Source organism: Amblyraja radiata, chromosome 25, assembly GCF_010909765.2.
Source record: "Amblyraja radiata isolate CabotCenter1 chromosome 25, sAmbRad1.1.pri, whole genome shotgun sequence".
NCBI lineage: Eukaryota > Metazoa > Chordata > Chondrichthyes > Rajiformes > Rajidae > Amblyraja > Amblyraja radiata.
In genome coordinates this window covers 10,774,596-10,846,684 of record NC_045980.1, presented here as the reverse complement: position 1 = coordinate 10,846,684, position 72,089 = coordinate 10,774,596, and the positions used below count along the sequence as shown (strand labels likewise).

General features: G+C 41.7%; 1 protein-coding gene and 2 long non-coding RNA genes across 3 annotated transcripts; 1 reads left to right on the top strand and 2 right to left on the bottom strand.

The window, feature by feature from the left end:
• Positions 1-30,557: 30,557 nt before the first annotated feature.
• Positions 30,558-40,652, bottom strand: lhx5 (LIM homeobox 5). Its single transcript, XM_033043134.1, has 5 exons — positions 40,121-40,652; positions 38,144-38,367; positions 37,129-37,406; positions 36,159-36,324; positions 30,558-31,584 (listed from the first exon to the last, which is right to left on the bottom strand). The coding sequence occupies exons 1-5, from the start codon at positions 40,288-40,290 to the stop codon at positions 31,199-31,201; spliced, it is 1,224 nt and encodes a 407-aa protein (XP_032899025.1). The 5' UTR covers positions 40,291-40,652; the 3' UTR covers positions 30,558-31,198.
• Positions 40,653-44,459: 3,807 nt separating this feature from the next.
• LOC116987255 lies at positions 44,460-48,835 on the top strand. The gene is made up of 2 exons (XR_004415679.1): positions 44,460-44,831; positions 46,561-48,835. It is a non-coding gene; the product is annotated as an uncharacterized LOC116987255 (long non-coding RNA).
• A 5,232-nt stretch (positions 48,836-54,067) lies between these two features.
• On the bottom strand, positions 54,068-63,212 carry LOC116987197. The gene is made up of 3 exons (XR_004415661.1): positions 63,072-63,212; positions 58,376-58,380; positions 54,068-54,111 (listed from the first exon to the last, which is right to left on the bottom strand). It is a non-coding gene; the product is annotated as an uncharacterized LOC116987197 (long non-coding RNA).
• Positions 63,213-72,089: the final 8,877 nt, after the last annotated feature.

Below are 72,089 nucleotides of genomic sequence, written 5' to 3'. Positions count from 1 at the left end.
TGCCTGCCTGCCTGAAGGAAGGGGAACTACCAGCTGTTGGATGCTGCAGAACAATTGTGCTTTCATGTGCTAATGAAGTTAACCACTATTTTCAAGCCAGGAAGAATAAGCTCCATGCTCAATGCAAATCCCTGAGCATATTGGTGCCAGATTCCTCCGAGCTCCTTGACATTCACACAGGTTTTCTGGCTGGCCTTCCCAGGCAGTGCGCACTTCAACACAGAAATCCATTATAGGCCTGAGGATTGTCCCATCATGTCAACCAACATGTCCCATCTACACTAGTCCCACCTGCCTGCACGTGGCCACTAAGCCTATCCTATTCAGGTCCCTGTCCAAATGATTTTTTAATGTTGTGATAGTCCATGCTTCAACTACATCCTCTGGAAGCTCATTTCATATATGTACCACCCTTTGTATAAAAATATTGCCCCCTGGGTTCCTATTAAATCTGACCCCTCTTTCCTCCCCATCACCTATAAATTATGTCCTCTGGTTCTTCATTTCCCTACTCTGGGTACAAGGCTGGTCATTTACCCAGTCATTTATCTATTCCAGAGGTGGTGTGAATGAACACAGTTGTTTTTCCAGGGTTGTGGAAGCAAGAATTAGTAGGAATAAGTTTAAGGAGTGAGGGGAACATTTTAATACAAACCCGAGGGGAAGATGGACAGGTTCGTGTAGAAGAAAGGTTTAGAGAGAAGATATACACAAAGTGCTGGAGAAACTCAGCTGGTCAGGCAGCATCTCTGGAGAAAAATGATGGATGACATTTCGGGTCTGAAGAAGGGTCCCGACAGTGAAAAGCTTTTGTTGCGTGCTAACCAGTCAATGGAAAGACGATACATGATTACATTCGAGTCAACCATAGTACACAGATACACGATCAATGGAATAACGTTTACAAAGTCCAGTAAAGTTCGATTGAAGATAGTCCGAGGGTCTCTAATGAGGTAGGTATAGCTCAGGACTGCTCTTTAGTTGTTGATAGGATGGTTTAGTTGCCTGATAATGGCTGGGAATACATTCTCCCTGAATCTGGAGGTGTGCATCTTCACACCTTGCCTGATGGGAGAGGGGGGAAGATGGCGTGACCGGGGTGAGACTTGTCCGTGATTATGTTGGTGGTCTTAGATGGAATGGGTATGCTATCGAATGTAGCCTCCCCATGCCTGGCAGTATCAGCTGTCAACCTTGTCTTGGACCAGAGACGGATAGTGACTCCAGCTAGGCAGCTGTTGAAACACATAGAGAGTGGGGAGGCTTGTTTAATGCTCCACCAGAACCTGCTGTTTGCTTTGCTTTGCCTGACAATTACCTTATCCCAACACTGCAAAGATAAAAACTCTGCAAACCTCTCTGATCATGAATGGAAATAAGTCACGTGTACCCAACCAAGGTTAGTTTGGAGATAAAGCATGGGAACAGACTCTTTGGCCCACCAAGTCCATGCTGCCCATCAACCACCCATTCACAGGTCCACACAAAATGCTGGAGTAACTCAGCGGATGAGGCAGCATCATGGCGAGAAGGAATTGGCGATGTTTCGGAAGGGTCTCGACCCGAAACGTTGCCAATTCCTTCTCTCCATAGATGCTGCCTCACCCACTGAGTTACTACAGCATTTTGTGTCTACTGATTTTACCAGTATCAGCAGTTCTTTCTTAAACAAGGTGTTTCTATTATCTCACCTTCGTATCAGTGGGTCAGTGCTGGGACCCCAGCTATTTACAATATATATTAATGATCTGGATGAGGGAATTGAAGGCAATATCTCCAAGTTTGCGGATGACACGAAGCTGGGGGGCAGTGTTAGCTGTGAGGAGGATGCTAGGAGACTGCAAGGTGACTTGGATAGGCTGGGTGAGTGGGCAAATGTTTGGCAGATGCAGTATAATGTGGATAAATGTGAGGTTATCCATTTTGGTGGCAAAAACAGGAAAGCAGACTATTATCTAAATGGTGGCCGACTAGGAAAAGGGGAGATGCAGCGAGACCTGGGTGTCTTGGTACACCAGTCATTGAAAGTGGGCATGCAGGTGCAGCAGGCAGTAAAGAAAGCGAATGGTATGTTAGCTTTCATAGCAAAAGGATTTGAGTATAGGAGCAGGGAGGTTCTACTGCAGTTGTACAGGGTCTTGGTGAGACCACACCTGGAGTATTGCGTACAGTTTTGGTCTCCAAATCTGAGGAAGGACATTATTGCCATAGAGGGAGTGCAGAGAAGGTTCACCAGACTGATTCCTGGGATGTCAGGACTGTCTTATGAAGAAAGACTGGATAGACTTGGTTTATACTCTCTAGAATTTAGGAGATTGAGAGGGGATCTTATAGAAACTTACAAAATTCTTAAGGGGTTGGACAGGCTAGATGCAGGAAGATTGCTCCCGATGTTGGGGAAGTCCAGGACAAGGGGTCACAGCTTAAGGATAAGGGGGAAATCCTTTAAAACCGAGATGAGAAGAACTTTTTTCACACAGAGAGTGGTGAATCTCTGGAACTCCCTGCCACAGAGGGTAGTCGAGGCCAGTTCATTGGCTATATTTAAGAGGGAGTTAGATGTGGCCCTTGTGGCTAAGGGGATCAGAGGGTATGTAGAGAAGGCAGGTACGGGATACTGAGTTGGATGATCAGCCATGATCATATTGAATGGCGGTGCAGGCTCGAAGGGCCGAATGGCCTACTCCTGCACCTAATTTCTATGTTTCTATGTTTCTATGTATCCACTCTCTATGGAACTGATGCTGAGAATTATATTCTACACTCTGTATCTTCCCCTTTGCTCTATCTATTGTACTTGAGTTTGGCTTGGTTGTATTTATGTAAGGTATATCTGATGTATATCTGATCTGATTTAGCAGTATGGTGAACAATGTTTTTCACTGTACCTCGGTACCCCTGACAATAATAAAAATAAATTGAGTTTGACACCTACTCTTGCCATACCAAAATTAATAGGTATGTTTAATTGGGGAATGTGATATTATTTTCCCCGCTTTAAGTGAGGATAATTTGATGCTGAAAGAAATCTCCATTGGATAGATTCTGAAGGGAATTTCCTACTTAAGAAGCACATTGACTCTGACCCAGCCTATGTAGTTCTCATTGCCAATCAATGACAGAGAGATAGAGTGATCCAGCCCAACTTGCCCACACCGACCAACATGTCCCATCTACACTGGTCGCACCTGCCTGCGTTTGGCCCATATCCCTCCAAACCTGTCCTATTCAAATACTTGTCTAATTGTTTCTTGAACTTTGCAACACTCCCTGCCTCAACTACATCCTCTGGCAGCTCGTTCCATACACCCTTTGTGTGAAAAGGGTACCCGTCAGGTTCCTATTAAATCTTTCCTCCATCACAGTAAACCTATATCTCGGTGGTTCTCAATGCCCCTACTCTGGGCAAGAGACTCTGTGCATCTACCCGATCTATCCCTCTCATGATTTTACACCTCTATAAGATCATCACTCATCCACCTGTGCTCCAAGGAATAGAGTCCCAGCCTGCTCAACCTCTCCCGATAGCTCAGACCCTTGAATACTGGCAACATCCTCAAAATCTTCTCTATACCCTTTTCAACTTGACAACATGTTTCCTGTAACATGTTGCCTAGAATTGAACACAATATGCTAAATGAATCTCACGAACGTCTTATCTAACTGACACATGACCTCCCAACTTCTATACTCAATATGTAGGAAGGAACTGCAGATGATGGTTTACACCGAAGATAGACACAAAATGCTGGAGTAACTCAGCGGGACAGGCAACATCTCTGGAGAGCAGGAATGGGTGACGTTTCAGGCCGAGACCTTTCTTCAGAATTCTATACTTAATACTCTGACAATCGCAGTAATATCTTATACCTTTTTAGAATCCCAGTCGTGATATATGTTACATGAGGATCACGCTTGAAACGAATTATGTACAGTCACAGAGTCAGGTTCTGCGGAGCGGCCAGCTGCGACGTTTGAACTTTTTTGAACTTACATCTCGCCGAGATCACCAGTGTGCGGAGCTCCGTCTGGCGTGGTCTGGTGGCTTGGAAGCCGCAGGCTCCGGTGGGAAGGCGGTCGTTCCTGGCACCCCAAGCTGCTGGGGGTTCTTCCGACGCCGGAGTACCATCACCCGGCGAGAACATCGGGCGCCGTGGCGGCGACTGTGGAGGCCTCAATAGGCCCAACTATGGGTGGACAAGAGGATGGGGACTGGACTTTGTGCCTTCCCCCACAGTGGGAATCACTGTGGGGGGATGTTTTTGTGTTGAATTCCTTTATGAATACTGTGTTGTATTTTTATTAGTGTGCTGCATGGACATCAGAATTTCCCCTGAATAAGGGGATTAATAAAGTATTTATCTATCTATCTATCTATCTATCTATCTATAGTGTGATACAGTGTGGAATCAGGCCCAACTTGCCCACACAGGCCAACATGTCCCAGCTACACTAGTCCCACCTGCCTGTATTTGGCCCATATCCCTCCAAACCTGTCCTATCCATGTACCTGTCTAACTGTTTCTTAAATGATGGGATAGTTCCAGCCTCAACTTCCTCCTCCGGCAGCTTGTTCCATACACCAAACACCCTTTGTGTGAATCAATTCAATGATTCTCGACAGGGTTGATGGCTGCTATACGGCTCCTTGTTTTTTTTTTTACAGATTCCCGTCACTTGGCGGCAGCCCCGGAAAGACCAGTTTGATTTTCTTTGACTGCTCTCCGGGGCAACGCGCGGGGATGGCTTATTCGCACCCATTGTCCGCGGTGAGAAACGCCAGCTCTTTTTACAGGTGCTCACAAGCCGCAGCCGCTCCTGTGTATACATTAACATCCTTGTCAATACCTGCAAAGCAAGCACGTTCTCTCAATGACTGACCCCGGGCGCTGTGAGCGTGTGTGTTAATCATTAGATCCCGCCGGGGGGCAAATTAATGGTCGATATTAAAGGGAACGTCTGGGACAAAGATTTCAGTTTCAAGTAGAGATTTAAATTCCAATTCTTGATTGCTGCTCGCTGCCCTACAATCGCTGGACATATCTGCGTTCTTCCAATCCGAGCCAGTTGAAGATCGCCAATTTTACCTCCACAATCGTCGACAATCGTGCCCACAGCTGCCGACTGCGTTCAACTGCAAACCCTCTCTGGAGGGCCGCTCACCATAATCCACCTCCTTTCGCAAACCTTTGTAGTCATAGAGTCAATGTGGAAACAGGCCCTTCGGCCCAACTTGCCCACAGCGGCCAATGTGTTCCATCTAATAGTCTCACATGCCTGCATTTTTATTTGTTCTCTATCTCTTCACATCACCGTCGATATCTCTTGTTTCCCTTTCCCCTGACTCTCAGTCTGACCAAGGGCCTCGCCCGAAACCTCACCTATTCCTTTCCTCCACAGATGTTGTCTGACCCGCTGAGTTACTCCAGCTTTTTGTGTCAATCTTCCGCTTAAACCAGAATCTGCTGTTCCTTCCTACACACCCACTTGCCTGCGTTTGGCCCAGATCACTCTCAACCTGCCCTATCCTTGATTAGTACCAGTGTCAGGGGCTAGGCGGAGAAGGCATGAAAACGGGGTTGGGAAGGAGAGATAAATCAGCCAAGGTTAAATAGCGGAGCAGACTTGATGGGCTGAACGGCCTAATTCTTCTCCTATCACTATGAACTATCCATTAACCTGTCTAATTGCTTATTACATGTCGTAATAGTACCTGCCTCAACTACCTCCTCTGGCAGCTCGTTCCATACACTCACCACCCTTTGCGCGAAAAAGTTACTCCTCAGATTCTTATTAAATCTTTCCCCCCACACCTTAAACCCATGTCCTCTGGTTCTCGATTCCCCTTCCTCTGAGCAAGAGACTCTGTGCGTCTACCTCCCGTTATTCCCCTTATTCCCCTTACATCTCCTCGGACATCTCGCTATCAGATTTTTGATGAGGATCTTTTTTGCGACCTTCCAATTCTTCAAAGTGCTGGACAAACAGAAATGGTTGATTCCAGAACAGCCCAGTTCCCCTCAAAGTTGAAGATAAGAAGCATTATAGATGGCGTCCCGTTTGCAGTCCGCAGTGCCATTTAGCATACTTGCAGGTTCATAGAAACATAGAAACATAGAAAATAGGTGCAGGAGTAGGCCATTCGGCCCTTCGAGCCTGCACCGCCATTCGATATGATCATGGCTGATCATCCAACTCAGTATCCCATCCCTGCCTTCTCTCCATACCCCCTGATCCCTTTAGCCACAAGGGCCACATCTAACTCCCTCTTAAATATAGCCAATGAACTGGCCTCAACTACCTTCTGTGGCAGAGAATTCCACAGATTCACCACTCTCTGTGTAAAAAATGATTTTCTCATCTCGGTCCTTAAACTGCGACCCCTCTTCAATGTAGCAATGTTCAATGTAGCATTTTGTAAAACAAGTGATTTGCGACTTATTTGTTCCGCGCTGCTGCATACTACATATCATAATATCATACTACATATCATAAACACGACTATAACCTGAATCGAGATCGTGTCCAGAGAGTGTCTGGGATACAAAACAAGAACTATCCGGAAATAGACGCGAGATGATGAAGTAACTCAGCGGGGCAGGCAGCATCAAGGATCCGCTCTAGGATCTTTGGGCAGCATCTCTGGAGAGAAGGAACAGATGAGGTTTCGGGTCGAGACCCTTCTTCAGACTGAGAGTCGGGGGGAGAGGGACACTAAAGGCATGAAAATATACAAATAACAAATGAATGAAAGGTATGAAATGGACACATCAACGATGACCACTGGAAGGTGGAACGCACATTGGTCAAAGAAAGGTCGATGAACTATCCGGTCCTAAATGTATCGTAAGGCATTTGAGAGCCGCGATAAAAACGAGGGTTGTGTGGGAAGGGACTGCCTATGCTGGTTTAAACTAAGATAAAAATCTCAGCGGGCCAGGCAGCATCTCTGGAGAGAAGGAATGGCTGACGATTCGGGCCGAGACCATTCTTCAGGCCGGGGGTTCTTCCCCATCTGTTTTTATTTTCAGCTTTAAAAGGTGCATCGGTTAATCCACCCCGGTTCGATATGACAAGAAGTTCGAGGCGTGTTCACTGCTGGAAGTAACTCCGCGCACGTACAGGACGAGGTGCCGTTTTCAGCGCTTCCAGTTAAATTGACCACCTCGTTAATTCACCCTTGAGAGGAACTGATTTTACAAGAGTTTTTTGTATCAGCGCATGTCTTTAGTACAACCATCTTCCTACTCCGATACTGAACGGATAAATATCGCGTTATCGCGACAAATGAAATGCTTTCACGTCAAGAAATTGAGTTCCAGCATTTTACACGATTGGACTAGTTAGCGTCAATCAGCTGCCGATGTAAATACAGCAAATAACTTTTTCCTCTTCGCTCATGTGATTTTTATTTTGAAAGTTATATATTTTAAAAGCAAAAGCGTGCTTTGTACTACCATTAAATCTAATCCAATACCACAGAAACGGCCAATTCCTGCCATCTTCCATCTAGTTCCCTCATGAGAGGAATAGATCGGGTAGACGCAGGGTCTCTTGTCAAGAGTAGGGGAATCGAGAACCAGAGGGCATGGGTTTAAGGTGAAGGGGAACAGTTTTAATAGGAATCACACAGGGCGGTGGGTGTGTGGAACGAGAGGAGGGTGTTGAGGCAGGGACCACTGCAATGTTGAAGAAACAATTAGATAGGTACATGGATAGGACAGGTTTAGAAGGATATGGGCTATACGCAGACAGGTGTGGATGGGACATGTTGGTCGGTGTGGGCTAGTTGGGCCGAAGGTCCTGTTTCCACGCTGTGTGAATCAACGGCCCTAATACACTATTTTACACCAAGCAACGAATAAACCACTGAGCATCGAATACATGGAAAGGGCTGGTTGTTTCTTTAGTGTATAGTTCAATATCGTCCTATACTTAACATACGAAGCAAAGCAAAAGACCACACTTGTACATTCAGATACCTAATGCAGTGATGTGGGATATGGGAAGAGACCATGTACCTTGTATTGTCTGATGTTCAAAGTCCTTTTCTTTGCACATTAGTCTTTTGAAATGACAGTATAACTTTGCACTTTTTCAGTTTTATTAACTTTGAAGCTGTTATTTACTTTATTAACCAGAGTAGATTCATGATGTAAATCGGAAATGTAATTCAATGGAATGTTCTATTTATTATGAGTTTAGTGTTGTGGTGCGCTCTCACAATGTTGGTTGAAAGGTTGAAAAAAAACTCAATTACCAAATCAAACACAAACATTTTAAATTAAGAAATGAAAAATCCTGCCAAGTGAATGACCACATTCGGAAGAAAGCACACAGATTAATTGAACCATAATCTTACGTCCAATCTAGACTTAATCTGCTGTTAAACAATGGTTCTATTGGTACACGTTTCTTGCCAAAAAATTGCAGGAATGTCTCAACCAAACAAAAACCTATCCTATGAATTTCTAGTAGATATCCAATTTACTGGGAATTTATTTAATTTAAGACATTTCACTATAAACAATAAAGAGTTAATTTGAGACATTTCGATTCAGACAACAGAGGACTAAGGCTTATTCATAGATATTAACAATTGAAGAACCTGATATCCTATTGTAGAGTTCAGTTGGCCTAGATACATTTGCCATTTTGTAAAATGTAGTTCTGATTTTAGTCAAAGAATCGTGTGGGAATGTTATTCCTCCATTTCCTATTCTTGTAGTCAAGATGCTACCATTGGATGATGAGCGAAACTCTCTCTGCTCTGTTCTACCAACCTGCCTCAGCACCATGCATTTCCACAGAATCCTGTCACCTCTTGAAGTTAAATGCTCCATTACTACAAACTCTTGATCAGTTTTGTGTACTCGACCAATACACACATAGAAACTATAGAAACAAGGAATTGCAGCTGCTGGTTTATACCAAGGTTAGACACAAAGTGCTGGAGTAACCCAGCAGTCAGGCAACATCTCATGACGTTTCAGGTCGGAACCCTTCTTCAGACTCTTCCTCGGAACGGTCCCAACCAGAAACGTTAACTATCCTTTTTCTCCAGGGATGTTGCCTGACCCATTGAGTTACTTCAGTACTTTATGTCTACACTCAAGGCTATATTGCTGTTACCCAATTCATTTTATAACAGACTCACCCAATGGAGACGATCTCTATCTCATTTTGGAGAAAAGTTGTCTAATCTATTGCATAATTTACTTGCCAAAGCAATTTATTTAACGAAGAAAATGTCTGCAGTTTACAGTCAAAGAGGAATTAATCCAAAATGTTTCAATGTCAATGGGTCTCAATTATTCAGGCAGTTAACCTGATGTTTACAGTATGTTACTCATTCACGTAGATTTTTTTTTGGGGGGGGGAAGACAAAACCCAGAGCAAGCAAACATGGTGATATTGAAGTGAATGGCAGCATGATTTATTTTTTGGTGTAATTTCTTAGTGGGAATATATCTTCTGTCTTGGAAATAACAACAATGCTGTACCTGTGCAATGTACCTGCGGTGATGCTAGGATTCTACTACAAGGAAAGAGCTTTCTATGTTTGTTGGGACAAACTGCACAACTTAGAAAATAGCCTTGCGGTTATTTTGGATGCCAGGCATGACAAATGACAAGCTTCACTGTCATGATGAATGAAAGACACAACTTGTTTTGAAGTGGGTAATGCATTGCACTGGTACAGTATTCAGCACTGGTTGTTCACCCATGGAGAACCAATACATTCTCTTAGCTCTAAAGTTCACGTTTGTTTTTCATGGTATTAATATCCGTGACTTGATAAACACATAGTTGGCTGAATACTGTACTGAGCTCAATGCTGAACAGAATGATTTTCAATTTAGCTGAGGCAATCATTACCATTTGCCTGCGTAAATGATCAGACTGTCTTTTGCCACTTTGGTTTCTTTATTGTCATTGTTGAAAAGCTGATCATTCAGATGAGATTCATTGCAGGTCAGAGAGAGCATGAATGACTAAGGAAATGATGAAAAGATTTGTCACAAGCTCATTTTATGAAAAAATGTCCCATTAAAATAAAATTCAGACAGAACCATTTTATTTCTCTGTTATATTCCAAAAAAGAAAACATTGGGCAGATCATGAATATATCTTCCTCAAATTATGTTGTTATCTAGAAAAAAACTGATCTTACTGAAATGGAAGTATCACATGATTATGACCAAAACCCTAAAAATAGAAAATTAACTCTCTCTTCTTCTCCTTCCCGCCAGGCAGGATGTATAGAAGTTTGAAAACGCACACCTCCAGATTCAGGGACAGTTTCTTCCCAGCTGTTATCAGGCAACTGAACCATCCTATCATCAACTGGAGAGTGGTCCTGGCCTCCCATCTACCTCATTGGAGAACTTTTTCAGACCACTGGACTTTATCTTGTAGTAAACATTATCCACGTTATCCTGTATCTGGACACTGTGGATGGTTTGATTGTAATCATGTATAGTCTTTTTGCTGACTGGATAGTACGTAACAAAAAAAGGCCAGTTCATTGGCTATATTTAAGAGGGAGTTAGATGTGGCCCTTGTGGCTAAAGGGATCAGGGGGTATGGAGAGAAGGCAGGTACGGGATACTGAGTTGGATGATCAGCCATGATCATATTGAATGGCGGTGCAGGCTCGAAGGGCCGAATGGCCTACTCCTGCACCTATTTTCTATGTATCTATGTAAAAAAACTTTTCACTGTACACATGACAATCGGTTAACATGACAATAAGAAACTAAATTAAACAAATCTCTGAAAATCATTCCAGAGGCTAAGAAATAAGTTTATGAAAAAACAGTGAATGGATTAAAATAAACTGTGGTTTATTGTTTTACTGCCCAGATGTGGAATATTCTGTCTAGGGATGACATTCAAAAGTTACAGAAGTATGAACTATAATGTGTATGTCTGTGCACAGGCACATATAATCTCCAGTTAATAAATACAAATAGAATACAAATTCTCTGCAGATTGTATCAATTCAATGCTGAAATCCATCTATCATATCCATTCTTTTTCTTTCGTAATATAATAAAATCTCAGAATTATTTCCTCTAATGAGCAATTGAATAATATTTTCCCACATGAATAATTTAACGTGGGATTTATGCCTTTGTTTAGTAATACATGGACATTCACCAAATCTAATTAAAAAGGAAACTAAAAGACACAATGCTGGAGAAACTCAGCGGGTCAGGCAGCATCTCTGGAGAACATGGATGGTGACGCCTCAGGTCGGGACTATTCTTCACACTCAAAACATGAGTTGGAAGAAGGGTCCTGACATGAAACACCATCCATCCATATTCTCCAGTGATGTTGCCTGACCCGCTGAGTAATTCCAGCACTTTCGTATCTTTTTTTGTAAACCAACATCTGCAGCTCATTGTTTCTAATAAAATAGGAACTTTATATCGAGAATTATTCTGGTTACTCATCATCTGTGAATTTGCTTCCAGCTTTAAATGTTTACTTTCAGTGACGATATGGTGTCATGAACCCAGTTTATGATGGGTCTGGGGTTTGCTGACTGTAATATATGTCGATCAGGACCTTCACAATAATTAACTATTATTCCATAATGCCATCAAAGCTTTGTAAGGTAAAATGAATGCAAAACACCAGGCGTAGGACTTTGTATACAATATCTTCTTCAGTGGTTGCTTTAATGTTAGATTTTGTAAGTTTATTTTTCATCACTGCAATCCCTGTTATGAGACTGCCCTAACTTTGTTGACCGCCCAGCAGAGCGAGATGCCCGTCGGGGAATGTGGCCGACTGGCCCGCTGCAGACTGCAGGAGTATGCACTGAGGGACGCACTAAATGCCAAGGGTGCATGCAGCCAATGCCAAGGTTCTGTGGGGGAGGACCACAGTCTAGGGTCCTTCCGCTGCTGGACATTGGGGGGCAGGGTGTGTTGGAGACGCCTCTCAAATAAGGGAAGGGATTTCACGCTAGGGGGCCACATGGGTGGTAAGGGTGGGGGGTAGAATTGTGTAATTTGTATAAACACTATGCATATTAAATGTGTAGGAAAGAACTGCAGATGCTGGTTTAAATCGAACGTTGACACAAAATGTTGGAGTAACTCAACGAGTAAGGCAGCATCTCTGGAGAGAAGGAATGGGCGATGTTTTGGGTCGAGACCCTTCTTCAGACTTATGTCAGGGGAGGGGGGGACAAAGTTAGAATGTAGGCGGAGACAGGAAGACTAGTGGGAGAAGGGAAAGGGTATGGAGAGAGAAAGCAAGGGCTATCTGAAGTTAGAGAAGTCAATGTCCATACCGTACAGCCTCTGAGAATGTCGGAAAACCAATTTGCACAGTACCTGTTTTGTATATATTTTTTACACAGAATAAACTTTATTTACATTTTTTTAAATCCCTGTTATGAGACAAGTACTCAGCTTGTTGCCGAACATTTTGTTAAATATTATTACCTTTTGTACCCACAAGGTTAGCATCTATCCCCAATAGACCAACACTCCATGAAGATCACAAAATCATGGTCCCCAACTGTAGGCACAAATGCGGAAATACATTTTAGCTCACCATGAAGACTACACAATCTCTTAGATCTCTTGATATCTTTAAAATAAGAAGTTTATGCAATCTGAAATTCCATTTTGTTTCGAGTAAACCTCAGCCTTGACAAAAACTGTAGGTTTGTCATTACAGATGTTAACCTGTGTGCCTTTGTCATAGCTTCTTTGAAGCCAGGTTTCAAGTCCAGTTTGCTTGTACATGCTGGAGGTCAAATCATGTCAAGGGTTATGGGGAGAAGGCAGGAGAATAGATCAGCCATGCTGGAATGGCAGAGTAGATTTGATGGATCAAATGACCTACTTCTGCTTCTATGACATGAATGTATGAATAAGGTCATCTTTCATAGAACAGAACCACACAAGAACAGGCCTTTCGACCCATATTATTTGTGCGGAACATGATGCCAAGACTCTTATCTGCATTCACACAATTCATATGCCTTCATTCCCTGAATATCCAAATGCCTATCCAAAAGTCTTCAAAATGCCACTACTGTATTTGCCACAACTACCAACCCCAGCAGCGCATTCCAGGCATTCACCACCCTCTGTGCAAAATAATTGCCCAGCTCACCTCCTTTAAACTTTACCCCTCTCAACTTAAAGCTATACCCACTAGTATTTGATTTTCCCATCCTGGGAAAAAGGTCTGACTGTCTACCCTATCTGTGTCTCTCATAATTTTGTATAATTCTATCAGGTCTCCCCACACCCTCTGGCATTCCAGAGAAAACAATCCAAGTCCCTTCAACCTCTCCCTGTAGCTAATACTCCCTCATCCACACAGCATTCTGGTAAACCTCCTCGGGAAACTGGAGGCGAGAAAAGGCCAGAACAAGTCAGGGCCGGCAACAGATGACCTCAGTAAGGGTGGAGTCCATAAGGGTCCATTGTTGGCTGGGGAAGATGTGATAACGAGAGGGATACAAGGATGAGAACAGTGTACCACATTGGATACCATATGGCTTCTGTACCACTATGCCTTCTTTCATTTGTGTTTAAGAAATAACGATAAAAAGCCCGTACTATTCCAACTGTGACCTCTCCATGACCAGGTAACTATCTTCCAGCCGTTTGGAATCACAAACAAAAAGCAATTCCTTTGGTAGGTCTCACCGTACCATGAGTTAATATTGCCAGTGAAATAACAGCTTACCCCGAGCAGGTAAAAGCTTGTTAGTTTACTACCACCCTACACTGTACATTTACCCATCTAGAATATTACACCTAATATTGTCAATACCTTTGGAATCTGAACTATTGGTTATTTCTCCATTTATTTTTATTTTGGATTTCTAGCAACTGCAGTTTGTTTTAACTTTTGGATTATTGTTGAATTCACTGCTACTTATTTCCTGAAATGCCACCATGTTCCTCACTGATGGAATGTCCATTTATTTCAGTTGCCGTGTTTATCTTCATTGCTTTCCATGACCCTTCCTACTTTCTCTGCAACTTAGAAACATTTTGTTTTATTTTGTAACTTTTCTCAGTTCTGATGAAAGGACATCGATCTGTTTCTATCTCCCGAGACACCACTTGACTTGCTAAGTACTTCTAGCATTTTCTGTTGTTATTTCAGATTACTAGCATGCGTAATAGATTGCTTTTGGATTATTCTTTATCCCTTAAACAATGAAAAGCAGTTTTCCTATTAAATTGGAAACAAATAAAACAACAATTTATATTTAAATACCTTTGACATACTAATGCGTTCCAACCCCGTTACTGGGTAATATATGAAAGAAATATTGTGACTGGTGATCATATACTTGGCTATTAACGCCCACGCTGATCATCTCTGTCTGTGGCCTGCTACAATGCACAATTGAGGAAGAACACCTCATTTTCCCTTTGAGTGCATTTCAGAGTGAGCGCATAGACTTTAGACTTCACTCTAGACTATAGTCATACAGCACAGCAATAAGCCCCTCGGCCCACCGAGTCCATGCCAACAAGCGATAACCCTGAACACCAGCACTATCCTACACACTAGGGAAAACTTACAATTTTACCGAAACCGATTAACCTACAAACCAGTATGTCTTTGGAGTGTGGGAGGAAACTGGAGATCAGTTGAGGCAGGGACTATCCCTACCTTTAAGAAACAGTTAGGCAGGTACATGGTATAGGACAGGTTTGGAGGGATATGGACCAAACATGGGCAGGTGGGACTTGTGTATTTGGGACGTGTTGGCCGGTGTAGGCAAGTTGGGCCGAAGAGTCTGTTTCCACACTGTATGACTTCTATAACACGATGACACTATACCGGAGAAAACCCCATGTGGTCATAGGGAGAACATACAAACTCAAACACATGTTTCAAACATATTCTGTCTCTGGAGGTACTAACATTCTCTGGGCAGTATTGCAGAAAATAAAAGAATGAAAAAGCATGCACATGATATGTTATAAGGCCAATTATGTTATCCAGGGCATCAGTTTACAATGACTGAAAGTTACATTTCCTTCCTCTACATAGACTTTGAACATATTATGGTGTCACACTTAGTTTAAAATTAGACTAATTGGTTTATGGCAACAAAACGTCAACATGAATTATTTGATTTTATAAGCATTTGCATTGTTTATGAGCTTCCATTCTGTCCTATTTTCATCACTTCATAAGTTCTAGGAGCAGAATTAGGCCATTCGACCCATCAACTCTACTCCACCATTCACTCATGGCTGATATATATTTCCCCCTCAACCCAATACTGCCGCCTTCTCCCCATAACCCCTGACACCCGTACAAATCAAAAATCTACTAATCTCCTCCTTTAAAATATCCATCGGCTTGGCCTCCACACCCTTCGGTGACAATGAATTCCACAGGGTCACCACCCTCTGACTAAATATATTTCTCCTCATCTCCTTTCTAAATGTACATCCTTTTATTCTGAGGATATGGTCTCTGGTCTTAAGGGCCTGTCCCACTTGGCGATTTTTTTCGGCGACTGCCGGCACCGTGGACTGACGTATCAGGTCACTGAAAAATTTGTGATGAGGCGGTGATGGCGGTGATGCGTGATGGCGTATGACGCGCGGTGTTTTTTCAAGTGTCGCAACATTTTTTTCGTCGCTGCTGGATTTTGTGGAAATGTTCAAAATCTTTTGGCGACACTGACAGTCGCTGAAAAAATCGGCAGGTGGGACAGGCCCTTTAGACTCTCCCGCCAGTGGAAGCATCCTCTCCACTTTTTCAAGAAAAAAGTAACGCTATTAAATGGCTTTGATGATAATCCTCCTTTTATAGTGTGTAGCGCATTTTGTTCTTCTTTGAACAGGGGGTTGCATAACAATAGGATGTCGCGGAAGATAAATTGCTCACACATTTTTGCTAAATAACCATCGGATGTGTTGGGAGAGCCTGACTATCAGCAGACAAATCATGGATATCTCAGACCGTTCTCATTATATTTTCACTGTCAACCTGTGTTGAAGAACTACGCTTTGTAAAGGAGAAAATATACACACAAAATGCTGGAGTAACTGTGGGTCGGGCAGCATCTCTGGAGAAAAGGAATAGGTGATGTTTCAGGTCGAGACCCTTCTTCAGACATGAGAGGTATGAAAAGGTACAAAGCACAAATGAATGAAAGGTATGAAAAGAACAGCAACCGTGATCAAGGAAAGTTGGAGCCCACAATGGTCCATTGTTGGCTGTGGAAATGATGGATCCATCACCATGAGTGAAACATCTCCAGAGATGCTGCCTGTCCCGCTGAGTTATTCCAGCATTTTGTGTCTACCTTCGGTGTTAACCAGCATCTGCAGTTCCTCCCTACACAAAGGAATGTGTCTGTGATCCAAACAAACTAATTAAGTGTCCTTTAAATTCGTGATAGGAAATACATATAGCTGTATAAATATTTATAAAGGGAGTCAATCACTGCAAATATTGCATATATTTCACTTACTCTGGAAGTATATTTAATTGCAAAACTGTAAATTAAACATATTAAAATGGTTTGGCTGACGTGGCTTTAAATTTGTCTGTGATATTATTGGAAAGGGATTTTCACTTTATATCAGTGTCCTTCTCTCTCAATGTTATTTCCTTTTCCCACTCTTTTGGCTCTTCTCAATTGGCTACATTGCTAGCTACTTACACACATGACAGAAGTTACCAGTCTAAATCAAGAACAATCCTAAAAACTCTTATATCCATGGGAGTACACAATATCATGCGGTAAGAATCATTCTGAAGCAGAGCCTCTAGAAGAAGCCATGTTGCGTGTAGGTGGTCAGTAATGGATTGGTAAATAGTCAAGGTGAATGAGATGCTGCACAGCACATGGAACATAGAACAGTATGGCACAAGAACAGACCCTTTGGCCCACAATGTCTGTGCTAAGCATAATGCCAACACCATATCTTATCTGCCTGCATTTAATCCATATCCCTCCATTTCTTGTATATCCATACTCCTATCTTAAAGTATTGTGCCTGCCTCTACCACCACTCCAGGCAGCATATTCCTGGCATTCACCACCCTCTATGTAGAGAACTTGCCCTCCCCATCTTCTTTAAACTTTGCCCCTCTCACATTAAGGCTATGCCCTCTAGTTTTTTTTCCATCCGAGGAAAAGGGTTCTGACTGTCTAGCCTATTTATGCCTTTCATAATTTTACATACTTTTATCTGGTCTCCCTGAAACCTCTGGTGTTCCAGGGAGAGCAATCCATGTCTGTCCAACCGCCCCTTGGCGCAAATATCCCCTAATCCAGGCATCATTCTGGTAAACATCCTCTGCACTCTTTCCAAACCCTTCATATCCTTCCTGTAATGTAACGACCAAAACTGCACACAATATTCGTAATGTGGCCAAAGCAAAGTCCTATGAAGCTGAATGATAACATCCTGAATCTTATATGCAGTGCCCTGTCCTATGGAAGCAATCATACCATGTCCTGTCTTAATCAGTCTATCTACTTGTGTTGCAACTTTCAAGGAGTTATTGACTTGGATGCCCAGATCCCTCTGTACATCAATGCTGTTCAGTCTCATGCCGTTAATTGTATATTTTCCCCTTACATTTGACCTCTCACCATGCAACACCTCACTCTTGCTCGGATTAAACTCCATCTGCAATTTCTCCACCCATTTCCGTAGCTTCCTTACATCTTTCCCTTCTTTTTCTGCCCTGAATATTTCCGTGCCCCGTGATAATCTGCAGTTTCTGTCACCAGCCACTTAGCTACTCCTTAATTTCAGATGCAACAAATAACATCACCTTATGCTCTGACAGGAAGGTGGAGTTTCATTCCATCTAACCTCGCTCACTGAGTGGCATCATGCATTGTTTGGAGCATGTCAGAGAGATGGAGCCTTTAAATGGTGCATCAATGGGCACCATAAACTGGTATAGATGTGGCATGATGAATAGAATGGGCATGGTATAGACATCGACTCTTCAGAGGACAAGATTGCTTACTGAAGAATCAAAAATTGCTTTCAAGGGCCAAGCTCCTGAAGCAAACTCACAGGCAGCTACCAAACTATTCTATTGGTCATGGAATGTGTAGACAGAGAGTTGAGAGAGGCGGTTGTGGTACTGGTGAAGTACCAACCAGGAAGAGAGTGGTCTGAACTTCCCTCTCAGGATGCCACCACACCTACTTTGATGATATGCATTATATAAGTGCTGTTTTTTTCCATATATAGTAAGTGTGTCAGTCTGTGCTGGCCTATGATGAGGTGCTGCAGTCTGCATTTCGGGTCCTCCAAATTCAAAGCTACTCAAGGTCGGTCTCAACAGCTATCTGAAGATTCTTCAAGAGTAACTCAACAGTCTTCCATCTGCCAAGTTTGATGACTGAGGATAGATTTTGTACGATCTCTGAGGATATAGGCGGCTGTATATACGACAAAAAACCACCTTATCCTAAAAAAATTGCTACAAAATGTTTCTCAACGGTTATTTGTAGTATCAGATGTGCTTAATAACAAACCAAAAGTACCACAGGGTTTCGACCCGAAATGTTGCCTATTTCCTTCGCTCCATAGATGCTGCCTCACCCGCTGAGATTCTCCAGCATTTTTTGTCTATCTTCGATTTTCCAGCATCTGCAGTTCCTTTTTAAACAAAACTCTACCACAGTCAGACCACTGGAAAGGTCTACTTTTCAAGATGGTATCCAAGATCCATTTTATGTGTAATATGAGCATAAAAAGGAATATTTTTCAGTGCAAGTATAGGTCTGCCTCATAAAAACAAACATGACATGAAAATCAAGTAATAGGAACTACAGTATAACCATGCCCATGTTGTGAATTTGAAATATGCTCTTGAATGAAATTGTCATTGTCTTTTGTGCACAATTTGCTTTGTCTTATTATATTTCTTAATATTTATTAATTATTGCCTATTTATTAAATTACTTTATGTTTTGAATTTTATCGGGCCTGACCACGAGTGCTAGCATCGTAAACCAAGAGACTAGTCTTCCGTGAAGACTTAGGCGATGCTTCTGATGTGGTTGAAGTTCGTCAGAAGGGAGCTGATGGGATCAACAGTGCGAGTGTACAAAGAGGGGATAACTTAGTCGTTTCAGCTGGTGAAAAAGTGCACTCTAAATTGAAAGTGGTACATCAATCCAAAAGACATTAAAAGCCAATATGGAAAGAAATGAGGAACAGCAAAGAGAAGTGTCAGAGTATCAACCGGATCTTTCAACAGCCAAACAGATTGTCTTTTCTGTGGGACTACAGTAATACCAGGAAGTGGAGGCTTTAGTTATGTAAAGACCGATGGGTTCGTGAATACCATTCTTGAGTGTTGTGAGTCGTTCAAATGAATGGGCCTTCACTGTGAAAGGCGGGATTGAATATTATGGCTGTGATAAATAGATAAATTAGCAAATAAGGAATAGTGTCAGAGGCCTGATCCTTCAATGTTTCCGTAACGTATCGTACACAGACAGAATAGAGATAATAGTAATTCCTAGGATTTGTTTTTTTTGTTTATATTTGTATGGAAGTGAGAGCATGGAATTAGAAGACTCACTAGGTTGGACCAAAGGGAATCAATTCGACGCTGATAAAGATTGCAAGACTAATGGATTATTGGAAATTGGAGGAATATTTCACTTGAATGGTTTCTGAAAATGTTCTAGAAATGAGGGAGCTGAAGGTTAATATTAATCTTCCTTCTCTCTCTCTCTCCACTCCACCTGTTAGTTACCACAGGTGAAGTTATGTGCAACTCATGTGGAAATGTGCCTCATTGCGGAAAAGTTATGCAGCAAATAACCGCACATCGGAAACACACTCAGTACCATGCGGCAAATGGATAATACAGTAGAGGCTTTTCTCAAGTGTATCAGTTGAGGCATTGATGCTTGATGATATATCCTGTGTTGTGGCTGGTTGTTGACCATTGCCATGGCTGTTTCTGATGGACATTCTCCGTGACACTCAGAGTCCAGGTAGCATCCTGATGATTTGATAGCATAAGCTGGAGAGTCTGAGATGTTCAGTCTGAAGAAGAGTCCCGACCTGAGTCACCCACCCTTTTACTCCAGAGATGAGTTAGTTACTCCAGCACTTTATGTTATCTTTGATGTAGACAGTTGCAGAAGAATGAATCCCAACCACTGCCAGAGGGCCAGGCATGGACATCATGATCTGCCTCTATTCTCAGGCAGGGGAATATTAGTGGATGGAATTTCTTGCAATTAATAAAGATACAAGATGGTGATGGGAAAAACACAAGGTTCCATAGAGTCAGTCCATTGCATTTTGGTCTGGGGAAAGCTTACAAAGCAAGCCGAGATTTATGTCTCTCCTCTTTATTATTTGGGGAAAAAATAGTTGTTTTCATTAATATAGTGAGAGTTGGTGGTTTCCTAGTCAGAGCAACTTGGGTGTTGATGGCACTGCAACATAGAAAGGTCCTGTGGGATAAGAGTTGGGATTCAGATTGACCGATGCTTCAACAGATCATGCCTGCAATGTCCTGGTTTGAGGCTCCAGTTGACGCAGTCAGCAGCAGATGACATCTCAGTAACTGGATCACCGGTTAAGCATTGGCACCTGACATGTTGCTATTCTGTGGAATGGAGGTCTGAGATATGCTCCCTGATAATGTAATGTGGGCAAGGCTGACTACATCCTCTTCTCCTAGCTGCTTGCCTCGTGCCACACACCCTTCTCAACACCTCCACTCATTCTTCCTATCTTCCGATCCCAAAAGCAGGCTTATTGGAACAATTATGATATCAATAAGGCAGACAATGCCAGAGCTACAGATAGAGTCACAAAACATGGAAACAGGCCCTTCGGCCCAACTTGCCCATGCTGAACAAGATGCCCCATGAATACTAGTCCCACCTACCCGCATTTGAACAGCAAAAGACTATATTATTATTGTACTATATTTGTTATTTATTGAACTTTTTATTTATTTTTTCTTCTCTTTCCCCATTATGTACTATGTTTACAGATTCACATATTCTGTTGTGCTGCAGTAAGTACGAATTTCATGGTCCCATCCTGGACATATGACAATAGAACACTCTTGACTTGACTCTTTATCCTTTCCTATCCATGTACCTGTCCAAATATATTTTAAATGTTATGATAGTACCTGCCTCATCTCCCTACTCTGGCAGCTAATTCCATATGCTCACCACCCATCATGTGAAAATGCTGGCCCTCAGGTTCTCATTAAAACTTTCTCCCCTCACCTTAAACCTATACCCCCTGGTTCATGAAGCCTCAGGGTAAAATACTCTGTTCATTTACCCTATCTATTCCCCCTCATGATCTTATACATCTCTATAAGTTTACCCCTCATCTTGCTGTGCTCCAAGGAATAAAGTCCCAGCTTGCCCAACCTCTCACCTATAACTTAGTTACTAGTTGTCAGTTGAAGTCACACTTCAGTGATAAGGAATCAACAAATAATATCAGATCAGTCATCTGTGCAAAGATTCAGACCAACAACACCTATGAAAGAGCTCCTTAAACAACTCTGCCTTGACAGTTCTCCTTCACATATAACCCTATGACCTGCTTGGTAAGTTTATCGCAAGGCAGCTCGAGCTCTGGGTCATACAGTTTCAAGCCAGAAAGGAAGAATCTTAGTTAGATATTACAACAGGCTCTATTGCGTTATTTCAGTGGTCTCTTTGCATAATTATGGAAGAGCTTGACTGAATACTGTGGTGAGGAGTGCGGTGCACCATTATGGAGAATGAATTCTTCTATCACCCAGTCCCAATTTTTCACCATATGTGATGTGTAGACAACATGCTAATGTTGTTTTTATGTTAATAAATTCCACCAAAAAAAAAAGACCTCAATGGCATCATGAACTTGTAGATATTTGATTAACTGTTAGATACTTCTACATTGAATAATCTTTAAAGCACAGTAGGATGCTGTTATACTTCATATAACTGTCTAATCTTCAGTCCATTCTCCATTTTATGAGCAAAGGCGTAGTTTCTAATAAATCTTTTTAAATGAAAGTGTATGTTAAAACAATTCTCCACTTGTGCTGATTTAAGATTTCATTCTAACCTTCAAACTACAACATAAACTCTGAGGCTTAAACACACCGCACTGTTGGCATGAATACAATTATTTGGTTTTGGGCTTGATGCAAGGTAGATATTTGACTGTGAATTCCTTGTAGAGAAACTCTTTGTCCTGAGTTTGCACTGTGTGCAGTAATGCCTGGAGGCAGTTCCGGATTGGAATTTACAAAGACTAATGGTATACCTCTCCTCGCCTGCGTGCATCTATTACCAGCCGTGCTCTGTCTTGCCCCTCCTCTCATCCAGCTTTCTATCTCACCACCCCTTCAGTCAGTCTGAAGGAGGGTCCTGACGCGAAACATCACCGATCCATGTTCTCCATAGATGCTGCCTGACCCGCTGAGTAACTCCTGAACGTTGTGGTTTTTCTCAATGGTATACCTCATTCTCTGTCCAAGAGAACATCTGAACAGAAGCGTATGAAGGTTGAATGTTGCTTCCTTTTACTTGTGATTCATCATTTGCAAATAATTTAAAAACAACTCACACCTATTTATAGGTTGAAAAACCCCCCCAGAGAATGCTGGAAACAAACAGCAGATCAGGCGGCATCTGTGGAAAGGGAAACAGTGATTAAAGTGTCAGCTGAAATGATGGTCTTTAGAACATTCATTATGTTTCTCCTTCCACATATTGTGTATTTCCAGAATTTCCAGAATTAAATGCTTTATTCAAGATTACCAACATCTACAATATTTTAATTTTCATTCCGTGTTAGTAAAGTGCCCAGGAGTATTTTAGTGGATGCCTCAGCAGTTTGATACTAGTACCAGATTATAAATGATATTAGGATGGCCACGCACTTGCTCAGTATGCAGCTCAAATCCCTGTGAAACTGGTGCTGGCATCTCAAAACACAGCCAATTTACCGACATCTCCTTTAATCCGGACAAAATTACGAGAGCGCACTTGAAATAGACCATAGACAATGGACAATAGACAATAGGTGCAGGAGTAGGCCATTTGGCCCTTCGAGCCAGCACCGCCATGCAATGTGATCATGGCTGATCATCCCCAATCAGTACCCCGTTCCTGCCTTCTCCCCATATCCCCTGACTCTGCTATTTTTAAGAGCCCTATCCAACTCTCTCTTGAAAGCATCCAGAGAACCTGCCTCCACTGCCCTCTGAGGCAGAGAATTCCACAAACTCACCACTCTCTGTGAGAAAAAGTGTTTCCTCATCTCCGTTCTAAATGGCTTACTCCTTATTCTTAATCTGTGGCCCCTGGTTCTGGTCTCCCCCAACATCGGGAACATGCTTCCTGCCTCTAGCGTGTCCAAGCCCTTAACAATCTTATATGTTTCAATGAGATACCCTCTCATCCTTCTAAACTACAGAGTGTACAAGCCCAGCTGCTCCATTCTCTCAGCATATGACAGTCCCGCCATCCCGGGAATTAACCTTGTAAACCTACGCTGCACTCCCTCAACAGCAAGAATGTCCTTCCTCAAATTAGGGGACTAAAACTGCACACAATACTCCATGTGTGGTCTCACTAGAGCTCTGTACAACTGCAGAAGGACCTCTTTGTTCCTATATTCGATTCCTCGTTATAAAGGCCAACATGCCATTCGCTTTCTTCACTGCTTGCTGTACCTGCATGCTTACTTTCATAGACTGATGTACAAGGACCCCCAGATCCCATTGTACTTCCCCTTTTCCCAATCTCCCCCCTGGAAGTCCCCCAGAAAATTGGTCACCTATGCTGGATGAGGCAGCCGGTCTTGACATCAGGACTTCCACTGCCGATTGGTGGGTCGAATTTGCCCCCTGCGGCTGAGGCTGTGGAACTCCGGCCTGGCTGGTGCCTGCAGATCTGTTCCCATAGCTGATTTACCAGGCCAATTTTGCGGGTTGGTAACCCGGTCCCTCGACAGCCTAGGCGGACTATTCCATATCGTTCATCTCCTCTCTGCCGTGACCATCGTAGGTCCAGCAAAATGGATAATCCAGAAAGGCTCTGGATCCAAGGGTGCCGAAATATCAGTGGTGAACCTGTATCTCAAACATTATTGGCATGATATTCTCAAGTTGGACTTTGCATTTGGAGTGCTTTATTTTGGAAGGTTTGAAACATGGGAACCTATTTAGCCCTCAATAATAGGGCCATTTGATTATCTCTATATTTTCACTTGATTTAATCACCTCCATGAGCCATGGTGGTCAAAAAGCAAACATATTGAAGAAATACAAAAGCATTTTCTTTTGTTAACATATAAAACCACACAGACATAGGTAGTATTATCTAATCGAGGTTCACTTGTTTTAATTCCTGTTTTGCACCTGATGGACCAGATGCATCAACTGGAGGAAATTTGTGATCTTACTCTAGGATTTGGCCTCCAAACATTGAACTGGACTGTAGCTGTGCATTTGACCAAACTGCATGAAACATGGTCAAATGGCCCACAAAACAAAAGCAAAACAATTTATCATTTCATACGTTCATAAATTATAGGAGCGGAATTAGGCCATTCATCCCATCATGTCTACTTCATCATTCAATTATGGTGGATCTATCTGAACTCCATTCTCCTGCCTTCTATCTGTAACCAATGACACCCGAGCGCACGGCCAAGTTCCTTCACATTAAAGTGTGAGTGGTTTAACCAAATTGATTCAGATTGCAATGATCTTTTTGTTTCAAAAGGTGGTCGGATCATACTGGAACTGCGATAGAATCATGTCAGGTCGTGTTATGTACCGATAGACACAAGGAACTGCAGGTGCTGGTTTACAGAAATAGACACAAAGTGCTGGAGTTACGAAGCAGGTCAGGCGGCATCTGTGGAGGACATGAATAGGTAACATTTCGGATCGGGACTCTTCTTTGGAGTATTTGTAGGTAGGTTACCTAATCTTGGGGATTGCAATGTTGATACAGTTGTAAGACGGAGCGGAATGTAAGGCGCTGCTGCTCCAGTTTGTGTGCACTGACATAGTTCTGTGTTCGGAGCTCTCCGTGGTGCTGATCGCCGCATCCCAGCAGGAATGCCTCTGGTGCTCAGGACCCTGCCATTAGTGGCCGATTGGCCATGAGGACTCCACCTTTTACTTTGCTTCCCGTCCACGACTGACTGGATTAAGTAAAGCGCCGTTTGTGAAACAAGCAACGGCATATTAATGCTGCAGGCTCTGCGATACATGATAGTTGAGAAAAGATAGACACAAATTGCTGGAGTAACTCGGCGGGACAGGCAGCATCGCTGGATAGAAGCAATGGGTGACGTCTCGGGTCGAGACCCTTCTTTAGACCCTCAGAAGGGTCTCGACCCGAAACGTCACCCATTCTTTTTATCCAGAGATGCTGCTTGTCCCGCTGAGTTACTCAAGCATTTTGTGTCTATCTTCGGTGTAAACCAGCATCTGCATTTCCTTCCTACACTGATATTGGAGAAATTTGGACTTGGAAAAAATCTGACGTGCCCTTACCTTTTGTAAAACACAATTGCAGGAACCACGAGGAAATAACTGATTCCTGCACTGCCCGGTTAAAGCTCCCCGACTTTTAGAATTGTCTTAATTTCCTCATTTACAGATCTGCCAAGTAATATCTTGAGTCGATTGTCACAGGGGACAGGAACCCCGTTATTTCTTTTCCAAACGGCCACTTGCCGTTCTTGCCAACGAGCGACCTTTTCTGACATTACATATTAATGCAACAATGCAATGAAGGATCAATTTTCATGCCATAAGGAAGGGGCTGTTTAGTTTATTTCCACGATGATTTGTTTTTATCGAGGAACGCATAATACATTGGATTTAGCTCCTTTACTCTTTCTAGTGCACGTTTGCATATCACATCAACACTGCTTCAAGCCACGATTCTCTCCGCGACTTGTATCGACATGAATAAACCGAACAGCTCGTGTTATAATTAGTTGTTCAGGCTATTCATTGGAGAACCCAATTCTTCCAACCCCGTGCAACATTCTAATTTATTACTAAATTAGATCGCAATGTTCATTTCTGTGTTATAGTTTTTTTTTTGTATTTGAACTTTGTAAAAATGAGAAGATCTTTATTCCAAGAAATACATTCCCACAGTGTTGACTAAATACTGTATAAGTGAGAGAAGTACTCCTGTTGAAGTGGCCGGGCTTCCCGGTTATCCAAGCATTAACTTTCCGAGTTAACAATTACCAATGATTAATGGGGACTCTGGTATTTGCTTCACCATGAAATCCGCCATAATTACATGATTTATTATCCACAGTGCTTTGTGCTGACCTGCATGGATCGAATCAATCAACATATAGCAACCAAACACCCCAAACAAACAGGGAATGGTTTATCCCACTGCTGAATTAGCTCCCGCACGCAGTGACCGTCCGTTAGACCAAGTCTAGCCCTCTGGATCGCCCAAAGTGCAACTTAACCCAAGTTTAACGGCAGTAGACTCGCCCCTTGTACCAAATGCTCACGAATTCCTCTCTCTGACATTACTAAGCACCAGGACCCATCTATCCTCGGTTACTTTAGTCGGGCCGCACATGAGATACACAAGAAAAAAAGTGTAAACTATGAGCTCTTAAATTCACCGTACCACCCAAACCCAACGCTACCTGAATCATCAAACGAGGGCGCGTTGGTCCGTGTAGGTATAGAGGCGATGAATTCCACTGTTTCATTTTCCACTCGCACCAAAATATGAAGCTTTTGAAAATCACTGCATACATAACATGCCGTCTCTTTTCGTAACCGACAGGCATTATTCTACAGTTCTACCGTACATGGAAATACAAACATGACATTACAATGGCACGCTCTCCAAAACAAAGGTGTGCCTTTCTGAGTGGCCAATTCGCAATAGTTTCAGATGGATTGTGTGTAAAGCAAAGGGAGGTGAACAATATTCTCCCCATATAACTAGCAAATACATCAAACACTTCGGAAGCGCGGACAATAAACGTGGTGCATTATGAAATGTCCCTGAAACCAAATGCCAGTTATAATTAAGCCTGGAGAAGGGTCCCGACCCAGAACGTCGTCTATCTATTCCCTCCACAGATGCTGCCTGACCCGCTGACTTACTCCAGCACTTTGTGTTTTACTCAAGATTCCAGCATTTGCAGTTTCTTATGTCTCTATGTTTAAACACACGTATGCAGTCAACCAAGTACAATATTGGGGGGGGGGGGGGGGGGGGGGGGGGGGGGGCGGGGGATTAAACCTGAACTCAGACCGCAGATACAAGGGAATGTCAGAAACATAATTACAGAACTCCAACCGAGATAGGGATAACTTTATTTGCTATATATTTCAGTGTAGTTCTATCAATGGCCCAGGAGTAGGGATATTGGGGAATTTAAACCAGCCTTTAGGCATTACAAATGACCTTTTTTGGATTTGCATTTGATTAATGCATGGTGGTGTAGCAGATGAAACACAAAACACAAGCGACTGATACGTTCAGGTGAGTTCCTCCTCCTTGTTAAGGCTCCTCAAACAATATAACCCGCAAAAATACAACATGAATTGCTATTAATATCGACAAATACTTTTGGGTTTTTTTCCTATCTCATTTGCTTTTCTTGTCCAAGTGGGTATCAGTGTTCAGGTATCTGCAACAACAACAAAAAAAATCCACACAAAAGCTGTGTGTGTCTTTTCTGATGAATTTTGCTGGCTCGCTACCCGGGAGATTCATTCCTAAGTTGGAACCCATAAATCAAGAGGCAGCTCCCTATTGTATGCTACATCTTATGCAAAAAGGTGTTTCCAGTCAGTGCCAAAGGCTGCAAAATCCTATTACAACTGAGGTCATTAATTATAGAAAGTCGACAAAACTGAATCCTGCTATTTTTCACTGAAAGCTTAAAATGTATACGGAACCTCGTCATAACAAGCGCAAGCGCGCATCCTGGAGTCACTACACACAATGTACTCACCAGTATGCAGATACACAATGCACACACATGTACAAATGTGTGCACAGTTTACACAATAAAGACATAGTGGTGTGCGTGAACAGATTCACACTTGTATAGAATACATTCAGAGTATCGTTCATCTCCTGCATGCTCCCTCTATCTCATACAGACAGGCCTGCTCACATACCCGTTTTACCACCACTCCACAACCCCCTCCCCGCTCACCCACACGTACTACAAATGCAGACAAGCAGTTATTACGGTTTGAAATCAATTAAAAAAGAAACAGTCAAGGTCATACCAAATGGAGAATCGTTTCTTTGGCACTATCCACGTGTGGCTGGATAACCGTGCGGACACCATTCTCAGCTTTAACCGAGGAGAGGCGGCGGTGAGCATAACTTCACACCGGCATCAAAAGTGTACGCACACGCACACGTGTGTAGCCTGAGTGGAATCCGATTCATACATATGTCACAACAAGGAACTGCAAATACAGGCTCATACCAAAGAAAGACACAAGATGCTGTATAACACAGCGGGCAAGCAGCATCTCTGAATGAGATGGCTAGGTGGACCACATATGCCTCACCATTTTGGAAATCGAACTGAAAACAATAAACCTTTATTTTCGTTTTATGTTGATGGGGAACACGCTGCGCCTTTCCACCTGTAGTTCTTTCAAATTGGAATATTAGACTTTGAACAGTTAATAACTTGGAGCAGGTGAGTAGTTCCCCTCAGACCAAAACATCAGATCATTAATGTATTTGTATTAAGGCGTCCAATCAGGTGTCTCTCCCTAACTACATGGTCCAAAAGGATTTACATACATTTGCAGATTAAAGTTAAGGTGGGTGTTGGTTTACTGAAATACCCAATCCCCGAACAGAAATCGGCCATTAAAAGGTTGGGGTTCCCTCTGCAAACTGGGGGTCAGATCATTTAAGCGACACTTGGATAATGTACATATGAGTCATTAGTCTTTGTAAGGCTTATCGCATATTCCCTTTTCATCCACACCATTGGGGTTCATTTGATTGATGGCTCATTGGCGATAAACCCAACACGGTTAAAGACTTAGAATGAATGCGTCCAACGGGAAAGTGGATTGCAAAGATTCTGGAGGAAATTACACTTACATATTAAATATACGTCATGTGAAGAAATATCAGTAGAACGATTATGTTAATGGTGACAACACAGCGCTGTTGGCAGTTGGCCTCTGTACTGTATCTTTAAATTAAACAGGCGTCTTATTCTGCACTGTGACTAAAAATTACATTCATAATGGGCATTCATATTATTTCAATTCCAAAAAAAATTATTATTAGTTATATATCACGCCAGGGAAATAGAACTGTGGAAACAAAAACTGATAAGATCGGAAGAGGAAACTTGTCGCTGTCTCTCATATAATTATTTCTCAGGAGAAACCCTTTAGCCGCGCTATTTAAAGCTCTTACTGGGGGAGATGGTTTAATTAACCGTCATTTCTGCCCTCCGCCACCTTTTAACGTGTTTTTTCTGTTTTATTAAGAAGTCGGGTAACCAAAAATGTGCTTTAGGTAAGCCGACTGAATGAGATCTCAGCAATTTGCGTTCAGTTTCTGAGCTGACCCAACACTTGATACAATTTCATGATTCGTACAATAGATGCAAGATGAAAACTTGGAATTAATTTGTTGGAATCGCAATGTATAATGAGCACGGCAAGTAGGATTTTTAAACCAACTCTAATATAAACCCGGTTTTGTCAACGCACATTTGTCCAGTCTTGCATCTTGTAAAATACCATGAAAGCTGAGGGCAAGTTGTGATCAAATTATAAAGGACAGCAGTTAAACCATTCCGATCACAATTATATTGGCATGTGAATATATTTAATGTCACAAGGTTATGCATTAGCATCACGCTGAATTATTGCTTATTCTCATTTGTTTCGTTCAACACAGGCAGGCAGTGAAGTCATGAGAAGGGATTGAGGACTCTCTTGCTGTCTTCGAGAGAGTGAGTATTATAATAGATTGTAAAATAGCGGCCTTGCTGGATATATTTTCAAGGGTTTAATTTCGAATTTTATAATTAACATTCACTGCACTATATCCAGCAACTTTGTACGTTCAAGCTACGCGCTTTAATGATAGATTAAACATCAAATCTATTCAGTTCTATCCATTGCATGCTTTGCCTGAAGTAAGGCAGCGATTCTATCATCTGCTCTGGCCGGCAGCCACGAACCCTAGTTGCTATATTCTATGTTTAAGAAGGAACAGTAGATGCTGGAAAATCGAAGGTACACAAAAATGCTGGAGAAACTCAGCGGGTGCAGCAGCATCTATGGAGCCAAGGGTTTCGGCCCGAAACGTTGCCTATTTCCTTCGCTCCATAGATGCTGCTGCACCCGCTGAGTTTCTCCAGCATTTTTGTGTACCTTTGCTATATTCTATGTCGGATGCTGTCTTACAGTGAACGAGCACATACTTATGGACAATCTTATCACCCAGTGCAGTTAACAGAGCAATATTCAGAATAAAGCACTCCTGAAATAAAGTTTTCTGTTCACTCTTTGTAAAAAAGGGATATTTATTCAAGTTTTACTTTTTAACATCAATGGTGACAATTTTACAGTTAATTAAAGAAATTTAGAAAGATGTCACAAGGGGAGTGTCTGGGGGATGGTGGGATGCGAACTAACTACCCAAAGCACTAAAAGTGATTGTCATCATCGATGCCAGATTCTTTCTCTATGACTGATGGAAAGATGGATTGTCGGATGATGGCGGGTGGAAACTAAAACGATCTTTATTCACATCGACAACAGAATCAGTAACTCTATTAATATCCAGTGCCTTCGTCCCACACTTACTGCGGAGCCGGGCTCTCGGCGGGCCGCTTCTCTGCCGCCGCGCGTCCCGGGCGCGCCGCCGACGTGCGCGCCACCAAACTAAGCGTGCGCGCCACCAGCTTCCTCGCCTCTCGCTTTGAGGTCACTTGCATGAGATGGTGTTGGCAATAGGTCATCTCACCTCTGCCTCTGCGGGGAAGGGAGGGGAGGGGGGTAGGTAGGGGAAGGGAGGGGGAAGGGGTGGAGGAGGGTTTTTTAGCAGAGGGTTTCAAAGAGCAGAAAGTTGACTAACCCAATGCCAGCGTGGGGCGGGTCTCCCCACTTGTCTGGGGGAGTGGATTCACTGTGGGGCCGATCCGCTTTACCAGACCGCAGTCTCGTTCATCTCCTGATTCGGATGTGATAGCGGCCCGCTGTAACCACTGTTACTCGACATGGAGAAAGGCGGACTGGGTCCTCCGCTGAACACTTCTCCTGGGATCGGGTGCAGAGGTCCGGTCATACCCGGCTCTGGGCTGGGAGTGTCGGGGTGGGATATCATGTCCGTATACCTTTGGTTTTCGCTGCCACCGATAGTGGGAGGGTGGTGGGCGGATAGGGGAGGCTCGAGTACTCCGAGTGAGGTCGCTCCGGGTCCTGAGGACTGCATGTAGCCAGAATCTGCCGGGGAATGTGCTTGCGAAGACGGGGGGCCGTGCGGGAAAAAGTCATAGTTTGTAGCCTGGCCATAGTAATCTCCTTGATATTCTGCATCAGAAGGAAAAGAGAGTAGTTTAGCTTTGCAACGAAACTCCAACTGATTTCACGTAACATTTAAAAAAAATGCATTTGGGAATCTTACTCGCCCACCCCACCGACCATTGTAACTTTTAAATCGAAGAGATGGTGTCGGGAAATGTAATTTGAGTTCTGCTCAAAACATTACCAGCAGTTAAAATACAGCGGTTTACATAGTTGTCTGGTGAAGGCTTGGTAGACCTCATCCATCAAACCGACAACTAAATCCCACTCACTGAACTCTCGGGAGTGTGAGTCCATGCTGTAACTTGCAAATGCAGCTCAAAAGTATGGCGCTGGCTTGTATTTAATAACACTTTGCAACAAGCCTTAAATGTCCGGTTTAGGGCCGTCCAAGTGAACCCTATTTTGTAAACAATTTCTGGATAACATACTTAGGGGTGGGGGAAAAAAAGACATCGTGTGTATCTTTTAGGGGTTTCTAATCCTAAAGTAAATACAGTATTCTTCCTTTCCTGTCTCCTCGTTCTACACAGTGTGAACACACATGATTTGTGATTTCTTGGGTCATTATTTATAATGATCACTTTAACCAGTTTTCTTGACCTTACAGAAACGTTAGTCAATTGACTTCCACCTGACAAATGAAATGTTGCTTCCTATGCTAGAAAGGCTGATTGCTAAAGCAAACACATTAATACTAACATATGCAACATGTGTATGAATACCTTTAGATGGAACAATGACTATTTTTTAGTAAATATCTGAAGACGTCAATTTAAGCGCCAATGACCAAAGGAATATGTCGTGGTTACATAATGTCTAAAATAAAACATATACTAAGGTAAACAAGGTATTAGTCCATGTGTCCTCGCTGTCTGTTTACCTAGAAGGTTACGTCGTGTGCATGATACAACAGTATGGTTTCCAAAGGGATAATGTTTAATATACCGGTAATTCATAATTTCAATTTGAAACTTGTTGAACGTATGTTGAATGTTGTTGTTCTTAGAGCTGCGATTTTGATACCCTACCAGTTTGCTGAAAGTTTATAAACAAATCAAGGAAAGATACTAAGGTGTGTATTTTATAATGGTCAGTACTCTTCATGCTAATGAAATCTAGCCAAAAAATATTATTCATTTTGTATACCTACGAGACCTCGTGTGTTGCAATAAGGTTTTGATCCTAACTAAAGGCGGCACAGTGGCGCAGCTGGTAGAACTGCTGATTCACAACGCCAGTTTGTGTGGAGTTTGCATGTTCTCCCTGGAACCACATGGGTTTCCTCCGGGTGCTCCGGTCCAACCCCCACACATTCCAATGATGTGCGGGTTAGTGGGTTAATGGGCCGCTGCAAATTGCCCCTAGTGTGTAATGAATGGTAGAATCCGGGGGAATTGATACCATAATGGAGAGAATGAAGTGGGATTAGATTAGTGTAGGATTAGAGTAAATTGGTGGTTGACGATCAGTGTGGGTTTGGTGGGCCAAGGGGCCTGTATTTCTCAATGTTGTATTTCTCCATGACTAAAATAATCAGTTGCGCCATTTAAAAAAACAGGAGATAGATATAACTATATGACACTGGAGCTAAATTCGGATTGACAAAGTGAAGTCAACGCGAAGTCAATCCAAAGCCTCTAGTTTGCTGAAAATAATGAGACTGGCGCAGTGTCGAGAAATGATAGTCGCCGATTCGTTGTTGTAGTAGCTATTTAAAGTATATATATATTCCACAACATCCCACCGAATTTATAACAAAATGTAGAAAAAATAAAAAGATCGGTTTCAAGTAAAGTGTTGCAATTAGTGGAAACATCAATAAAATATGACTGCTGTGATTTTTTGGAAAGGTATTTCTATTATTATATCTATTAATGTTACAGGGTTAACTTGTTGCATTAACTGCGCTGCCGCCATCAAAACTGAACTCACCATATTTAGTGGATTCGGACAGATTTGGGAACTTCTGCAGGACACTTAAAAATAGGTATTGAGGGTGAAATTATTGGGTTTCTTTGGCCAAATGGTTAATTTGGTGAGGGTGCTGTTTTGAAACCAGGAAGCAGAAGGCCGCGGCAAACGGCAAACAGCGGAGTCGTGGCGCTCTGCAAGCGACCCTCCATATGCTCGAAGGGTTCGGGGTAATTGGAACAAATCCTGGGTGAATAAGCGACAAAAGACTGCAGCTGTAGCTTTGTTCGCGGAAACACAAGAGAAAGTGCAGGCTGAATGGGTTAGGCTTCTCTTCAAAAAGACAGCTTCATCACAATGCCGAGCTTTATCGGGCGTAACTTGGCCAGCGCCGGAGCGGAATATCTTACAGAGGGAAGGGTGGGGAGGGAGAGAGGAGGGAGGGGAGGGGAGGGGATTAAAGAGCTCAACAGGCTGCGATCATTCTTTCAATACCCGTGCAGATGCCACAAAACGAGTAGGAAAGGCATAGCAACCGGGCACCTTAACTTGGACGCTCGCAAGGTAAAGTAGGCGGCTATCAAATGGACACTTGGATTACATCTAGAGTGGCTCGGACGGCTCGCAAATATAAATGCAACGTTTAGATAATCATTGTGGGTTACAAAAATAAAATGTTCACGTCTACCTCCCCTTCACTCGCGGTGGACATGACACAAAACAGATGACTCATAGAATGCACCGTGACTAACGCACATCCTATCTGTCCTACCCCGCCCCTCCAAAAAAAAGTGATAAAAAGTGTATTATTTTAAGACTCGGAAACTATTACATTTTGCAGGGGAAAATAATCTGCTCCCCCTTTTTTTATAATCTCGCAGAAATTGGTTCCACGCGAAATGCAATTTGGAGATAGAGCAATCCTATATTCAGACACGTGCCTCATCTAAATGAAGTAAATGGGCCCTCTTTTGCAGCCGGGTTATACAAGGACCCGTCCAACGTGGTTAATGTTGATGTTCTGATTGCAAGTGGGAGCAGAGTGGCACAGCTGATAAAGCTGCTGCCTCCTAGCGCCAGAGACCCGGGTTCGATCCTGACCTCGGTTGTTCTCTGCATGTGTTTGCAAGTTCTCCCAGTGACCGCATGGGAGTCCTCCGGGTGCTCCGGTTTCCTCCCGCATCCCAAAGACGTGCGGATTTGTAGGTTTACCGGTACCCTGTAAATTGTCCCTAGTGTGTAGGGAGTGGTTGCGAAAGTGGCTATGACATAGCACTAGTGTGAACAGTTGATCGGTGGTCGGCATGGACTCGGTGGGCCGAAGAAAGGTCTCGACCCGAAACGTCACCTGGTAGACAAAAAATGCTGGAGAAACTGAGCTGGTGCAGCAGCATCTATGGAGCGAAGGAAAATATTCCCTTTTTCCAGAAATGCCACCTGACCCGCTGAGTTACTCCAGCATTTTGTGTCTATCTTCAGTGGGCTGAAGAGTTGTATCTTTCAATCAATTCAATCAGGCAAACAAACGTAGGAGCTTCTGGCAATAAGAATGAATGTTTCTCAAGCTATTTCAGTGAAATGGGAGGAAATAGTAACATAGTGTCGGGGAATAAGAAAAGTGCTGGTATTCTTCTTTGGTCGGTGTGTGGGCTGGCGTGGATGTGTGTGTGTCTGTGTGTGTGTGTGTGTGTGTGTGGCTGTGTGTGTGTGTGTCTGGGTGTGTCTGGGTATGTCTGGATGTGGGTGGGTGTGGGTGAGTGTGGGTGAGTGTGGGTGTGTGGATGTGTGGGTGAGTGTGTGTGTGTGGTAGAGTGTGTGGGTGAGTGTGTGTGTGGGTGAGTGTGGGCGAGTGTGTGTGTGTTAGTGTATGGGGGTGAGTGTGTGGGTGTGGGAGTGTGGATGTGGGTGGGTGTGTATTTCTGGGTGTGGGAGTGTGTCCGTGTGTTGTGAGAGTGTGAGTGTGGGTGTGTATGGGTGTGTGTGGGGGTGAGTAGGTGTGTGTGTGTGGGTGAGTAGGTGTGAGTGTGTGGGTGTATGGTAGTGTGTGTGTGGGTGAGTAGGTGTGTGTGTGTGTGTGAGTGAGTAGGTGTGTGTGAGTGCAGGTGTGTGTGGGTGTGTGGTTGTGTGTGGATGAGTAGGGGTGTGTGTGTGTGTGTGGGTGAGTGTGGGCGTGAGTGTGTGGGTGAGTGGGTGTGTATATGTGTGTATGCGTGTGTGTGTGTGCGGGTGTGTGTATTTGTGTGTGTGCACGTGTGTGTGTGTGTGTGTGTGTATATGTGTATATGTGTATATGTGAGTGTATATATATATGTGTGTGTATGTGTGGGTATATATGTGTGTGTGTGTGTGTGTGTGTGTGTGTGTATGTGTGGGTATATATGTGTGTGAATGTGTGTGTGAGTGTGTGTGTGTGTGTGTGAGTATATATGTGTGTGAATGTGTGTGTGAGTGTGTGTGTGTGTGTGTGTGGGTATATATGTGTGTGAGTGTGTGTGTATCTGTGTGTGTGTGTGTATGTGTGGGTATATATGTGTGTGTGTGTGTGTGTGTGTGTGTGTGTGTGTGTGTGTGTGTATGTGTGGGTATATATGTGTGTGGGTATATATGTGTGTGTGTGTGTGTGTGTGTGTGTGTGTGTGTGTGTGTGTGTGTGTGTGTGACTGTACCTCCGTAGTAATTGTACGGGGCAGACCCCATCATCTCCGACTCGTCCAAGCGTCCTCCCAAAGGGCGCATGCGCCTGGGACTTCGGAAGAAAGCGTGCCGCCGCGCCCCCAGAGCGCTCAACTGCTTCATCCTCCGCTCCTTGGATCTTCTGTTCTGAAACCAGACCTGGCAAAACAATGGTCCGTGCTTTAGTGGGAATACAGCAATCGCAGCGAATCACACCTACCCACGCGAATACTGAACCACCGGCCCAAAGAAACTGCGTTATATCTGTTGATGTAACTCCCCCCCCACTCACCCACCCCCCCCCCCCCCCCCCCCCCCCCCCCCCCCCCGCCCCCTCACCCACCCCCCCCACCCCCTCCCCACCACCCCCCCTCCCCACACCCTTGTAATGAAGATATTGCAACCTTAATATGGAATGGTCAAAATGTGCGACGTGCCTTTATAAACAATAATGCCTTAATACTTTGAGGGCCGCAGTAACATTGTACCCGTAGCATCGTAGGACAGGCCGGGTAGATTGACGTTAAAGGGGGGAATGGGTGTGATCAGGGACAATCTAGGGCCGCGTTGAGTGTACATGTTTAGGGTAGGACAAAGCTGCAGACTGGTTGCACGGATGTGGTCCCTGCCAGGAAACTATAGTAGCTATAGAAGACCACGTCGTGTGCCCACACTCTCTCGGCCGTGCCCGTACACACCACGCCGTTCTCCATGCAATTCATAGTTAAACGTGTATTCTTGAAATAGCAGCGGTCCCCTGTCTATAATCACTGGCGTCGTTTCGAAATATCTGAGCCTCAATTTAATACAAAAGTAATATAATATATATCTGCGCGCACACATAAAAGATGAATGCAAAATATAAAATTTTCCATCACATCCTATCATGATTTAAAGCAGGAGCTCATCAAAATTAATTGGGAGTGGTGTATGGATGAAGAGAATGCGAGTTTATGGTGGTACCTGAATAACCCGCATGTTGAGGCCTGTTTCCTGAGCAAGCTGCTCCCGTATGTGTCGCGTCGGCTTCGGGGTGGCGGCGAAAGCGGCTTTTAGTGTTTCTAACTGTTTGGCTTTAATTGTGGTGCGCGGGCCCCTCCTCTTGGTGCCGGTGGTCTGCTCCTCATTCTCGTTATTCTGCGTCTCTTTGTCTGACGAGGTTGAGTTGTCCGTTTCTTTTGTATCGTCTACACTCTGGTCCTGGATATCAGGCGATAAACTCCGGTCTGTACACGAAGATACTGCAAGACAAAACCGGCTTTTTTTTGTAATCAACCAGACCGAGGAAGGAATCAGTGAAAACCATTGACAAGATTACAGCATCAACCATTGAAAAAAATACTCGCCGGTTAGCACGAGAAGGGAAATTGTCTCAAATACAGAAAATACGAAATAATTATTAAAATCATTCGCAAAATTTAAAACATGCTTCTAATAGAAAATGCAATTTTCCGAATCAAGTTCTGGTTTTCTAGTTTCATGCCAAAAAAACCCTTTAAATCTCCCATTCAATCTTAATGGTATGTTATTCTCATTTATTTTTATATAATCCAGTTCAACATTTTCAGTAATAACAGAATCCCCGAAAACAGCCTAAAATGTTTAAAATATGTAATATTTGTAAAATGCAGTGGGCTGATTTAAATTACATTAAAAAGCAAGGAGATAATTCCGAAGAGTGACAATTTTAAGGTCATAAATCATCTCAAAATCTTCTGTTGTGTTAGTGTCCAGAAATCAAACGCGCGGGATGTCGTCAAAGAGTTTTAAAGAAATGAGGACGATTGTATGAAGTTTTTTTTTCCAGCACACATTCAAGAAGGAGGGGGGAAAGGGGGAGATACTTTAATACGTCTTGAATTAGCGACATCCCATAAGGAAGAAACACAACGACAACAACAACAACAAAACAATTCCCGCCCACCACAAGCACTAACAATTGTCTTTATTTAACAGCCGCGCGGTCTTCGGGCCTTACCTGAATTTAAGTTGGTGTCTTTAAAACTGCTAGTGCTCATATAATCTTCTTTGCACACAAATTTGTTTTCGTCGATGATATATAGTTCCTCGCCAGTCGACAATTGTTTGTTACAAACCATACAAGTAAAACAGTTGAGATGAAATACTTTATTTCTTGCTTTTCTTACGAGGTCACTTGGAGAGATACCTTGATAACATCCCGCACATTTCGTACCAAACCGCCTGTGAACAAAAAACGGGGGGGACATGTAAAGATATACCACCTCTAGAGTCCAATAAGCCTTTACCACCTCATTGAGATATGTGTGCAATTAGGACAGTCACGAGGCCCTTATATAATTATTAATAGTCATCTGAGTCTGATTGACCAGGTTTGCTCCTTTCGCAAGACGCGAATTCCATTTCGGGCGGTATGTGGCTTGAGGAATGTTCGCGTCTACATTTAAATTAAATCCACACTCACTTGTGTTCGTCCATGTTTGCAATGGAAGCATCTTACAGTTTTAAGATTACAAAAAAATGTAAGGTGGAAATTTGAATATATGTTAATATTGTGAATAATTAATTAGAGTGGAAGATGATAGCAATCCATCAGTGTAAACAGACCCAGAAGTTCTAACAAAAAAATAGTTGGACAATTAAGGCAAAAATGTTACCCTTGCGAGCATTAGATTTTTACTAAAAAACGCTGTATTGTAAGGGAGATGCATATACTCACGGTATCTCAAATGAAATGGGAGAGAGAAAAATACTTCTGAACATTTTCCTCGTTGTTTAATTTAATTTTAAGTTTCTGTTGGAATAACTAGCATTTTAACAGGGAATGTCTCTGGGTCGGAAACATTGCTGAAGATCCCGGGACAGGAGCTCGGTTCGAGGCCAACATCATCCAAGCTCAGTCGCTGGAAGTCTAGAGCACCAAGTCATGCATCGCCCGACACAATTCCCAGCATTATTTCCCTGAACTCAATCCCACAGCTGCCGTGCCAACCGATTTTGGTGACAATGAGGTTGATTTAGTAAAAGAATTAGAGATCATAAGTCATCTTTGTCTTATCCGCGGGGTGTAATTGGTTCATCTGCAGCTCAACAGACGCATTAAATACGTTTAAGTGTTGCTACATTAGGCATCTTAAAAGAATAGTCATATTGCTGAATAGTTTGGATTGGGAAGGAGTCGGGTAGAGAGAAAGGTTCCATTCTTCCCATGCAAATGCACCTTACTTAGGCCCGGTATACACGTGCCACCTGCAGTTTGTAATCAGTTTTTAATACAATGCTTCGTTATCTTATAAATAAGAACACATCTTCTGCGTTTGAATCACAACGCTTCTTTTGCTGATTCCTTCTCAAATCTTTAAAAGTTTCTAAACTTCGGGGAGGGCCGGGGTGGGGTGGGTGGAGGATGCGAGGGGAGGGGGGGGGGGGGGGGGGGGGGCTGGGGGGTAATCATGTACCCCTTTCGATAATGAAACGGCCATACACTGGTTACTCTACATTTGAAGTCCCCGTTTCAATATCTGCCGTTTGGGATGTATGCATTAGAAGGGGCGCGGAAGTTTGAGTAGACCCGGAAACAATTAGACCTAGTTATACTAATTATCAGATAGGCTGGGGATAATTGTTGTGGTGTTTATGTAAATTTTAAATTGCAGTATTACATTTCCACATTAACATCATCTGTGCTGCTCATTATTAAAGTCACGGGCCTTTTCTAAATCCTATTGTAGGCCTGCACCAGAATCAAAATCATAACCCGAATATACTTACTGTTGCTGTTTTAATTGTGTTTGAGTCATTTAAACTTATCTCCACAAATACTCTATGTATAGACGAACAGACGAAACAATTCAATTGGCCAAACAACATTGATCGGTCCGCTGCGTTTCATATTGTGGCACATACTAGACAGGCTGATGCTTTAAAAGAAAACCGTGTCGTTATAGAATGAGAACGGAACTTCATTTTAACTCACCTGAAGAAATCGTTTTTACAGTATAGCTTCCCTTCCCTGGAAAAGCATTTTTCAGTCAAATTACACTTGCATTCACAACACTGGACGCACTTCACGTGCCAGGCTCTGTCCAGCACATTTAAGAGAAACCTATCTAAAATAGGCCTCTCGCAACCAGCACAATGCACCATCGTGATTTGCTTCAGGGGCAGAATTTTGCTTTTCCTTTGGATAAAAAAAAACGTAACTTCAAGTGACTGCAGATTGCACTTCAAAAAATCCAGTTGCTCCGTTCAAGTTCCTCTTGTCAGATTCGCTGCTGCTACTTTCCTCCCCCTGACGAGGCTGGATGCCAGGGCTACGGGTTTTTTTCCTCCCTGAAGTTTGCCGGGGCTCGAAAATGCAAACAAAATAATAATAATCCTCTTTAACTTTCAGATGTGCCTGCTAGCAGCTCATCTTGCTTCTTGCAGCTATCCTTACAGATTCACCAATCAACTCAGATGCATCCTATCTGGGATGGACGGGACTTTTCTCCGCGCTCATGCTGTCTCCATCATCTTTGTGTACGAAGCTGTAATTCGCGCATCCTTATTCAGATTTGGTGACGTTTGGCGTCGCGTACGGGGTTTGTCGCCCAATCGGGCATACGCTGCCATAGAAACGCTTAATTTATAGCATATCTAGATTGAATGCAACATTGTGTCCATACGGAGGCAAACAGCCCATTACCATTGTGGGTGTTAGGTTTACTCGATGTCTAATAATTCCAAGTTAGATTTTTTCCCTCATATTCCTTTCTTATGATACGAAGATTTTCTTGTGTCCAAGTACAGGGCGCTGTTTTTGGTAAGTTACATCTTCCAGGTCGGGTCACTTTTGTGAATAGCGTATATTCTCCCCAGTGCCAGCTTAAAGAAAGTAGATATCCAAATAAAAGTCAATTAAGAGATAAAGGTCGCTTTGCATAAGACTAAACGACAGAGTTCATGCTTTTTTTTTTGCAGGGTGCTCTGTAGGATTCAGCAGCTAAATACAGTTAAGGTTAGGTCTGGCTGTTAGCTTGTGGGAAGATTTCTCCGTCGGTTTCTTTGTAGAGGCAACTTTGTCAGATTGATGCCAAATCGTGGAAAATTGTGAACTAATCCACCACGCAGAGCGCGCTATGTCGCGGTCTGCTAATTTATGTGTGCATTTGGAGAAAATTCCCGATGGAAGGGTCTTTTAAAACTTTCTTAAAAGCTAATTGTCTTTCGATTGTTTCCGAGTGTCGCTAAGAATTTATTGCAAACGCGTTTAAGATGCGCATAAGCAGTTTGTGTTCTTATATATTATGTCCGTTGTGCTACACGTAAAATAAAACAAAACAAACAATCCTAAAATTAATACCAGCCTTGGATTTTTTTTAAATAACTAAAATCGTTCCGGGAAATCGCACATCCACGCTTCGTTGACTTGCGTTTGAGCTCCTTGGTCGCGGCGATGAACGATTATATGTGGTACATTTTTTTGAGGGAGCTGCGATTTTGGTACAGAACCTCTTACCTGTTGTCTTGTGGGGTAATTAGAAAGATATACAGGATGGATTAACTTTGTAGACTTAAGTTCACAGTTAAAAGGGTGGGCTGACAAGTGCCTGACAAAGCAACTGCTAATGGGGAACAGAATGAAGCTGTTTAATTAGTCATTTCATTTACTGCCTTGGCTTTATCAACTTTGCAGGACAACAAAAAAAAACACGTCGTGTTTGCCCACCATTACATATTTCACCCATCTTTCCATCTTTCGTTCAAGGGGAAAATCGATATTTTATCGATATCGATAACTGGGTTAAACTTTAAAAAAAAACGAGGCAACGCTTAAATTGGCACCGTGGGGTTGTTAAGTAATTAACAGCTTAAGCATTTAGTTTGTTGATGTGACATTTGAAACTTGATCTGTTACTCTTTTGCCGCGTTGAATTTCGGTACACGGACGCGACCCGACACAGACTGTGAGGGAAGGACAGAGAAGACAACTTTTGCAATCCAAGATTTTAAGACTATCACCCAACACAGAACTTTTGATTGTACCACAGTGCTTCAACTACATACATAGCGTTACATTTGGGACTAAGACGTGGCCGTAGAATGGAACAAAACAAAATTGTGTTGAAGTTGAAAATCTAAAATCAAAAAATGTTTCACCTGGTCAGCTATAAATAAGAATGTGCATCATTTCATCACCGGGTTCTGCAATAGTTGCAGTGTTTAATTTATTTTATTCAAATCGGACGGATATTCGTGGTATTCACCAAGATTTGGTTGAATTGATTTTGCAAGCAGCACGTTACACCTGATTACCGACCAAGCACATGCAATTTACATCCCAGTCGATGCATGCACACCCCATCTCCCCCATGCTCAAACGGATAAGGACGAGACTGGTTAATTACGACTGGAAACAAAATATTAACGCGAGTGTATAAATGAGCAAACCATGAGCGGGTGTATATATTTGAGCAAAACATGTGTGTTGTGATCTATCGATTTCACCGGATCAGCCGAATGTACCCAGAATGTGTCACAAACCGTGGCATGTTATATGAGTAAATAATATATAATGTACATTTTACACGGTCCTAACTATCTATCTATCTGCCTTCTATCTAGTTATATATTTTACGGAAGGACAGTGTCAAACAGAAACATGCCTCTTAATCAGATCATAGGCAACACGGTATTTACAAAATGTTTTTAGTATTCCTGGAAGAAATTAAATGGAAAATACAATGGACTGTTTTCAAATTGGAATAAATATTTGTTTAATAGAGACAATAAAACGGCAGTGCACGCCAGCCTGGAATCATCTACATTACATAGCCAAGGAGTCGTTTAAGCTCACGTTAACATCGTTCAATAAAAACTCCGCCGTTTTCATTCTTGTTAATTCATGTGTGGTGGGAAGTGATTATTTTGACACGGAACCCCTAAGTCGTTTCCAATCTGCAGTGAAATGAAGCCGAGGTCACGCTTCTGTGACGTTTCAAAAAAAAGAACAAAACCTCTAAAAGGGTTAGTTTGGCTGCAATTTCTGAGTGATAGTATATATGTATTTTAGGAGTCGGGGATTCAGATTGTTATTGAGCTTCCCTCTGTAAAACTACCATGAGCTCTTGAAACGATTCTACCCCCCCCCCCCCCCCCCCCGAGTTGGCCATTGCTCTTTGTGAGGGACCTTTATTTCGCTTGTATGAAAGAGCAAGATGTGATCCAACAAACTCCACTATTAACTATTTGTATATTCGAGAAGTCAGCTGGCTCCCCACTAGATTCGTAAAACACACAACCCCTCACATAATTAAAAACAAATAGCAACTTTGCTCAATATTGCGGGGGGGGGGGGGGGGGAGGGGGTGGGGTGGGGGGGGGGGGGGGGGGGGATGACTTGGATGAAAATCATACATTTCAAAATTATAATCGCTGCCGTGCGTTCTTATTGTTTTCGCACAAAACGCGCGTCTGATCAACTCAAGGACACTTCTACGCATCTCCAAGAGCAATTTAATATCTTGTCATTCCTTAGTCCTTTATTCTAATGGAAAAATAATTTATGTTGTGTTAGACCTTTGTGCCGTGGCCCGTGCTAAACCCTTGCACAACTTTCCAACAAAGCTTCGTATTTCCCCGAAATCCTACGTGGCAAATGTTTTGAATAATGAGAGCCAAACGTGATTTATCCTTGGGTTGAAATGACACCAGCCCCACTTTGGAAAGGAGTGAATTTATCACCGCACCACAGTCGGGTAAATAATTATAAATCAATAAAACCAAGTCAAAGCATCTCTCGTTTACCGAATATCAGAGATAATTCTCCAGATAAAAAAACGAATTTAATCAAGTACAAAAGAAGCTCGTGGGGTGTTATTTATGTCGAAATAGCGAGTAAGTGCATAATTCCAATTTTTAAGAAACATTTTTTTTATTAAATGTACACGCAACGCGATTGGAAGCAGTTATTTTTCCTGTGTGTGTACGATTTTAAAGTTAAACAAACCCAGCGTGCCCCTTGTAAATCGTCTAGGCTTTTTGTAAGTGACTGCTTTACAAATGATAAATTTAAATAGTTCTCAGCATTCATTACCACTGCTTTGATATCAACCAAGCGTGAGAAATTGCATATAGTACCCTTGCACGACTGCCCCGACCAACTACTGAGGACAATCAACATCTGAATCCCTTACCGAGGGAGGGGGTGCGGAGGGGGAGGGGGGGGGGGGGATACTCCTTGTGCAATGGAAGAGTTTATTAAGAATTTATCTAATAACGTCGATGTTATTTATACACATTAACGTATATATTATACTTAATGTATATCAGCACGGTTGCTATCGTATGACTAGGATCTCTTCAAAAATGCATTTCCCTAAAGCAATTTTATAGCAAACAGATCAATTCTTCCGGGAGAGCTCAGATTCCTTGAAAACAAATACTATTTATTTTTATGTGGTCAGATGTAATTAGCTCGTCCTACTCAGTGGTAGGAGCGTCAGTTTACCCAGAAATCTTTTCACTCACAAAACAAGGGAGAAACAATCAGTCATGTATATTAAAATCAATCAATTACTTGTCTCATTAAGAAAGCATGAGAAAGAAAAACAGAGGCACTGTGAGCGTGTGCAGTCATATTGCAGAGCAGAAGTGAAAAGGATTTTTCAGTATTCCCTAATGATGTGGCTGCAATACACCGTAAGGTAATGTGAGCAAATCTTAAGCAAGACGTTTTGAGGGTTAAAAAAAGAGGTGTGGTAAAATATCTGCTACTAGATAAGGTGATAAAGAAATAAAGTATTTAATCTGCTCAATTTATTTGTGGAACATTATCCGCGGTAAAATATGTATGCTACTCTTGACGTAGCCGTGATCATAAATTATATGGTATTAGAACTTGATGAATTTGTGTTTACCTGTTACTTTGGGTTTGCTATGAATGAAGGTGATACATTGTTACTGCCCCATTTACTATTGTTTAGAAGGTGTCGAGAAACGTTGAAGCGCGCCACTACCCCGGCTGGCACCCGCTCAGAGCTTAAAGTGATCGAAGTCAAGTGCGGGAGAGAGCTGCTCGCCTCGGGCAAGCAGTACACACTCAGATGGTATCAGAAGAATTTGCTTCCAGCAATTACAAGATATATATATATATATATATACGAAAGAGAAAAAGTCGCCAGCATTTGGTGTCAAGATGTATATATATATATATACATACACACACATACACATGAAAATGTGTGTGTGAATCTGTCTGTATGTATATATATGTATATATATAGACATATCTTGTAAAATTATGTGTGTGTATATATATATATTTACACACACATCTGTGTGCGTGTCTGTGTCTGTGTCTGTGGCTGTGTGTATATATACATATATCTTGTAAAGTTATAAAGTAACATATGTGTGTGTGTGTTTGTGTATGTCTGCGTGTGCATGTGTGCATACATATATCTTGTAATGTTATATATATAGATACAGAAATAATCATATATATCTGTATATATTCCGATGCCATTTTGAAAGCTTTCCTCAGCAGCATCTTAACGATATACTTTAGATTTTACAGTCACGTATTTCCAGAGAAAACAGTGTGCTGGCTCATGGCAACAATTAGCGAACGTAATTATAATTCTTCTGGTCGAATAAATTCAGCATCATATACACACTTGGGTTCTGCACACTTGGCGCATATGTGGTGTTCTACCAGAAGTTTTGACACCTCAAAGCTCCTTTGATTTGCAGCTAGAAGCAGATCTAGAAATGCATTTTGAATCTTTTTTGTTAGCATTAGTTTTTTGCTTTTAAACACGCGTCGCTTTATAAAGAACCAGTATCGTTATCGGATCCGCAGAAATGCTTTGACAATTGATTTTTGTTGCACACAGCATCTCTGGCTAAAAGTTTAAAAGGAGTTTGGGATAGACGACGGAATATCCTACTGTCTGCCGGGCAGTACAAATGCCTGCTGATCTTATGCCACTGAGCTAAAAGTAAATGGCTTTGAATTTGATGGAGCCAAACCTCTTTACAGTCAACATCAACGTTCTCGTTTTACAATCAACTTGGTTTTCTGGCGTCATTAAATGGGTGTAAAGCCAGATAAAATACTAACTAGCCACCGTACACCGGGATTGGGGGCCCCGAGCAATAGATGTGAAATCACAGAGGACAATTATATGTAAGGTTAATTTCAGAGGAACGTGGTCCATAGTTGAAATTAATAGGGAATTCTAAGTATATTATCACGATTGAAATATTTACACGTCGGCATATTTGTAATAATGCCATATTTCCATTCGAAGTTATTTGGGCCTGAGATTAATTATATACATTTGAAAATATATTATAAATTGAAAAAAAGTTTTATATTAAAAAAAAAAACCCTAACAGCAGAAACTCATAGGGTTTGATGTTTCTTTCTAGTTGTTTTTGCTCCCTTTCCCTTGAATTCGGACGAGATTGGAATGAAATGTGATAAAGGGAAACACGGGAGCAGCAGAAAATATTTCTAAGACTGTAGATCATTCTACAGCGAAACAACGCGCCGTTGGGGAAGGAAATGCACCTAATTGATTTCAGCCAATTGAACCATACCTTTCAAATGTTTCCCAAAGAAGAAAGGTCATCGTCTTCCGTTGAATAAGGATGAGATATATAAATGCCATCTGGTTTAACATGCATGGAACATTTTTCTTTCGTTTTATTATGCGGGAACAAAGGACACGCGATGGAGATTTGAATGCTACGATATTTGCATAATTATTCATATAGTAAAACCTATACGCTTATATTAAAAGTATATCGAGGTTTCCTTCCTGGAGAACGCCTGTCTTTGTAAGCCTTTGTGAAATAAAAACAAAACTCGAGCTCGCTTTGTCCAAAACTGGTTTATGAAGATTATTTATGAAACTCGACACAACACAATCATTCGATATATCTCCTTTAGTTTCGGGAACACCAAGCAATAACCGCAATACATGGAAGGAATTCCCGCGAGAATGTTTATGAAGATTTAATAAGTCACTTATTATGTAAATGCATTTTTAAGAGTCTAAACTAGAGACGCTGCTCTTTGGGGTCCACACGAGGTGAATTGTTATTACTGCGAGAGTGAACCGAACGGCTTTTTTACTTATCACGGAATTGTCATTCAAGATCAGTTGTAACTATGCCTCGCAACGAATATGATATTCAATGTTAAATAATATTTTGCGGCCTTCGGATCCCCTATTGCTGTATTCATTGGATAACTGGAACTTTTTGTAAACTCTGGATAGGAGATTATTTGTGCAACTCGCTGGCGTCACTTGCAACCCGTAACATGGTTTGGAATGTAAATTTCGGGAATAGTATCCTGTTATATACGGTTCCACTTAATGATCACTCCAAAGTGTGCAAAGACACGAGAAGTTCGCTATCAATAATGCTTCGTTAGTTTGTGTCAATATGTGGTCGGTTAATTTAACTATCATAGTGAGGTTTATAGTAATGATTTAAGTCTTAAGGTGGAAATCATTGAAGTGTATAAAGCAACCTATCAGAAAACGGGTCTACCGCAAATCGTTCACAGAACATTATTGTCTGATCAATAATAACTTGTCAATTGCTTCATTCCAGACACCATAAAAGGCCAATGGGAACGGCACTGCGTCCTTATAAGCAGAAAGTAGTTTACAGAGGCACCAGGAAATGTAACAGTGGAATATTGAGCAAATTTATGGAGTGGATAACTCAGGCCTCAAAAAGGGTGAAAGGTTTCGTTAAACATCCTTTATAGATTATGGAATTAAGAAAATGACTATGTGATTCAGAACACATGATGATTGCACAGTATTTAATTTTGGGCTCTGAATTAACAATGGGAAATATGGCATAATTCCAAGTTGGAAAAAAAAGTATATGATTCTTTATCCTAAACACTTCCAGCATTTTAAGTTGTATACATCATGTTCGACAGTATGCAGTTTCTTTTCCAACCTATAGTTTTAAAAACATATGTTCCATAAGTTTCTGGACCTTTTCAAATAGACCTTTGGTGCGTCTTTCACGTTTCATCCTCAACTGAACGTTTAAAGAAGATTTGAAAATAGTTGAAAGATTAGTGGATCCTGAATGAAAACATAATCTTAATTGCGAAAATAACTATTGACGGGAACACGGAGGAAGGAAGATGGGACAAGCATCAGAGATATAGATGATCCACCGGGAAAATATAAAGTACCTCCTCCCCCTACAGATGCTCCCTGGTCTATTGTGTTCTCACACCAGCGTTTGTTTCAGCTTCTCTAGATTCGTCGTAATTACATGTTTCTCTACATTGATTCTTTTTCAACAAAATCTCCCAAAATAAAACCCCGGAATTAAATATATGATTTCATTTTGCAATAAAAGGCACAATTGGGTGAATTAAATTGCAACCACGCTTTCCCTCTGTATCTTCCACTTTGAAATAAGTGTCATAATCTTAGGAACAAGGTACAACTATTCACCATAGCAGGTTGCTTCAGTAATGCATGTAAACGTGTTAATTGATGGATTGACATGGATTGTACATATCATTTAAAAAATACGTAGTAAAAAATTTGGTACTTTAAAATAATTTGTAGTTAGTACATTTCAAAGAATGCTTTTTGATCTTCACGTAGCTTAGATGTTTTTTTTTCATTAAAGATTTAACCAAGTGGATTGGTGTGATCTACATTTGCAACCATGTGGGTTTTTATTCGGGAAGAGTTGTTATTTTTGGTGGTGGGGTGGGAGAAGTTGTAGTGTGTGTGTGCGTGAGATGGAGGGAGGGTTGGGGTGGATGTTGACCAAATAAATCGAAGATGACTCACGTTGGTGAAAAGAACACTGGTTTGCGAGGAAGATGGGACCTTCCTAACGCACGTCCCAATACCCGGTCAAAAACAACATCGGCACAACCCTGGCAAAGGATCTCCCGCCTCTACCACTTCCTCACCCAACTTCAACTCCACCCAATCTCAATCCGATTGTTTACAAAATGGATGGGCGGTATTGAACTTCTAAAGAGAAAATAGTCAAAGTTGATGTAAGGCCAACTTCCGCCGCGTGCCAGAGAAATTAAAGATACGTGTTCCAAAAGATACATATTTCTCAATTCTGATCATCTAAAAATGCTCTCCAATTACCAACGTTTTGCGAGATTAGGTGAAGGGCGTTTTTCCTTAGACGTTAAAGCATGACTTAAGAGATCGACTAATTTTCTAACATATTTCGAAATGATTAAACCACTGCAAGCTCAGCAGGAAACACAGACGGGTCGTCGTGAACGCTTTGCTCTTTAATTAAGAGCACAGTGAAGGGATGGCATTTTCATTTCGAGCCAGAGTTGCGGATGCAGAGTGAAGTAGCGGCAAGAGGAGTCCCTCCCTCACGCCTTCTTTTCATCCTCCGGACCCCGACACTGCGAGATTACTTCTTTATCGGCGAATCGAATCCAAGCAGCCGGATCCGGGATTATTATTGCAAAGGATCGCCTGATTACATCGGACTATGGCTTGATTTAACCAATCATTGGCAGAAAGCGGAAAAATCATCTGATCAATACGTAAACAGCATTAATGCAGCGGCTAGCCAAAGCAAACCCATCTTACACAAATGTTTCAAATATGGGTCCCAACTCTCATTTTAAAGCATGTTAATTTTATTTCACTAAAGAGATAGAATTTGATTTTGGAGAAACATGTATTAAATAAATTCTAGTACATATAAAACTGTACCAGATGCAAAGATGTCCTGGACAGAAACGGAATGACATGTATGAAACACAAAGTGTTGGAATAACTCAGCGGGTGAGGCAGCATCTGTGGAAGGAATGGACATAGGCTGTTTCGGGTCGTGACTCTTCTCCATGTTGAAGAAGCTGCTCAGTAACTCCAACACTTTGTGTTTGCCTCATGATTCCAGCATCTGCAATTCCTCTGAATGTCATGTATTGCTGGCAGTTATTTGAACGGCGACTCCAAATATATTTTACTTCTCTCCAAAGATGCTGCCTGTCCCACTGAGTTACTCCAGCTTTTTGTGGTGACTATCTTAGGTTCAATTACAGGTTCTTTCCTACAACTGTCAGGGGTTGAAGCAAACTGCACAACCCTCGACCACCACAGTCCACCTCTTGTACTATCACTGACTATTTCGTTTTTCTCTCTACTCGAGTGTTGCACTAAATATTTTCCCCGCTCTGAGTCCTTTCTTTAGAAATGTAACGTTTAATCTATGTCTGATTTGAGTATAATTTGTTTTAGTGTGTTTATCTAAGACTATCTACCTGTGATGCAAGATTATCTTTTTTACCTGTACATGTGCATATGACAATAAAGTTGATTTGGAACGAGAAGGTTGTAGGTTGAAATCCCAATCCGAAGATGAGAACACATCCCAACACCGAGACACTAGTACTGTCCCGACTGAATGTATTCCCGTCCTTCAGATATTAAGCTACGCACATCTCACTTAACCCTCTTGGTTGGGTGTAAAGGGTTGCATGCTACTACAACAAGGAACAGAATATTTCTTCCGGCTTTATTCAGTTTCATTAAAACCCATTATCCGGTCATTGTCCCATTCTTGTTGGTGAACGCTTGCTGTGTGCAAAATGGAATTTAGTCCTTTTGGTTCTTACCAATGACCATGGAAATTGAGGCACTCAGCTTATCGTAGTCATGTAGTTCTCCATCACCACATGGTCCAAATATACTATTTAATTATGTCTTCTCCCATTAATGTTTTTACTTTCATAGCTAAGATTGTCAAATGATTTACATAACTACAATATTCCCAGATAGAGAGAGGTTTTGCCCACCTTTATTAACTTAGTTATAATGCATATTTTTAATGGAATTAAACTTGATAACGTTTCAATGCAAGCTGAAATCATGCCTGGCATTGCACGACGACTCAACGGATTGCATTCATGTTTGCCTTAAGATAAAGGAAGCGTCAGATGAAAACTTCCTACTGTCTTCTTATTTTCGAACTGGGGTCACTACATGGGCTTCAGGCATAATGAAGTAAATGCTTGTAGTAAATGAAGTAAAAACGTTAATAGTTTAAATAAGGAAGGCAAGCTTTATGAAAGTAGTCTGAATAAAGGTCCCGACCCGAAACGTTGGCTGCTCATGTCATCCACAAATGCTGCCCGACCCGCTGAGATCCTCCAGCACTATGTGTCTTTTCCATTGCAAGCTAGCATCTGCAGTTCCTTGCTTCTCCCTGAAAGATCCGCAAATGCAATTCCGTACTTATTTTCTGGAAATGTGCTCGTGTTTTCACCTTAAAGTTAAACGCACTAAAGTCAATTCCAGTAAATGTATTAAAGTCAATTGTGACATTTCAATTGTGACAATTGTAAAGTCAAATTAACATTTTGGACGACTGCACAACAAATAGTCTATTCCTTTTGTTGTTGGTGGCGCTGTGTGATGTTAATACTGGATGTTTGATTGCATTTTTTATTGTGAATCAGGAACAAGTTGGATGCACAGTTCAGTGGGCAGGGCGAGGTGGCAGGGCAGAGCAGGAGATGTCCGAGTGCTGGCGAGCCCGCTGACTCTGCTAGGGCGGCGAGCAGCTGGCGACCCGAGGTCACCGTCAGGTGGGGTGGCAGGGCGAGAGCGCAAGGGAGAGCCCGGCGCCAGCTGGAAGCGAGAGGCGCTAGCGGCGGAACTGAGCAGGTGAGAGGGGCTGGCGGCAGCCGAGCCGACACCTGATTGCCGCTCGGCAGCTTCCCGCCGGCTCTCTGCAGCTCCGGGCTGCAGGGTAGATAGATGCACCGGGAGCGGAGCGGCGGGGAAGTGGCTCTCCCTCTCCCCCGCTGCATCTCCCCCCCCCCCATTGCATATGCCAAGGGCCGTGATTGCACCGGGCAGTCTAGCTTTCACTGGCCCACGTCAGAATTTCATTGCATGATCCCATTAATGAGGCTTAAATGTTTCAACACAAGTTCCACAGCGAGCCCTTATTTTGACAAGTGTAGAATCAAGCAATTACTTCCAGCACATTAACGAATTCGAGGCATGATTATCTGCAGCCCGGGGTGGGGGTAGGGTGCACATATATCACCTTTTGCATTAAACAAAAATGCATTTTGAGGAAGGTGGACAACCCAGACCGTGATTTGAAATGTAAACAGCGGCTGCTTTATTATTCCAACATTGGTCAATAACAATACCTTTGCACAGGCAAATCGACTTGCTGGCTTCAACGGGGCAGGGAATCCCTTGCACTAGAGCCAGCTGACTCAGCTCTGACATGGAGCCCTCTCGCATCGGGGTCGTGAGGAGCCAGAGCTCCCGAGATGGGGGCAAATCTTTCCAAAGCCCTGCAACATGAGAAAAATCACCACACTCCTAGAATCCGGTCTGAACAAAAGCCGAATACCTCTGCCCCTTGTTGTTATTTTCACTTTGTTACACTTTTACTCACTTTCCTTTAAAAACACAATCCCTTCATCCTAATAAAAACAAATACCGTTGTAACGCACAGACAATTGTGCAAACAGCAATTTTCCCATCCTATCAATTATTGAAAAGCAACACAACGGGTGATATCAAAAAAGGTAGGGTGACAAACGCAAGCCGAAACTATTGTTAATTTCAACATAACCCACCCGCCTCCCCTCCTCCTTCCTGCAAGAAGACAAAACAGGCGACTTTGCATGGATCCAGGCAGCAGCAATCTGCAAACGGAGGTAGCATTATCGCTGGTGGATTAGAAGAAGCATGATGATAACTGATTCACCAATTATGTTGAAAATCACGCAGCGACTGTGGAAATGCAGTTACACTAGAAGTTCATGGGCGGGTGATAATGTTGCGTTCAGGAAACAAAATCTTTCAGGTCATGGAGCTAGCTGTGAGGGAAGACTGAGCTGAAAATAACATTGACTAAGTGCAGAGCAATGACTCTTGCTTCTCTTTACAAACCCTGATGTTTGCCACAAAAGGAAGAACGGCAGCAAACAAAGGCAGATTAATCTGTAGTTAGATTGCCTTTTAGTGAGAAGATGGCCTTGACGAGTTAATTAAGCAGCAGCCTGTAAAACCAGTCTATTTGCATAGTAAATCCTGGCCACTATGCAAGTGTGGACAATTCTCGTTTAAATTACAGCCTTATGAATATGCTAATCTAGTTGTGGGCTAAAAGGGTTGCCGTGGCAACCTTCCTCCAGGTAGCCCTTCTATAGCTGCCCTTGATATCCCCAAAGGCTTGTAATGTGTGAAGGAGTTTGGCAGAGGAGCATTTTGTCACAGAACATTGAACAAAACAAAGGCAAACACACACGTTTTAATTTCACAGCACAGAAGCCTGTCAAATCAAAGATGAACTGAACAGATAACATAAAGGCCCCGCCACCCTCAAAGGTAACAATGTGGCACGTACGCTTTGGAAGATTTACATGCATTAGTGAAATAGGTTTTGCTTTTGCGATATCTCAAACATTAATAGCTTTTCTGCAGAGCTAGCAGGTATCTAGGATGCAACGCCAAATCACAAATGTTTCTCAATATACATGTATTTTTGCCAGAAATTGGCATCCCTGGCATCAAATAATCTGCCTGGGGATCTTCAGCGATGTTAGACATCATCTGAATTTCAAGTGTTTGGTTAGACTGTTGAAGTCTGTATTTTGGCGTCACATACATTTGTTTTTGTTTGTTAACACATGATGCCAAGTTCAATACAATCGAAACAAATGACAGATAATTTGCCTTTTATGATGTTTGTTAACTAGAAAGTCTCTGGTTCTGATAGTTAGGGACATAGATTCCAAAGCTCATTAAATCCCACGAACGATGAATAAAAAAACAATTGTAATAGTTATTTACAAAACCTTATATTTAGAAGTAAATATTAAAACATACATTTCTGTTAAACTTAAGATAGACACAAAAAGCTGGAGTAACTCAGTGGGTCAGGCAGCATCTCTGGAGAATAGGAATAGGTGATCTCGGGTCGAGACGCTTACTTTTCTTGATGGTAAAACAAATCTTTTTTGCAAAATAGAAATCCCAGGACCGTCGTTGCAAATTTCATCTAAATGTAATTGGGAATAAACATGTAAGGCTTAAGCAGACGTAAAGAATGGACTGCAATACTAGTCGTTAAGACATAAGAAAATACTGCAATACTAGTCAACAGAGTACAGTCGTGCTAATGTGTTTAAGAAGGAACTGCAGATGCTGGAAAATCGAAGGTACACAAAAATGTTGGAGAAACTCTGCGGGTGCAGCAGCATCTATGGAGCGAAGGAAATATGCAACGTTTCGGGCCGAAACCCGCTGAGTTTCTCCAGCATTTGTGTGTCACCTACAGTCGTGCTAATGTCGCCTAAGAACAACACAGCACAGCACTATTGTGTTTGCCAATGAGAATTTTTAAAGCTTCATTGACCATCAGGCGTTGTTCGTGCCCTGTAACGAGGGAGTGGGTCCACCAAAATAACGGCGAGTCGGGATTGCCGCTGAAGGTGAGGCTGTCATGCGTAAGAAATGAGAAGAGTCATGTCCCCAAACAGGAACCTGGCACCGGACCCACAGAAACCCTGTGAAATGGTCCACAGACGGGTCAGACTACAGAAGGATCCGTCTGTCACCAACCGAGACGACACGGTTTCTATTGTATGCTTAGGCTAGGCCAAAACATTTACTTTCAGAATAAGCCTGGGATCTATATATATCACTGAAACCCTCTTCTGAATTTCTCAATACTTTGATTAGTGACGTTGGCCACTGGATTTAGTTCAATATCCGAAACTCACTCACTCACTCCAACAAATTGAGTTAATTTGCAAATTATTTCCAAAACTACCCAGATGATGAAAAAAACCCCCCAACACACCGAGGTAGCTTTCAGAACGCAATAGGTTATCACCAAAAATAACTTTATGAAACGACCAGTGCGAATAATGCGTGTTTTGAACGCGCGGGTGATTTATTCCATCAAGTGAAATTGATGCCCTACGACCATATAACCCGCAGCGAAATGCCCGGAGTGAGATTATAAACTATTATCTAATGCGAAGCATATTATAGCCAACACACTGAACGCCTTGGGTGTTGACCGTTATGCAAAGAGTTGGTTCACTATGCTCACATTCATGTGCGAGGCCTGTGAACTAGATCAATGCAAAATCACTTGCACAATCCAGGGACGATGCTTTGATTCAGTTTGCCTCCAAAACGTTAATGTTGTGACAACGCTGGCGTCGAATCGTTCCACTGACATCTCACCCCAGAACACATAACAAGCATTTGCCCCTTGTAGAGTGCGGTACTTGAGCATGGGTTTCACTGATATTTCAGTAGTAACGAACAATCGTCCTCATATTGGTATAAATGTGCACAATTGGCGTAGCATCAACACGAATAAGATGGACGGAGTTGTCACTTTATTTGTACTTTCGTGTCGCTCCGAATTCCGCCGTCAAAATATCCGGATAAAACTTCGATTCACCCACCGGTCAAACCGCAGCTCTTTCCTACTGCACAGTAGTATACATTTGTACACTAGTGTACACTTGAACCTAGTGCGCAGTAGTGTACACTGGTGGATCACATGTTATTACAGTGCACTTTTCTTCACCGCTTGTACCACTGCCGAAACGCTATCTGGTGTTCACTTCCTATGCTAATTAGACATTAAGATGTTAGTTTTCTTTAACACCAGGCTTGGTGGATTAATATAAAAGGCGTTAATTGGCACCGTTAGGTGCGATCGCGAATTATTTGGAATTTACAGCCAAAAATGTGGCCACAAAGATCCAACCCCCAGTGTCCATCTTTTGCCAATTGACCTCTTAAGTGCATTGGTAAAACTGGGTGTCGCCGTTGTCAACGGCGGATAAAACAACACAAAATATTTATATTGTTACATAAATAAACATGCAGCTGTGATTACTGGGGATTAAGCACATTCCAAGCAAATTAAAGATGTTTTGTTTCAAAATCATTTGAATAATAAAGATTGGTGTTAAATATTAAAAAAAAAGTAAAACTATACCTTAATTTGTTCTCTCTTGAAGTTGTGTTTTTGCATCAGCACCATCAGGAGAAAATATATGACCGGATTTCAGTATATGCGTATGTGTTAAAAAATTAATATTTTTAATACAAAATGGGAAAGCATACTCACTGCCCTTTAGCAAAATGGAATTAAACATACAATTATAATTTTAACAAGTATCACCTTGTAAAACAAAATATAACATATGCTAGGTTCGCTACTTTAACTTGAGACTATTGCTTACGGTGTTGCAATGCAATCTAGTCTTGTGTGAACTGGTGCCTGACTAGAATTTATTTTGGGTTCCTGCATCAGTTTCTGTATTTTAGTTGCCAAAGCATAAATCAAACAGCAAGGTAAATGCCTGCATATGCATCAACTTACTATGGAATTCATGTTATCCCAATCTTAAAAAATGTTTCTGTGTAGGAAGGAACTGCAGATGCTGGTTTACACCGAAGATAGACACAAAATGCCGGAGTAACTCAGCGGGCAGGCAGCATCTCTGGAGTGAAGGAATGGGCCTTTAGTCTGAAGAAGGGTCTCGACCCGTAACGTCACCCATTCCTTCTCTCCAAAGATGCTGCCTGTCCCGCTGAGTTACTCCAGCATTTTTGTGTCTACCTTAATAATGTTTCTTTCTGATTTTGATGGGAGTGGTGGAGTAATGCCACAAGCCGTATGTTATGTTTGAGTAAAGTGATACAAAACAAGAAGGATCCGACCTGAAACGCTGCCTGCCCAACCCCCACCTAATCCTCACCTCCAGATGCTGCCTGGCCTGCTGAGTTCTACCAGCGCTTTGTGTTTTGATCAAGATTTATATTCAAGTTCCATTCATTAATCTAAACAGTGTAACATTACCGAGAGATTATCGTGGAATATATTGCACGTCAAGATTAGTATGCACATCATATAATGCAATATCTGTGCATTATTCTGCGACACTGGTTGTTTACTATCACTCCAATCATAACTGTGATTAATGTACACTCTGAATCTTCTCAGCTGCTTTGATCAATGCTGATCGTGGATTCCACGTTGAAAGTTTTTACAAATCATCAATATATACCTCAGGATAACGTAATTGCTGTGTCAACTAAGTTTGCAATTGGCAGAGACAAGATACTGGCTGATACACAATAAGACACAAAGTGCTGGAGTAACTCAGCGCGTCAGGCAGCATCTCTGGAGAACATGGATAGGTGTTGTGGACCATTGTTCAGACTGATATTGCCCACTCAGTCCAAGGATGGATTTGCTTTGGTTGATTACGACATTGGGCCATTAAATAAATATAGTAACAATTATGTGAAAAGAAGACCTAATGCCCGGAACCAGTTGGTGAGATGGTACAAAGCGCCTAAACAGGTGCCCGAGAAAAGTCAACTGGCTTCCAGGAAATATATTGGAGAACATGCCAAGAGAGGGGAGGGCGATATGGTTGACCACACAAAGCACAGGTAATCGGTCTTTTCTTGATCACTTGGCTATTTTCGACCAATGGTTGCACATGCGCCGGCAGCGCTTGTTCAAGAATAAGTGAACAGACCTATACACTCTCTAATACATAGGAGAACACACACCACTATGATCACATCCGAACATCAAACCCGTGGCAGATTGCCTACAGTTATAACCCTCCCCCCCCCCCCCCCCCCCCTCCCCCTCCAGTTAAACCAAGATAACAAATAGAATTTAATATTTGGATTCCAATCACATTAAAGTAACATTATGAAAATGATGAAAATAAATATATTTTATGTTGCAAAGCTATTGCATAGAGGGAAGCAGCTGGCCTTTAAAGTTCCCAGGTACATCCAGTTGGGTCGCGTTATTTGGAAAGTATTCCGTTTGTTTGAAATTCTAACAAATTGCAGTCCATCAATTTGAAAATTGTTTGGGATTAAAATTATTGTGGTTCACTTATTTGCAAGTGGCGTGTTTCATATCTGCGAACTTTGCACTTCGGAAAACGCCGCTGTGATTCATGGCCTCAATTTTGTACCCATTTCTACATTTTGTAAATTAAATATGCATTCTGCTCATGTACTGTGTTTGTCATTAACAATACTTGACTGCTCTGGCTTGCATCAGCACTTTGCTTTTCACCTATGCAAATTCCACTTATGACTAGTGCTGCATTTTTTGACTGAAGCATTGACCCATAACAGAGTGAATACCAAAGGAGTCGATCTTGTTTCACCACGTAATCTCAACAGCCAGCAGGGCTATCATCAACACTACATATTATTAAACAGACGATTGTGCCCTTGTGTGGATTTTACCTGAAATCGGCTTTCATTTATATCACATTTAGTTAGATTGTCAAATAAAGCCTCCAGGATATTTTTTAGATGAATACATGAACCCCAAAGTTTTTCTGCCAAGTTGTTGAATTTCTGCATATGGTGAATTAATTCTACTATAAAATAAAAAGGTATTACTTAAAATACACGGTCGAATGGGATCTTAATTATGCTTATATATATATATATACCTGTATTTGTTAACAGATAACTAAATGAGATACTGTTGGATTACGATGTCCCGAAGACTAATAGTGTCTAATTTCTATGATTTTAGCAGGGAATTTTATTGTGTGATTCAGTTACGGATTGCAGATGATTTTTAATCAAAATATGATATGACTACGATAGCCAATTTAATTCACCATGAAAGAGCTACCAGAACAGAAACAAAGAGTATGATGTGCAGCAAAGCAAGCTGTTATCATGGGTTCAACTGCACATAATTTTGCTGTTTTTAAACACAGATAGACCAGATTGTATAATCAGATGCCGGATAGAACAGCCTTTGGAGCAATTACTTTTTGATACAAATTCCAGAATGCTTCATTACTAATTTAACAATAGTCTTTAAAAAAAAGTTAACTCTAGAGAATATTTACATGTTCAAATACATACATTCATGAAAACAACTCTACCTCCTCCAGTGAAACTTTTGATTGCCAATTAACTCAGTGTTTCTCAGCCCTGTTCCTGTTTTGATTATTTTATTTCCCCCCCCCCCATTAGTTCTTAGCTCTGAGGTAAATGAAGTCTTAAGTAAGATCTCCAGTGATTCCTTGTGTTTGGCAGATCGAGAAAACAGTTATATTACCTCTTTTGTGTTGGGTAAAGTAGTTTCAGTTACACAATGAAGTGCAATTCACGGAATAAAGCGATAACGGAGCTTCACAAACATCAGCCAAAAGTTTTTCCACTGAGCTATCTCAGATTTGTACCTTCTGGAGGAGATTTATATCCAGCATGAAGGCTCATTTTAAACTTTGAGATGGTCCATTAGAACTTGCAAAGCTTAAAATGGAACATTCTTAATGTCACAGGAGAACAGATGGTCCCATGCACAAGTTGTCTTACTGGTTGCTGGTAATTCAACACTTTGCAGAACAAATATGTGGATACATGTCGATTATTACTGTTGTTCCTCACATTTAGTCACAGGGAGATGAGCTCGGAGGCAACTGTTCTTGGTTACATTCAAGATAATTATCCTATCTGCCAACATGAAGCAGAATTTGCAAAGCAGAGCAACCTGGTATGTTGCATTAGGTGCTCTTGCTGTGGCCTCTATTTCAGGGAGACCACGCACACAAACTAGGTGACCATTGTGCCGAGCACCTGGGCTCTGAGCGCCATAGCAACCTGGAGTTCCCAGTTTCTGGTCGTTTCAATTCCCTTTGCCATTCCCACACTGACTTGACTGTCCTTGGCCTCCTCTACTGACAGGGTGAGGTCAAATGCAAACTAGAAGCACAGCGTCTCATATTCCACCCCAGGTATCTCCAACCCCATGGCATACCATTGAATTTTCTCATTTCAGTTAACTGCTCCCCTCTATCCATTCAGATGCTCCTTCATATGCCCTTCTTTCCTACAACTCCTCGTACCCTCAATATGCTTCTTCCCCACCCACTGCCCCCGTCCACAACCCACACGCTCCTCCCATTGAGTCCTTTATTGGCCTCTGGAAAATTGCCGCTAGGGTGCAGGGAGTAGATGAGAAACTGGGATAACACAGAACTAATGTGAAGATAGACACAAAATCCTGGAGTTACTCAGCGGGACCCGAAACGTCACACATTCCTTCTCTCCAGAGATGCTGCCTGTCCCGCTGAGTTACTCCAGCATTTTGCATTCATCTTCGGTTTAAACCAGTATCTGCAATTCCTTCCTACATAGGACTTATGTGAATGGGTGATTGATGGTCGGCGTGGACTCAGTGGGCTGAGGGGCCCGTTTCCGTGTTGTATCTTTCAATAAAGACTGATCATCAGATTTGCAGATTCTGATTGTTGTCAGTTTCTCACTCCACAGAAAGTGCCATCAGAATCCTTGAAGACTCTCAGCTAGACCCTATAATCTGGACGCATTAGCTGATGGACACATTAGCTGATGGGAAGTTAATTGATAGGGTTAAAAATAATGATAAGTAAAAGTGGGATCAATTGAGTACCTAAAGTAAATGATACTTCACTCTTGCTGGAATTAGACTGCAAAATGGGTAATTTCATATGAGTGTAAAACATACTTTTTGCAGGGATTTAGTATCACTTGACTTTGTCTCACTTTGGCAGAGTGTCAGATTTCCGAGTTATATTGGAGTAACTCAATGTATCAGGCAGAATGTCTGGAGAAAAGGAGTAGGTGACATTTCCGATCTCGACACGAAATGTCACCTATTTCTTTCTTCCAAAGATGCTGCTTCATCCGCAGAGTTACTCCAGCATTTTGTGTCTACCTTCAGTGTAAACCAGCATCTGCAGCTCCTTCCTACACAAAAATATTCCAAGACTTGTATTTCTGGTAATATCGATGCAAATTTACTTGAGCTGTCATCCAAAGGTGCCTGCTTGTTGACACTTTATTCACATACATTATTAAGGTATTCAGATATTAAGGTGCATGAATCTATGTAACTGGCAATATAACTTGGAATGTAGGGTCTCGACCCGAAACGTCACCCATTTTTTCTCTCCAGAGAAGCTCCCTGTCCTGCAGAGTTTCTATAGCATTTTGTGTCTATCAACATTTTTGGGCAGGCTTTCAATTTATTATTGAGCATAATAACATTTCGTTTGAGAACAGAAATACTAGTCAGCCAGTGTTTGGCCCAAACACAATGCCAGCTTGAGCTTGGTTGGCAGTCTAATCATACCCCATTTATTTAATTTAGTATCATCTATGGTCAAGTAAAGAAACAAGACATAGCTATCTATCATAGAACTGAAAAAGCTCATGATTACAAGTTTTCCTGTTTAATATGCATGCTTATCATTATGCTTGAGGGTGTATTTCTGAATTGTATGACCTACCATAGTTTTGTTATAAGAATTAGAAATTCCAATTTTAATTTGTGGTTTTATATGGATGCTTCATTATCTTTTGCTGAATCATTTCTGAACATCTTCAGTTTAATGCAATTTTCTATTGTCTACAAGGGATCTATTCAGACATTGATTTGGTGCTGACTTGTGCTTTGGTTTATTTTATTATAAATTTTGTATGCAAATAATGTGTACTTTTTATTCGATGTTGGTTTAAATGAATCCAAGCACTGACGTGGCAGTCAGCTGAGTTTTGAATCAAATCGAGTCAGGTTGTGCATGATCTAACCTACTGCCAGGGTTTGGGTCTCACCATTTTTCTGTGGCCACAGTGATTTTTACACGGGCGTGGGAATGATCAGCCTGAGACTCTCCCTCGAGAACAGATTGATCGATAAGTTGCAACTGGGCCTCACGCAGAGGATCCTGAGATAGTCCCCAAAATGGCACAATAGTCATTTTTAAATTCACTGCGATCAAAGCCCCGTGCTTGGTTGAGACTAGACTTTAGAGACACAGTGCGGAAACAGGCCCTGGAGCCCACCGAGTATGAGCCGACCAGATGATCACCTCATACACTAGCACTACCCTGCACACAAGGGACAATTTACAATTTTATCGAAGCCAATTAACCTACAAACCTGTACGTCTTTGGAGTGTGGGAGGAAAACCGGAGATCCCGGAGAAAACCCATGAGGTCACAGGGAGAATGTACAAACTCCGTACAGAAGGCACATATAGTCAGGATCGAACACAGGTCTCTGGCGCTGTAATGCAGCAACTCTACCACTGTGCTGCCCTGGTTCTTAAATGTCATCTGAATAGCTTTGAATTGCCTCTGCTGATCAAAGACATTAAAAAACATACAAATTGGCGTAGTTTTAGTTTCAGAAATACAGCATGAAATTTGAATCTTTGACCCATAGTCAACACTGACCACACATTCGACCACACATTAACATTAGTTCTTAAGTTATCCCACTTTCACATCTACTGCCGCCACACTGGAGGCAATTTATAGAGGCCAATTAACCAACAAGCCCGTACGTCTTTGGGATGTGGCAGGAAACCCATGTGGTCACAGGGAGAACGTGCAAACTCCACACAGCCAGCACCCGAGGTCAGGTTCATACCCGGGTCTCTGATGCTGTGAGACAGCAGCAGTGCCACTTGCCAGCTAAACAAGCAAAATGATAACAAAATAAGGGATTTACTTACAAGAATTCAAAGTACTTGAAATGAATAAAAACAAAACCAGAAACAAACCACATGGTTTAAAACGTTGAAATTTGAAGGATACTAGGTGCCCCCGCTAATGTGGCGACTCTTTGTATACCGCCTTTATTACTATTCGTACACTACAGTCGTTGCAGTTTTACACTTAGGTATGATTGTACTTAATGTAAAACAAGATTTCACTGAATTGTATGCAAAACAAAGCAGTTCATTGTATCTAGGTACGCATGACAGAAAAATACCAATGAATCATTGAAACATTGAACCCGCCAGCACTTTCATACAAGGTTTGCACGATGTATACCAGTCATCCTGTAACGGCAATTTTAAACTTTTCCAACGTCCAACTTATTATTGCTGTTACTACACAGGCAGGGAGGAGTGGAATTTACACAGTCGATAACAAAAACAAATCCTCCAGTCGTTCTTTCCAGTTTCATTGATTCTTTATTGAAGTAGTTGTCCAGACAAAGAAGTGAATGTACCAGATCCTCTTTATTCTTATACAAATTGTAGCTTTCCGTTCTTGCTATCTGAACTGGTAAAAACTGTATTCCTTCTCCCGTGCCGGCTTCAGTCGATATGACCACTTCCTCTGGACAAAATAATAAAATATGCCAACAGTAACTAGCCTAAGTATGAACAGCTCCTACACATCCCAAGACCAAAGCTAGGACGCAGGATGTTGTCTGATGAAGTGTATGTGGTCCCTGTGCTCAGGGTCTCTGTGCTCGGACTTGGTGTTAATCTAACCAGTGCAGGAAATAGTTAGTTGACATCCAATTCAGTTCTGTAGGAAGGAACTGCAGATGCTGGTTTAAAGTGAAGATAGACACAAAAAGCTGGAGTATCTCAACGGGTCAGACAGCATCCCTGGAAAAAAAGGAATAGTTGACATTTCAGGTCAAGACCCAGAGTCTCGACCCGAAACGTCAACTATTCCTTTTTTTTGCAGAGATGTTGTTTGACCCGATGAGTTACTCCAGCTTTTTGTGTCCAATTCAGTTCCTACTGTGCAGACATTGATATCAGGGACAAGCTGATTCACACATGGATGCGAATCGGTAGTTGCCTGTAAAATCACTGGCTGAAAATATAAATCAGCCAATTATATTGTTTGCAGAAGTAAATTTAAGGCTAATGTAATCAGATCACATTATCAGCTTTGGTTAAAAAAATATTGAATCTAACTTTCAAGTATTCAATATATCAAGGGATAGGGTTCAATCATGCAATTTGCAATTTTTATTGCCATTTTTCTATATATAAATTAAAACCAGGGTTACAGTATGTATCATCAATAGTTAATCTGAGAATGGTTTCTTGAGTTCTCCACCTGGATTATCAACCCATATACATCGCATTTATTACAATCCAAATATAGGGAGTTCCCATAAATATCCTTTTGAAATTCTTGTTTGAGCTAAAGATTTCCAATATCTAGCACTCAGTGTGCTTCAGTATTGAAGGTTAAGTCTGCACTGGGTGTACTGAGACTGTGTAACATTCAGGGAATGCTTTATGCCATGCACAAATGGGTTTCCCAATTCCCACATTGCAAGAACAATTGTTCCTTAAAGGTACTTCATCACCTTAAAGGCACTGCATAAATGCAAGCTTTTGCTTTCTTGATAATCGGTTTCACTAAGTGTGTTCACTGGAATGTTTTTGAGCAATAACAATACATATTACTAAATACAGAAAATTGGTAGGCAACATTATTTTGAAAACTAATCGAAAGTGATGTGCAAAAAGTAATTTAAATGTATTCGTGATCCCCCCTCCCCCACCCTCGGATCAAACCACGTAGCCAATGCAAAATGATATCTTCTTTGGCAAAAAACATCAGGTACTGATATATTTTCCCCAAGGAAAAATTAATCCTCAAAAACTCAAACTGAACTCAGTGTGCTAAGAATTCTAAATGAAACTAGTTCTCTATACTTTACTTTAATAGCGTAATGTCATGGGTTTCTTACATTTCAACTTTCATGCCTCCCTCATTTCCACACCACAGTTAGTTGGAATTGCTTCTGTCTTTTCTGTTCATTCTCTTTATGAATCCATGCTTCAAGTGGCAAATATTGTTCCTTCATAGCTCTGGGCAGAATACCAATTTGCAGCCAAAACTCTACAATCGTTGGGAATTTAATCTTTTAGTCTTTATTTTTGAAAGTAAATTATTCTTGCATTAAACTAAGCTATATCTAATAGATTGTGCACAATAACACTATAATTTTTTGAGATGCGAGTGGTATAAATATGTAGCTCAAAATAATAGTCTATGAATGATCACAATGGGTGGATGAAGCTTAATAATACCGTACAAGTTTTTAAATGACAATTCACTCTCTAAAATAAATTCCAATTGCGCCGTAATTTTATGTTAATTTGAAGATGCTACTGTGCTGCCTTATATGTTGGAATGAAGCTAAAACTGGTGAATTTCATGAATCTCTGGACAGCGACATATTAAAACATTTGCCCATGTGCAAAATAAATTACAGAAATCGGGTGACAGAGGCATAAAATGACAGTTGGCATAATGGATCCACAAAATGTACACAGAATGGGAGTACAATGAATCTTGAAGCACATTCAATTGACAGGGTAATTACTTACACCCAGGACCGTCTTTTACTGTTCAGTGAATACTCTGTTGTTTTGGCAATAGTATGAGAACCAACACATCCAAGGCTCATTTTTTATGAATACACTCTGCAAATAGAAGCATTGTGTGCCTTCAATTGATGTCGGTGCAGCACAACATACAGTACTTCCTGAGGTTTAAAAAAGAATTAGGGTACGTGTACATTTTAAATGAAACCATGTTTTAATGAAACAAAAATCTGCATGAAAGCATCCAAGCCTGTGCACTTTGTCTGACGAAGTTTAAAGGAAATCAAACTGACATTGATGGAAATTAGAAAGGGAAATAATACCACAAGTTTGTGAATCTGGTATTGTCATGTTATTGAATTGTTGTTGCTTACTTGTGCTGATGTGAAAAGTTTGCTGTGGCGAATTCATAAATTTAAAGTGGGCAAATAATGAGGGCAAAATCCAATGTAATATAATTCACAAATCTGGAACTTGAAGACTCAGAATAGTTGATGGATTTGCACAACTGAGAATGAAGTAAAAAATATTTTCCTTTGGTATAAGAAACATAGAAATATGGAAAAATAGGTGCAGGAGTAGGCCATTCAGCCCTTTGAGTCCATTCAATCTGATCATGGCTGATCATCCACAATCCGTACCCCGTTCCTGCCTTCTCCCCATGCCCCTTGATTCCGCTAGCACTATCTAACTTTCTTTTGAATGCATCCAGTGAATCGGCCTCCTCTGCCTGAGGCCGAGAATTCCACAAATTCACTACTCTCTGTGTGTAAAAGTTTTTCCTCAGTTCTAAATGGCCCACTCCTTATTTTTATACTGTGGCCCCAGGTTCTAGACCCCCCTAACACCGGGAACATGTTTCCTGCATCTAGGATGTCCAATCCCTTAATAATTTGATGTTTCTATGATCCCTTCTCATCATTCTAAATTCCACTGAATACAAGCCCAGTCGCTCCATTCTTTCATCATATGACAGTCTCGCCATCCCAGAAATTAACCTTGTGAACCTACGCTGCACTCCCTCAATAGCAAGAATGTCCTTCCTCAAATTAGACCAAAACTGCACACAATACTCCAGGCGTGGTCTCACCAGGGCCCTGAACAACTGCAGAAGGACCTCTTTGCTCCTATACTCAACTCCTCTCTTTATGAAGGCCAACATGCCATTAGCTTTCTTCACTGCCTGTTGTACCTGTATGCTTACTGTCAGTGACTGATGTACTAGGACACCCAGGTCCCATTTTTCTAACCTGACACCATTCAGATAATAATCTGCCTTCCGGTTCTTGCCTCCAAAGTGGATAACCTCACATTTATCTACATTATACTGCATCTGCCATGCATTTGCCCACTCACCCAACCTGTCCAATCACTCTGCATCCTCATTCCCCCCATATCCCTTGATTCTTTCAGCCCTAAGAGCTAAGTATAACTCTCTCTTGAGACCATCCAATTAATTGGCCTTCACTGCCTTCTGTGGCAGAGAATTCCACAGATTCACAACTCTCTGGGCGAAAAAAATGGTGCATTAAAAAAAAAGCATTTCTATAATTGCGACAATCTGAAGAATTAAGATTCAGGCACAGTTACTTGGAAAAAATATTCACTCTTTTAAGAGTGAATATAATAAAGGCCTATAAAATATTCAGTATTAATCTCTTATTAAGTATTAATGCATTTTTATTAATCTCTGCATTCACAGCAAAAGCTAACAGATCAGTTAGCGTACAGTTATCAGTTTTAATATTTTCACTCCAGTAATTTAAAATAACAGAATATCAACCGAGGTATCGTATTGGGAAAAGTGCAGATTGCAAACAGCGGGCATGGGGCAGTCAGGCATTTCACATTACTTCAATCTCTCTATAACCACAGTTCAGTCACTGCTGCTGTTGAGGAGTTATGAAATGTTCATTTATGGGAATGAAAATAGCATCTTCAACATTCTAAGTGTTAAACTTATCCTCCAAAAGCGATGGAATAACTTGGTTCCAGCTGCAACATAACATCCAACTCTTGTACTCAGTGTCTCAGTCTATATCATAAAGTGTCTTAATGAGATCACATCCGAAGCACTGCGTATATTTTTTTATCTCCTTATCAAAAGAAGGATGTACTTGATTATGGGGTTCACCAGCCTAGCCGCGGGGACGGCAGGTTTGTCATATGAAGAGATAATAAGCGGGCTAGAATTCTAGTTTCTAGAGTTCAGAAGAATAAGAGGTGACCTCGTTGAGCCGCACAATATACTTAAGAGAGCTTGATAGGATTGTGAGCACCTCCTTGCTAAATCCAGAAAGGATACAGGGTATATATCAGTTACAGATATGGTGGAGAATTGGCAGATGTAGTTTAATCTGGGTGAGTGTGAGGTTTTGAACTTTGGGAGGTAAAATGTAAGGGTAAAGTACACAGTTAATGGCAGGACCTCTAACTGCACACTTGTACAGAGGTATCTTGGGGCCCAAGTCTATAGCTTCCTGAGAGTAGCAACTAAAATATGCAGAGTGATAAAGAAATCGTATGGTCTGCTTGCCTTCATCGGTTGGGTTGTTGAGTATAAGAGTCAGAAAGTTATGCTGCAGCTTTGTAAAACTTTGGTTGGGCTACATTTGGAGTATTTTATGCAGTTCTGGTCACCCCATTACGGAAAGGATATGGACGCTTCGGAGAAGGTGCAGAAGAGGTTTACCATGATGTTGCCTGGAATGGAGGGTATTAGCCATAAGGAGACGTTGAACAGGATTGGATTAGTTCTCTGAAGCATCTGAGGGTGAATGTGGAAATTGTCTACCCCAACCGGCTGTGTCGGCTCAGTCACTACCTGGTCTCATGGCGGAGATCAACAGATTTCTGGATATTAAAGGATAAAGGGATAGGGCAGGAAAATGTTGTTGAGGTAGAAGATCAACCATGATCTTGTTCAATGGGAGAGCGGGCTCGAAGGGCCAAATAGTCTACTCCTGCTCATTCTTATATTTTGGTGGAGCCTTGAAGCAACATACAAAATGTAACTTTACATTTCATTCATTTATCTGTATGCTTATGACTAATGCTGACAGATCCTTGATGTTCTTATTTGTAATTCTTTTATATATCCTTTTCAAATACACAAGTCTCAATTTTATGAACAGGAAAAATATTCATATATATATCTTTAATGAGATACACTGACTCTTAAAAATGGACTTATAAAACATTTGCAAAGATTTCCCCAAATCTAAAATCACCAATGAAACATTACTTTGCATTATCATGAGTCAAATCAAGAGTCAAGAGTTTTTTAATTGTCACATGTCCCAAAACTGAACAATGAAATTCTTACTTGCAGCAGCGCAGATGTGTAAACATGGTGCTCTGTAAACACCATAATCAACACCAGGAAATAAGTTGTATATAAGAAACAAAAACAAGCAATAATAATGTAAAGGCAATAACAATGCCCCCAGGTTTATGAGGTTCAGTGATTATTTTGAGGTTGTAGTGTTTAATAGCCTGATGGCTCTAGGGAAGAAGCTGCTCCTGAACCTGGATGTTACAGTTTTCAGGCTCCTATTCCTTCCTTCCATTGGCATGAGTGAAATGAAAGCAGGGTAGTTGTGGGTCTCTGATGATGCCGTTTGTAGGTAGTGACTCTTGTAGATCCCCTCGATGATGGGGAGGTCAGTACCCGTGATGGACTGGGCAGCATTCAACACTTTTTGCAAACTTCTTGGTTCCTGGGCATTCAAGATGACGAACCAGGCCTGTTTGCCTGTTTGGTTCTATTTCTGGCTTAGTCAATCTATGTGACTTACAGATCAGGAAGGTCACATTTTAAACCTTAGCTTCAGCTTGGATTGTGGACAGAATAAAACACTTGGTCTTAAGGGCCTGCCCCACTTGGGCGTCATTTGCGCATCACTGCCTACGCCACCACGCCTCACCACGCGCCATGCATGCATAATGCACGCTATGCGCGCATCACGTGATGGTTAAATGATGTTGTGTTAATGACATGCAAATGAGGCCCAAGTGGGACAGGCCCTTTAGGAGCTGCTGATAAGCGAGCAGAAAATTGGCCTCTGATCATTGTCCTGTCACCTCCGAAGATACAGAGAGTCAAAAGATCAGTTGAGAGCAGGATTACCCTTGACTGTGACTTTACAGTTGTTTAATAACTTGTTGTTGCTTAGAATCACATAACACAAAGTTTATTTTGATGGAGAGGTGTGGGCGCCGGGTACTTATGGATCCTTGTCTAAGGAAGAAATCAATACCTTTGCCAGAGGTGGGGGAGAAGTCGAGAGGTAAGATCCAGATCACCCATTTCTCTTTATCACCCATTTGTATTCATTGAAAACTTAAAGATTGGTGGATAGTCAGAACCCTTTTCCCAAGATGGAAAAATCAAATACCAGAGAGCAGAAAGAGGTAAAGTTTAAAGGAGAAGTATGGGGCATGTTTTTTTTCTACGTGAAGTGGAGAGTGACTGGAAATCGCTGCTGGGTGGTAATGGAGGCAGCTACGACAGTGGCATTTTTAGAGATTTTCGTATCGGCACATGGATATGTGGGGAGTGGAGGTTTCTGGGTTAAGACCAGCCAGATAAAATTTGGCATCATGTTCAGCACAGACATTATGGGTTGAATGACCTGTTCCTGTACTGTACTGATCTATGTTCTATAGATACATTTTTTAACAAATTCAAATGAAGAAAGTCATTCAGTCAATTTGATCCCAACTTTTAATGAAACCTAAAAAGGGTTGGTCTGTTGCTATGGCAAAATCCAAATGGTGCAGCATCTTTGGATCTGCTCATTCTGAAGATCATATCCTACGCAGTGCAAGATTCTGCTGGTGGGTGACTGGAAAGTGTCAAAATGCTTTTGCCACTGGAATGAATTATGACTTTGGTGAATGGACACAAAAGACGATGACTTTGGAATATGACCGAGAATTCCATAGCCTTCGTTTATTGTTAGATCATCCTATTTGAACATGTTAAGTCAAGAGCCAACTATCACTCAATGTCACTTTTTATCTGTATCCTTTCATTTAGGCAGTTACCATTCCACTTCTCCATTTTACCAGCTTGTCACTTGCTAACACTTGTGATCAGCTGACCTTTCTAGTAATGGAATTTCATGTGAGATACTTTAAGTCCAAGGTACACCTCAGAACAAGGATGTTCACTTTAATCCCATCAAAGGAGTGAAACTATAACAGCACGTTTATCCCCTTTAATCAAAGATCGAGCTACTGGAGTGGATTAAGCACAATCTGTGGAGTCTAATGGATAGCCAGTGTTTCCATTCGAGACCCTGCATCTCAACAGGCCATCCTGATTGTTGATCCTGAACACTAATTATCACTTTGCATCCACAGATGCTGCATGACCCACTGAATTCTTCCAGCAGCTCCTGGTCCCTGCACCTGCAATTCCTTGTGTCTCCAGTACCATTTTTGACATTCCTTTGGATATTAATTATTAGATTAATCAAATGCAGATATATATTTGTATCTTGTTTCTGATTATTGATTCCATTGGTTTTCCATTTTTCCGAACCCATCTAAGGAGCAAAGGATTTGTTTTCTTGTACAAAATGAATTACACTTGCCAACTTCTGTCCTGACAGAGATTCAGCAACGCAAAATTAAATCCGTTATCTTTTACATCAGCATTTTCTACAGCAGAACATGCCACAAAAAACGATTAAAAAAGTCCTTCTTTTCCCTAGTGTTAAATTCCATAATAATATAGGATCATAAGAAATAGAAGCAAAAATAGGCCATTCAGTCCCGTGTGTCTGCTCTGCTATTCATGGCATTCCTCCACCTCGCATCTGTCTTGCTGCCTGATCTATTTGCCCTTTGTGTGTAGGGAGTGGATGAGAAATTATTTTAGTGACAAAAAAAATCCATTGGTCACAGCCCAAGTTTGGATTTGTGTTTGTACTACATTTACTTACCTACATCAGGATAAAAATAGAAATTACTGATATTACGCCATAAGGCATAGGAACAAATATTAGGCCATTCGGCCCATTGTGTCTGCTTCGCCATTCAATCATGACTGATCTATTTTACACTCTCAACCCCATTCACCTGCCTTCTCCCTGTGATCTTTCACATCAAGGATATTGTACATTACAATGATTGCTTAACAAGAACAATGCCTCCTATCCATCCCGATACATAGCTCCTGTCCTATACACAGGCAGCCTCCACAATTATTTTCTCATGCTGCACAGAAACTTATTTTTTATCTTTCAGAAAATATTTTCTCCCTTCTTTAGAATCTTGTTATAGTGTCAAAGAGTCGTAGCCATAGAATGTTACAGTGTGGAAACAGGCCCTTTGGCCCAACTTGCCCACACCGGCCAACATGTCCCATCTACACTAGTCCCACCTGCCTGTCCTATCCATGTACCTGTCTAAATTATTCTTAAACATTGCAATAGTATCTGCCTCAATTACCTTCTCCAGTAGCTTGTTACATACACCCACCACCCTTTGTGTGAAAAACATCACCCCTCAGATTCCACAAATCTTTCCCCCCCTCACCTCAAACCTATGTCCTCTGGTTCTTGATTCCCCTACTCTGGGCAAGAGTCTACCCGATTTGTTCCTCTCATGATTTTGTACACCTTTATAAGATCACGCCTTGAAAGTACCCCAAGTCTTCAACTTGTCTTCCTAGGAATTGTTTTTCATCCCAGCTGTCAAACAAGCCCTC

Bases quoted from the DNA above. Each gene is read 5' to 3' on its own strand.
- lhx5 (XM_033043134.1), bottom strand. From the start codon at position 40,290: ATGGTGCATTGTGCTGGTTGCGAGAGGCCTATTTTAGATAGGTTTCTC. The intron at 37,407-38,143 runs GTAAGGCCCGAA...TTTGTCTTGCAG, and splicing joins AGACACCAACTTAAATTCAG to TATCTTCGTGTACAGACCGG. The intron at 31,585-36,158 runs GTACAGTCACAC...CTTCTGATGCAG, and splicing joins CCCGTACAATTACTACGGAG to AATATCAAGGAGATTACTAT.